This window comes from Phoenix dactylifera, chromosome 16 (assembly GCF_051530095.1).
Source record: "Phoenix dactylifera cultivar Ajwa chromosome 16, Ajwa_hap1_PhDact_Kaust_v1.1, whole genome shotgun sequence".
Lineage (NCBI taxonomy): Eukaryota > Viridiplantae > Streptophyta > Magnoliopsida > Arecales > Arecaceae > Phoenix > Phoenix dactylifera.
This window is the reverse complement of record NC_143205.1, coordinates 5,103,450-5,175,538: the sequence shown is the minus strand read 5'-3', so window position 1 is coordinate 5,175,538 and position 72,089 is coordinate 5,103,450. Positions and strand designations below refer to the sequence as shown.

At 44.6% G+C, this 72,089-nt stretch overlaps 1 protein-coding gene and 1 non-coding gene across 2 annotated transcripts; both read left to right on the top strand.

Annotated features, from left to right (window-relative positions):
* Positions 1-20,144: 20,144 nt before the first annotated feature.
* Positions 20,145-20,254, top strand: LOC120105826 (small nucleolar RNA R71). The gene has a single exon (XR_005508104.1). It is a non-coding gene; the product is annotated as a small nucleolar RNA R71 (small nucleolar RNA).
* A 17,453-nt stretch (positions 20,255-37,707) lies between these two features.
* On the top strand, positions 37,708-39,054 carry LOC120105822 (uncharacterized). Its single transcript, XM_039118577.2, has 2 exons — positions 37,708-38,085; positions 38,176-39,054. The coding sequence occupies exons 1-2, from the start codon at positions 37,708-37,710 to the stop codon at positions 39,052-39,054; spliced, it is 1,257 nt and encodes a 418-aa protein (XP_038974505.2).
* The last annotated feature ends 33,035 nt before the right edge of the window (positions 39,055-72,089 follow it).

Here is a 72,089-nt window from a genome sequence, read left to right as displayed (position 1 = left end):
TCGGAAGTCCGAGGTCGATTCCTCAGGAAACGATCTATAGATTATTAGCTTAATTTCAGATTAATTGATTCAATAAACTTGTGGATTAAGATGATGGTTTGCAAATAGAAAATAAACCAGTAAATAGAGAATCAAAGTTTGGATAGATTAAAATGAATTCAAGTTCATGTGATAAATTCTATGAAAAAAAATTATAAGCAGATAAAATTTAATTATTGAGTATGTTCTTGATAACATGAATTCTCTTTTAAGCATTCAACGTGCCTTAGAACGTCTACGATGAATCAAATAATTGAGGAAAACATGTATCAATAAGCATAAATCATAAAAGAATTTTCAACATATAAGAATCATAACATAATCAAAAGATAGATCATATAAAGCAAAGGATTAGAATTTACATCATGAACTTAGTACACCAAAGGATCTTCCTTCACCCATCACCAAGGACTTTAGCTCATCATCTTCCTCTCTCTTTCTCACTCTTTTTTTTTTATTTTTTTAATAACAGAAACAGGGCATCCCCTGTTTCTCTCTACATTTTTTTTTTCTTTCCACTACAGCAGCCCGGCTCCCCCCTGTTCTTCTTCTTCGATGGCCCCCCCTCTCTTTCGGATCAGAGGTCTCCTCATATAGATCCCCAGAGCCCGTGGGTTCGATGATTCCACTGATCGCGCGTGGGGAGGAGCGGACGGCTGGGCTGATGCTGGTGCGGACGATGCGCGAACGTTGCGCCGCTTCACGGGTTGCTGGTGGTGTTCTCGGATGCAGACGTGGCAGATGGATGGGTAGAAGCTCACGAACGGCTGGAAGGGAGGAAGAATCGGGCGCTGATCTCGACTGGGAGGTGAAGCGGACAGACGCCATGGATTACGGCTGGGAAGAAGGCTGAGAAGGCTGGGAGGTGATCGCGGATGGCCGAAAGATCGTTGCGAGAGGGTCGTGGACGCTGGCGGAAGAAGAGGGCGTTGATCACGGATGCTTCGCGGACGGCTGTGGAAGAGGCAGATGCTTGGGAGGCGATCACGGCTGGATCCGGTGCTGAGAATGGACGCGATAAAGGATCGCCACAGATGCTGGGATCATGAACACGGGAGAATCACGCTGAGAGCTGGACGCGTGAATGGAGGAGGCGGACGCTGGGGCTGCGCGTGAGGATCACTGGAGAAGATTGCTCACGGTGCGACGCTTCACGAGAGGCTCGCACGGATCTGGAGGCTTGATACGGGAAGGGAGCTGATCACTGGTGCGGATGGAATCAGGATGCTAGGATTGGGCGCGGGAGATCAGATCACAGATCCTGGTTCACGGACGGCTGGAAGCTTGAGTTACATTGCGGAATTTGGGGAGTCGCATGGGTGCGCGGAAGAAGAGTCATAGACTCTGTTCTGCAGTTGGGTGGATGCATCCTTTTTAGATGAATTTATATAAAATAATGTTAAAAATTATAATAAGTGCTAAGGATAAAATATTAATCATGCAAATGTTAACATCTATTATTTATCATTATTTTGCTAGCGTTAGGCTAAGTTAATTGGTACTTAGATCGCACTTTTGTGCTCTCATCATACCCCCCAACTTGCTCTTTGCTAGTCTCTAGCAATTCATAGTAAATAATAACATGAGAGTACAAAAAGTGTTGGTCAATTCTTTGACTTTTTATTAAAGCTAAAGACATAAAACTAAGATATGTACCCACTTTCGTAGGGCATCACGATTGCACTTAGCTTGTGCAACAAGCCGTTAAACCCCTAGGTTACCCTAGTGGACGAGTGTTGTCTCGTGAGGATTTTCAGGAATGTTACCCACAAGCATCATGAATGAGATCCTAAAAAATATGAAATAAAGCCTAAGCTAATACACATGTGATATATATTTTTCTTAAGCTTGGCAACTATCAAAGCAAGGGGAATACTAAAGTGTAGTGTGCATAAACAGAATGACTTTCTTAGAGCACTAATACCTCCACCACAACACGGTACTGCTTGAATTTTTAGGTGCACTACTCAAGTTCACAAGTGTTTACTACAGTTTATTAGAGCCTGATCCATCAAATTTTCGGAATATCTTATGTTGTCTAAAATTGTCAAGAATGGTTCGCATAAAAAAAAGGAGCTATCAATCCCAACTAAATATCCAAAGTACACAAAGGTCCAATACAATGGAGTCAAACCAGCCATTACCACATGTCACTGGGTTCAGCCCGACCAACCCTATTCATGCTTATTTTTATTTTTGAACACATATGATGATTACAATAGTCCAACCCCCTTAGGCTCTAGCAAGGTCCATGTAGCGAGTTTTCGGCCAATGACTCCTGATCCAGTTGGCTCAAGGCATTAGGTGAAACACCCCCGGGCTTAATTACTCGAACCAGACTACGCCACGAGGTTAGACTTGTTATCTCCTTATTTTTTTTTTTTTTTTTTTTTGGAATAGAGAAGGTAAATTGAACCATATAATATGACTGTATCGTGACTATAGGTCAACCAAGGTTGGAACATAAGACACTTAGATGATCTAGCCGGGGTATTCAATCTCTATCTTTATGTGAAAATCAAATCATGAACCTTATAGTACAGACAAGGAAACTCGTACTTCTTTTACAGATATGGCTTAATAAAAATACATTAAACAAATGTGAACTCCTGAGGCCTTCCTATAATCATTAAGTACATGTGCGGGGATCTAATAATAGATCTCTGATCAATCATAGTATGCATGTGTTCCTTGCCTTAATAGTTGCACAAACTCAATATGAAAATACATGTGCATTGGTAATAAATCAAATGCAAAAACAAGGTTTTTTTTTTTTGCAAAATATTTTCCTCCCCCCAACTTAAACATTGCATTGTCCTCAATGTAATAGATACAAGAAAACTATATATGAGAGACAGTAGAGAAAATAATATTGGAGAGAAGAGGAATACCTTGAGCTGTTGATATCTAGAAAATAAGACCTACAAAATAAGAAGAAAAATAAAAATAAAAGAATATATACATACCTTTGCCATCATGCTTTAGTCATAAGAAGGCTCCCCTAAGAAAAAGGAGTCCTCTTTATCTGAAAAATTCTCAAGAAAAGGTTTTAACCTGTGTCCATTTACCTTAAAAATTCTACCATCCCGTGGATTCTCAATCTCAACCGCCCCATGTGGAAAAATAGTTTTTATAATGTAAGGACCTGTCCATCTCGATCGCAACTTACCAGGAAACAGATGTAAGCGGGAATCATATAAAAGAACTTTTTGCAAAGGTTCAAAAGATTTTTTTAGAATTGATTTATCATGTAAGATCTTCATTCGTTCTTTGCAAATTTTAGCATTGTCATAAGCATCTCTGCGAATCTCATTAAGCTCGTTTAATTGTAATTTTCTAGCTAGACCGGCATCTTGTAAATCAAAATTCAATTTTCTAATTGCCCAATACGATTTATGTTCTATTTCTACGGGCAAATGACACGCTTTTCTGTAGACTAGCCGGTAGGGAGACATGCCAAGATTGGTTTTGTATGCAGTACGATAAGCCCATAATGCATCTGATAGTTTCAAGGACCAATCTTTACGTGATGGGTCACCGTTTTCTCTAAAATACGTTTGATCTCTCGATTGGCTAACTCTACCTGGCCACTAGTTTGCGGGTGATATGGGGTAGCAACTTTGTGGGTGACACCATACTTTTTTAATAATGTCTCAAAAAGCTTATTACAAAAGTGTTTTCCACCATCACTAATTATGACCTTAGGCATCCCAAATCGTGAAAAAATATTTTCTTTTAAAAACTTCAGGACGGGTTTGTGATCATTGGTCTTACAAGCAACAGCTTCTACCCATTTGGACACATATTCGACACCGACTAAAATGTACTCATATCCAAAAGATGGTGGGAATGGGCCCATAAAATCGATGCCCCAACAATCGAAAATTTCGATAATAGTAATGGGTTGAAGAGGCATCATCTGCCTACGAGTTAGACTTCCAATACGTTGACATGGATCACATGTCCTGCAGAACTCGTGGGCATCTTTGAACATAGTGGGCCAATAGAAACCACATTGCAAAACTTTTGCAACAGTTTTCTTAGAGGCAAAGTGTCCACCGCAAGCATCAGTGTGGCAGAAATAAAGTACGCTTTGTATATCATGATCCGGTATGCATCGTCTAAAGATTTGATCATTGCAATATTTAAACAAATAGGGTTCGTCATAGTAATAATTCTTTACTTCGCGCAAGAAAATTTTTCTATCTGTCGACCCCCAATGCTCCGAAATCCGGTTTGTAGCAAGAAAATTTACAATGTCAGCGTACCATGGCACAGTAGAGAGTGCAAACAACTGCTCTTCAGGGAATGAGTCCTTGATGGAAAACTGTGGCACTGAATCATGAAAAACTAATCGTGATAAATGGTCAGCAACCACATTCTCTACTCCTTTTTCATCTTTGATAGTGATGTCAAATTCTTGGAGTAGAAGTATCCATCGTATTAAGCGTGGTTTGGCCTCTTTCTTATCCAACAAATATTTTAGCGCTGCATGGTCTGTGAAGATAACAATAGGAGCACCAAGGATATAAGAGCGAAATTTATCTAAGGCAAATACTACTGCAAGCAATTCCTTCTCGGTGGTGGTGTAATTCATTTGAGCATCGTTTAAGGTTTTGCTTGCATAGTAAATGACATATGGCTTATTATCCTTGCGTTGTCCTAGGACAGCTCCTATTGCATAGTCGCTAGCGTCGCACATAATCTCAAAAGGTAATGACCAATCGGGTGGTCGCACGATGGGTGCGGTGCTAAGCATAGACTTCAACTTTTCGAATGCCTCTTGACAGGTTTCAGTCTAATTGAACGGTGTATCAAGGGATAGGAGGTTACATAATGGTCGAGCTATGACACTAAAGTCCTTGATGAACCTCCTATAAAATCCGGCGTGACCCAAGAATGACCTAATATCTCTAACCATCTTGGGTGCAGGTAGCTTAGCAATTAAATCGGTCTTAGCTCTATCTACTTCCATTCCTTTCGATGAAACAATGTGTCCTAGGACAATTCCCTTTGGCACCATGAAGTGACATTTCTTTCAATTCAGTATCAAATTCTTTTCTATACATCGAGCTAAGACTGCTTGTAGATGTGACAGGCAATCATCAAATGAGTCGCCAAAAATGGAGAAATCGTCCATGAACACTTCCAAAAATTTCTCGTTCATGTCTTCAAAGATGCTGAGCATGCATCTTTGAAATGTTGCGGGCGCATTACACAACCCAAATGGCATTCGTCGGAAAGCAAATGTGCCAAAAGGACAAGTGAAGGTAGTCTTCTCTTGATCTTCTGGTGAAATTTCAATTTGATAATATCCCGAATAGCCATCAAGAAAACAATAGAAAGCATGCCCTGCAACTCTCTCCAATACTTGGTCTAGGAAGGGTAGAGGAAAGTGATCCTTTCGTGTGACCAAATTCAGCTTTCGGTAGTCAACACACATGCGCCAACTCGTCGGGACACGAGTTGGAACTAGTTCACCTTGTTCATTTTCTACTACCGTCAAACCCGATTTCTTAGGAGTAGGGCTTACCCACTTGCTTTCGGAAATTGGATAAATAATACCCACGTCAAGCAACTTGAGGACTTCTGCCTTAACCACATCTCTCATTGTAGGATTTAACCTTCGTTGCATTTGCCTTGTGGTTTTGGCATTGTCCTCCAAATATATCCGGTGCGTGCAAATTAAGGGGCTAATTCCCTTCAAATCGGCAATAGACTACCCTAAGGCTCCTTTATGATTCTTTAAAACATCAATTAATTTTCTTTCTTGGGTATGATCAAGTCCAGACGAGATGATTACAGGAAAAGTATCTTCGGGTCCAAGAAAAGCATACTTAAGTTCCTTTGGTAAGGGTTTCAATTCGAGCTTGGGTGCTTGCTCATGGGATGGTACTATTTTCACCTCTCGAGGCGACAATGTCTCAAATTCTCCTTCTTTTGGTCTCCACCCATTGACCATCTTGATATCCAGATTATCCACAATAGGTGTGACTGACAAATCATCATCATTGGTTCCATTAGGACACCAATCAATTAAGCTATCATTGAATGGGTCGTTAATTGCTTTAGCTAACAAATAATCTTCTGCGATGGTTTCAACCCAATCAACCTCCTTACTTCTTCGGGATCATTGGGTTGTTTGCACACATTAAAAATGTTCAATTCTAAGGTCATGTTACCAAAAGAAAGCTTCATGACGCCATTCCTATAATTAATCAATGCATTAGAAGTTGCAAGGAATGGACGTCCTAAAATGACCGGAATCTGAGACTGTGAGTTCGAAGCCGGATGTGTGCCCAATACAATAAAATCGACAGGAAAGTAGAACTTATCTACTTGGACTAATACATCCTCGATAATCCCCCTTGGAATTTTAACTGACCTGTCAGCTAATTGCAAAGTGACGGAGGTTGGCTTCAACTCACCTAAACCAAGTTGCTCATATACAGAATATGGCAACAGATTCACACTTGCCCCTAAATCTAACAATGCTCGCTCTATCCTAAAGTCACCTATGATGCATGAGATGGTTGGGCAACCTGGATCTTTATATTTTGGGAGAATGTTGTGCTGCAAAATAGCACTCACATTTTCAGTTAAAAATGCCTTCTTCTTAACATTTAATCGGCGCTTAACAGTACACAAGTCCTTCAAAAATTTGGCATATGAGGGTACTTGTTTGATTGCATCAAGAAGAGGTATGTTGATCTTTACTTGTTTAAAAAGCTCAAGAATTTCAGAATTAGGTTCGAGCTTTTGCAACGGCTTTAACCGTTGTGGAAAAGGTGGAGGAAAAGGACATTCAACTTTCTCGGTAGAAGTTGGAACCTCAACTTCTTCTTTGTCCCTTTCATCGACTTTGGGAGCATCAGAATTAGAAGTGACTTGCGGTCTCAATTGGACGGTTTGATCAATGACTTTCCCATTACGCAAAGTCATGATGCTCTTTGCATGTTTTGTATGCGAACTAGAAGGAGCCATATTATTACTACCGTGCACTTGTGGGTTAGGTTGGGGTTGAGCTGGAAGCTTACCCTTCTCTTGGGTACTTAGGACGGTAGTCAACATTGACAATTGGTTCCTTATGTCTTCAAAATTTCGAGTATTTTGAGCATTGATATTAGCTTGACCTTGTAGAAAAGTTTGTATGGATTGCAAGGTATCCTCGATATTTGGCTTTTGAGAAGGTGATGGTGCATAAGTAGGATGTGCAGGTGGAGGAGCTGAATGGTGTGACTGTTGAGGATGATCGTTTCTCCACCTAAAGTTTGGATGATTCTTCCAACCAGGGTTATAGGTATTCGAGTATGGATCTGTTGCTGGTGGTCCAAACCGAGAACGATTGGCACAGCGGTGTGAACGGGGTTCCCTTGGAGTTGGGTTGGTTGCGCTCCACCTTCCACCGGAAAACCTGCAAGCAAGCCTCGCACCACCACTGGGGTAGTGGGGGCCCTCCGACGATCAAGTCAGAGAGGATTGAAGGAGAAGGAGAGATAGCAGTAGCAGGTAAGAGAATGCTCTGGAAAACGTTTTCTCACCTCCCCCCTTCTCCCCCCAGCCGCATATATACCAGGCTGGGGGGTCCTTCTGGGGGGTTGGTCATCGTGTAGCACGATGGAGCTGCCACTGACATGGCCGTTACAGGGCGTCGTGGGGCAGCGCTGGGTACGGCCATGACAGGGCGTAGTGGAGCTCCGCTTTGTACGGCTGTTACAGGGGATCGTGGAGCAGCACCGGATACGACCGTTGCAGGGAGTAGTGGAGCAGAGGGCCGCGGCGTGCTTCAGGGGAACAGCCTGTCATTGTCGAGAGATTACCGACTCGGGGTCGGACTGCTGGATCAAGGGGCAGCCGACTCGGGGTCGGGCTGCGAAGCCGAAGACATCCGACTCGGGGTCGGACTGCTGGATCAAGGGGCAGCCGACTCGGGGTCGGGCTGCGAAGCCGAAGATATCCGACTTGGGGTCGGACAGCTGGATCAAGGGGCAGCCGACTCGGGGTCAGGCTGCGGAGCCGAAGATATCCGACTTGGGGTCGGACAGCTGGATCAAGGGGCAGCCGACTCGGGGTCAGGCTGCGGAGCCGAAGATATCCGACTCGGGGTTGGATTACTGGATCAAGGGGCAGCCGACTCGGGGTCAGGCTGCGGAGCCGAAGATATCTGACTCGGGGTCGGATTACTGGATCAAGGGGCAGCCGACTCGGGGTCAGGCTGCGGAGCCGAAGATATCCGACTCGGGGTCAGGCTGCGGAGCCGAAGATATCCGACTCGGGGTCGGATTACTGGATCAAGGTACTGCCGTAGTCTTCCTGGGTGCGCGTGCCGGTCACGTGGGGCGTGGCGGCTAAGTTCCCCCGTAACAGTAGCCCCCCACTTTCGAGCCTGGAACCAGGAGGGGAACGGGTGAAGGGAGTGATGCTTCAAGATTGCCGCCATCCCTCGGAAAGGCGCGCGCGTTTCGAGCTCTCCGCCTCCTTTATGGCGTATAGCGGTTGTCGCTGATCTGGCAGTCTGTGGATTTCGGCGGACATCCTTCCTTAATGGCGTCGATTCGCCTTTGGGGCGCGAGCGATCCTTCGGCAGCCAGGCGTCCTCTGGCGTCACCGAGGCGTCACCCGCCTTTCCACCTATTTGACCGGGGGCCCTCCCCCGTCCGCTCTTCTCTTCACAGGCATCTTCGAGTTTCTCCCTTGTGCTGCTGTCGTTGCCGTCGGACTGTTCGCTCGCTCCTCCTTTGACGCTCTCGGAGCCGTTCTTCCTTCCCTTCCGGTGAGTTGCCCCATTCTTCAATTTAGGGCTCTCCATACTTTCTCCTTCCGTATTAGTGTACTCCAGTCGTTCCGGTCCTTTCCCCCTTCTTGACCCCGTCCTGACCGTAGATTCACTGGCCATTAGGTATGGACGAAGTGAGAGCGGACCGCATTCAGTCGGAGCTGGCCTCCGAAGACTTAGATAGGTTCGTGGCTCGGTACCACCTTCCCGAAGCCTGCAACGTTACGCTCCCGGGGCCTGAGGAGAGGATGTCCCATCCTCCTCCAGGGAAGGTCGCCATCAATGAGGGCATCCTCCAGGCCGGGTTCCGCTTTCCCCCCTCGGACTTAGTCGTGCAGGTGCTTCGGGGTTTAAGAGTGGCGCCGACGCAACTGGTGCCGAACTCATGGCGCGCCCTGACGGCCTTCCAGGTTCTCTGCCGCATGCACGAGGTCCCCGCCACCCTGAATGTCTTTTGGGAGTGCTACGGCCTGAACGGCCACCCCCAGGACAGAGGGTGGTGGTGCTTTGCGGCGCGGCGAGGGTGCGGCCTTGTCAAGGAGGCTCCTTCCTCCATTCATGGCTGGAAGGAGCGTTTCTTCTTCATCGACGTAGATCCCTCTTGGGAAATCGGGGCAACCTGGGAGACGCCGATGAAGTCTCCGATTGGCCTATCGAGGTTGTCGAGGGAGGAATCCAATGGCGTCGCCGTCTTGAAGGGGTTGGTCGCCGAGGGCCGGCTCCCCCCGGTGGCTCGCCTTATTTTCGAGGATACTTTGGTGAACGTCGGTCTGAGCTCGATGCCCGTCGACCGTGAGCCTGCCACCGCTTCTTCTTTTTCAGCTCTTTTCTCCTCTTCCGTTTCTTCCTTCCATCAGTTTCTCAGTTTCTAACCACCCCGTCCTTTTTGCAGAAATCGACGACGTCATGCGGTCGGACAAGGCAAAGGCTGTCAGTAGGGTGTCCCTACTGGAAGCGGTCCGGAAGAAGAAACGGACTCCTCCGAGCGGGGTCCCCCCGGCGAAGAAGTCCTGCCAGCAGGCGACTCCGATGCCGACAGACGGCTCAGGGCCCAACGGTCAGGGGGACGCTGCGGGCTCAGACCGACAATTGACACCGCATCAGCCCTCTGGTGATGAGACTACTGCTTCTCCGGAGGTGTCACCCGGGCGCGCCCGAGACGGCCGGGTCGGACGCGATCGGTCCCCAGCCCGGCCTTCGACTCGGTCGGCTTCGGACGATACGAGAAGGAGGGGCGCGCCGAGGCCCCGGCCGAGCGGGACCCTGTCGATTCCTGGAGCGGCCCCCGCCCCGAGCACGGTCAGCATGGCTCTTCCCCAAGCGATGGGTAAGGGTAAGGCTGCAGAACCACCGTCCGGGGCGAAGTCTGGGTCAGCCTTCACTTTCGCCGGTGCCCGAAACCTCATCGAGACGGTGCTGCTGGAGAGCGACCGTAGGCGGGTCCGGCAGATGGGGATCCCTGACGTCGGAGCTGCCAGCTGCGTTTGTCTCATGTCGGTGAGTGTCCTTTTGGTCGCTTTCGTCATTTATAGGCTCTATTGATGATCCCCGCCTGACGCCCTCATTTTTTCTGTTTCTTAGCTCTCCCAGTACATGATCCGTCTGGAGGAGAGCCACGAGGAACAGGCGAGGCTTCTGGCGAGGGCCGAGAGCCAACTGAAGGCTGTAGAGGAGGGAGGCCAAGCTACGGGGGGGAGGACGACCGGGGACCTCGAGACGAGGCTCCAGGTGGCTGAAGAGCGGGTACTCGGCTTCGCTGCCCTCGAGAGGCAACTGTTGGAGACTCAAGAGCAACTCAAGGTCGCCTCGAGTCTCGAGGACGAGATCAGGAAGGTGGAGGAGCGGGCCAAAAAGCAGTCCCGGAAGGCTGCCGACTTCCGGGAGAGGTGGGAGAAGGCCCAGCAGTCAGCCGACAACGCCCGCAACCGAACCCGGTCTCTTGAAGCCAAGCTGGGCGAATTGGAGTCGGCCTTGGAGGGGTCCCGCGCGAGCGACCAGGAGCTTCGTTCGCGCCTGGAAGAGGCTGAGGCTGCTCGCATTGCTGCCGAGGCGAAGCACAAGGAGAATCGGGCTGATCTGCTGAGGGTCTCCTCCGAGGCGGACGACCGGATTGTGGCGAAGGTCATGGAGGCAAAGGCTCAGATTACGGAGCGAGCAGAGGCAGCACTGGCCGAGAAGAGCGCGGAAATCGGGCGTCTGGCGGTACAGGCCTATCGTCAGTCCGCCGAATTCACCCGTGACATGTCGGAGGCGGTACAGGCTTATCGTCAGTCCGACGAGTTCGTCCGTGACATGTCGGACGCGGGGTCCGACTCCTTTGTCTTAGGCTTCGATGAAGGCTTGGCAAGGGTGTCGGCTAAATACCCCGGGATTGACCTGAGTGGGGTCTCCCTCCTCGACTCCCCTCCGGCGCCATTGCCTGCTGATTCTCCTGCCGCCTCCCTACCCCTTGCGGACGTGTCCGACATTCCCGACCCAGGGGCTCCTCCAAGCTGACCCTCTGTACTTTTCTTTGATCTTTTCTTTGTATGTTGGCGTTTTGCCATGTTGTATGGGTCTCGGCCCTGAAGCAATGAAAGTTAATACAAACAGAGTGTTTCTTCATTTCACTTTCGTCCTTCCTCTTTTTAACTCTTGGTAGCGTCTCGCCGACTCCTGACTCTCGAAGTTCTTCCGGCGCTAGGCCAGACATCCGAGGGTTAGGCCTCAGGAGATTCTTCCGGCACTACGCCAGGCATCCGAGGGTTAGGCCTCAGAAAATTCTTCCGGCGCTAAGCCAGGCATCCGAGGGTTAGGCCTCAGGAAATTCTTCCGACGCTAGGCCAGGCATCCGAGGGTTAGGCCTCAGAAAATTCTTCCGGCGCTAAGCCAGGCATCCGAGGGTTAGGCCTCAGGAAATTCGTCCGGCGCTAGGCCAGGCATCCGAGGGTTAGGCCTCAGAAAATTCTTCCGGCGCTAAGCCAGGCATCCGAGGGTTAGGCCTCAGGAAATTCGTCCGGCGCTAGGCCAGGCATCCGAGGGTTAGGCCTCAGGAAATTCTTCCGGCGCTAAGCCAGGCATCCGAGGGTTAGGCCTCAGGAAATTCTTCCGGCGCTAGGCCAGGCATCCGAGGGTTAGGCCTCAGGAAATTCGTCCGGCGCTAAGCCAGGCATCCGAGGGTTAGGCCTCAGAAAATTCGTCCGGCGCTAGGCCAGGCATCCGAGGGTTAGGCCTCAGGAAATTCGTCCGGCGCTAGGCCAGGCATCCGAGGGTTAGGCCTCAGGAAATTCGTCCGGCGCTAGGCCAGGCATCCGAGGGTTAGGCCTTAAGAAATTCTTCCGGCGCTAAGCCAGGCATCCGAGGGTTAGGCCTCAGGAAATTCGTCCGGCGCTAGGCCAGGCATCCGAGGGTTAGGCCTCAGAAAATTCTTCCGGCGCTAAGCCAGGCATCCGAGGGTTAGGCCTCAGGAAATTCTTCCGGCGCTAGGCCAGGCATCCGAGGGTTAGGCCTCAGGAAATTCTTCCGGCGCTAAGCCAGGCATCCGAGGGTTAGGCCTCAGGAAATTCGTCCGGCGCTAGGCCAGGCATCCGAGGGTTAGGCCTCAGAAAATTCGTCCGGCGCTAGGCCAGGCATCCGAGGGTTAGGCCTCAGAAAATTCTTCCGGCGCTAAGCCAGGCATCCGAGGGTTAGGCCTCAGGAAATTCCGCTCGTTGGTCGGCCAAGGCTGGCGCAAGCCGAGGCGACCGGTCGGGGCTTCAGGCTAGTCTGCTCCCGGGATGATCATCGGGTTAGCCTGGCATCCGAGGGCCGAGCCTCGGGAAATTCCGCTCGTTGGTCGGCCAAGGCTGGCGCAAGCCGAGGCGACCGGTCGGGGCTTCAGGCTAGTCTGCTCCCGGGATGATCATCGGGTTAGCCTGGCATCCGAGGGCCGAGCCTCGGGAAATTCCGCTCGTTGGTCGGCCAAGGCTGGCGCAAGCCGAGGCGACTGGTCGGGGCTTCAGGCTAGTCTGCTCCCGGGATGATCATCGGGTTAGCCTGGCATCCGAGGGCCGAGCCTCGAGAAATTTCGCTCGTTGGTCGGCCAAGGCTGGCGCAAGCCGAGGCGACCGATCGGGGCTTCAGGCTAGTCTGCTCCCGGGATGATCATCGGGTTAGCCTGGCATCCGAGGGCCGAGCCTCGGAAAATTCCGCTCGTTGGTCGGCCAAGGCTGGCGCAAGCCGAGGCGACCGGTCGCGGCTTCAGGCTAGTCTGCTCCCGGGATGATCATCGGGTTAGCCTGGCATCCGAGGGCCGAGCCTCGAGAAATTCCGCTCGTTGGTCGGCCAAGGCTGGCGCAAGCCGAGGCGACCGGTCGGGGCTTCAGGCTAGTCTGCTCCCGGGATGGTCATCGGGTTAGCCTGGCATCCGAGGGCCGAGCCTCGGGAAATTCCGCTCGTTGGTCGGCCAAGGCTGGCGCAAGCCGAGGCGACCGGTCGGGGCTTCAGGCTAGTCTGCTCCCGGGATGGTCATCGGGTTAGCCTGGCATCTGAGGGTTGTTAGGCCTCAGGAAAATTCCGCTCGTTGGTCGGCCAAGGCTGGCGCAAGCCGAGGCGACCGGTCGGGGCTTCAGGCTAGTCTGCTCTCGGGATGATCATCGGGTTAGCCTGGCATCCGAGGGCCGAGCCTCGGGAAATTTCGCTCGTTGGTCGGCCAAGGCTGGCGCAAGCCGAGGCGACCGGTCGGGGCTTCAGGCTAGTCTGCTCCCGGGATGGTCATCGGGTTAGCCTGGCATCCGAGGGCCGAGCCTCGGAAAATTCCGCTCGTTGGTCGGCCAGGGCTGGCGCAAGCCGAGGCGACCGGTCGGGGCTTCAGGCTAGTCTGCTCCCGGGATGGTCATCGGGTTAGCCTGGCATCTGAGGGTTGTTAGGCCTCAGGGAAATTCCGCTCGTTGGTCACGCGCCTGTCGCTTGCCACTCGACGGGATTTCTCCGTGTCCAGCTACGATCGTGTTTCTCCTCCTCTCCAAGCGTCGCCTGGGGAACACCAGAAGGGCATTAAATGCTAATTGAAGCGTTACCTGGGAAATCGGACCGCCAGTTGCTGCTTGCAAGGAGTGTCAGTTAAGCGGCCGCGATACGCGCGTTCTTCGAGGCGGATGCGGCCTGGGCGCGAGCGGAGATACGTGGACCGAGGGATACATGCCGCCCGGAGTGTCCTGCACAAAGAATGCAATTAAGGAGAACGACGCTTAGGAGATCGTGGGAGGATACGCCTCGAGAGCCGAAACGGCTCCGGATTCGGTGCGCCCGCCTTTATTGGAGCCACCCGCATCGGAACGACCGGGGGGCCTCAGTTTGGCTATAAATATAAGTGCAGGCGTCGCATTTCCGCACGTGATCCTTCGAGTCCTCCAACAAGGTAGGCCAATAATAGCCTTGCCTCATGATCTTGTGCGCTAGGGACCTAGCCCCCAAGTGCGATCCGCAGATGCCCTCGTGGACTTCGCCGAGGATGTAGACCGCCTCCGAGGGGCGGAGGCATCTTAAAAGGGGGGCGGTGAACGAGGTCCGATACAGCCTCCCTTCATAGAGTACGTAGTGGGCGGACTTCTTGACAAGTCGCCGAGCTTGCTCTTCGTCTTCAGGGAGGATCCCTTCGGCGAGGTAGGCGACGAGCGGATCCATCCAAGACGGCTCCGGATCAATCGCCATCACCGCTCCAGCCTCGCCGATGCTCGGCGCATCCAGGGTCTCTAGGTAGATCGCCCTCGACAAGTTGTGCGCCTCTGCGTCCACCAAGCGGGACAACCTGTCGGCCCTGGCGTTTTCGCTTCTGGGGACCTGCTGGAAGTCGACGCTGCCGAGGTCGGGAATGAGCGCTTGCACCTTCCGGACGTAGTTCTGCATGGTCGGGCTCCGGGCCTCGAACTCCCCACGGACCTGCCCGACCACCAGCTGGGAGTCGGTGAAGACCTTCAGACGCCGGATGCCGAGCTCCTTGGTGAGTTTGAGTCCCGCGACTAGGGCCTCGTACTCCGCCTCGTTGTTGGTCACTGGAAATCCAAACCTCAAGGCATACTCGGCTATCACTCCATCAGGACTGGTAAGGACCAGCCCGGCCCCTCCTCCTTCGGGGTTCGACGACCCATCGATGTGAAGCGTCCAGATCGGGAGGTCGAGGCTGGGCGTTTCCGGCGGTCTAGGTTCCGCCTCCTGCACCGTGCACTCAGCGAGGAAGTCCGCGAGCACCTGGGCCTTGATGGCGGGTCGAGGCTGGTAGCGGATGTCGAACTCACCGAGTTCTACTGCCCACTTCACCAGCCGTCCCGCATTCTCGGGGTTGCTGAGGATCTGTCGTAATGGTTGGTCGGTTAAGAGAGTGACCGAATGAGCCTGGAAATAGGGGCGAAGCCTCCTGGTCGCGGTCAGCAGCGCGAAGGCGATCTTTTCAGCCTTCGTGTGCCGCGTCTCGGCATCCCGTAGGACCCGGCTGATGTAGTACACGGGCTTCTGGAGCTTTGCCTCTTCTCGAACCAGCACCGCACTGACCGCGGTTGGGGAGACCGCCAGATAGAGGTAGAGCATCTCCCTTTCTTGCGGCTTGGACAGCAGGGGAGGAGATGCCAGATATTTCTTGAGTTGGTCGAACGCTGCTTGACATTCGGCCGTCCAGAGGAAGTCTTTCGGGCGTTTCAACACCTTGAAGAATGGTTGGCAGCGTTCGGCCGATTTTGCCACAAATCGTCCGAGCGTGGCAACCCTTCCAGCGAGCTCCTGAACCTCCTTCACTTTGGTCGGGGGGGGACATACCTTGGATAGCCTTGATTTTGTCCGGGTTTGCTTCGATACCCCGCTGGTTGACAATGAAACCAAGGAACCTCCCGGCCGAAGTGCCGAAGGCGCACTTCGCTGGGTTCAGCTTCATGCGAAACTTCCGCAAGGTGGTGAAAGTCTCCTCCAGGTCCGCGATGTGCTGATCTGCATGGTGGCTCTTCACCAGCATATCGTCCACGTACACCTCCATGTTCCGGCCGATTTGCTCTTTAAAGATTTTGTTGACGAGGCGCTGGTAAGTGGCGCCAGCATTCTTCAGACCGAAAGGCATCACCTTGTAGCAGTACAGCCCCCGGTCTGTTATAAAAGCAGTTTTCTCCTCGTCCTGTGGGGCCATCATTATCTGGTTGTAGCCGGAGAAGGCGTCCATGAAAGACAGCAGCTGATATCCGGAAGTCGCGTCGACCAGTTGGTCTATCCGCGGAAGCGGAAAGCTATCCTTGGGGCATGCCTTGTTCAGGTCGGTGTAGTCGACGCACATCCTCCACTTCCCGCTCGCCTTTCGGACAAGTACGATATTTGCCAGCCACTCGGGGTAACTCACCTCCCTTATGAATCCTACCTCCAAGAGCTTGTCTACCTCCTGGTCGACCACCCGGATCCGATCCGGGGCATAGTGTCTCTTCTTTTGCTTTACTGGTCGGTGGGTCGGGTCGACGTTGAGGGCGTGAGAAATGACCTTCGGGTCGATCCCGGGTACATCGGCCGCCGACCAGGCAAATACATCGGCATTGGCTCGGAGGAATTCCACCAACCGGGCCCGAGCTCCCGAGTCGAGATTGGCGCCGACCCGGACCGTCCGGTCTGGGCGGCCTTCCTCGAGGGGAACTTCGACCACACCCTCGGCTGGCTCCCCCTGCCGCAAGGCCACCTCGTCTCTGGCATCAAGGGACTCGACGCTCAGGGCTTCCACGGGCTTCTTCCCTTTGAGAGTCGCTAGGAAACATTGCCGTGCGGTCGGTTGGTCACCTCGGACCTCTCCGATCCCAGCCGCCGTGGGAAACTGCATGAGCAAGTGGTACGTAGAGACCACCGCACAAAGGGCGTTCAGTCCAGGTCGTCCGAGGATAGCGTTGTAGGCCGAGGGAACACGGACGACCAAGAACCCGAGTCGCACCGTGGCTTCTGCGGGTGCAACGCCCGCAGTCACAGGCAGCTCAACGACTCCTTCGGCCGGGACAGCGTCACCAGTGAATCCGATGAGGGGGGTGGATGTTTTGTGCAACAATTGTCTGGTCAAGCTCATTTTTTGGAAGGCCTCGTAAAACAAAATATCAGCTGAGCTTCCACTATCAACAAGAACACGCCTTACATCATAGTTTGCCATAGTGAGGGAGATCACCATAGCGTCATCGTGGGGAGTCTGAACCCCCTTTACATCCTCATCAGAAAAGGTGATTACATTACCGACCCTCTGCCTCTTTACGATGGCCGTCCCTGACGCTTCCGCCGAGCCCCCTGCGTTCCTCACGGGCCGTGAGCAGCCCCCAGTGATAGTGTGGATCACGCCCGCAACGGGTCGATTCTGCTCCCGAGGCTCCGGAGGAGCCGGGTCGGCTGGACGCGGGTCCGCGGGGGGACGTCGGTCGTTCACATATCGCCCGAGACGCCCCCGGCGGATGAGAGCCTCGATCTCGTCCCGAAGCTGGAAGCAGTCTTCGGTGTCGTGGCCGTGGTCCCGGTGGTACTCACAGTACGCCCGGGAGGGCCTCCTCCCAGGGATCTTCCGCATCTGTCTCGGGGCCGGGAGGTCCTCCCGCCCCTTGATCTCCATAAGGATCTGGGCCCGGGGAGTCAGGAGAGGGGTGTACCGGTTGAAACATCGGGGCGGAGAACGAGGGCGTGGGGCGCCGTGGTTCCTCGCCGGCGACGGGCTTCTGCGCCGATGCTAGGGCGTCGGGCTCCTCCTCTGGCGTGCCTCTTTTCGCCTTTTCTTCCCAAGCTTTGGAGGGATCTCGGCGGCCTCCTTGCTCCGGTGGGCGGCCGCCTCCTCGGCGTCCGCATACTGGTTCGCCCGGGACAACAGCTCCGGGAAGCTCCTCGGCAGGCGTTTGTCCAGGGAGAAGGTGAGTCTGCCCTTCCGGAAGCCGCGCTTCAGGGCTGAAAGAGCTACCTCCTGGCTCAGGTTCCGGACCTCCAGCGTAGCCTTGTTGAAGCGGGTGAGATAATCCCGCAGGCTTTCTCCCTCGTTTTGCCGAACATCAAAGAGGGAGTCGGAGACCAGTCGCCGCCGGCTACTGACGGCGAAATGAGTGATGAAGAGGCGAGTGAACTGGTCGAAGGACTGGATTGAGTTAGCCTCCAGGCCGGCGAACCACGCCCTTGCCGGGCCACGGAGGGTTGCTGGGAAAGCCTTGCAGAGGAGAGGATCTGATACTCCGTGGAGGAGCATAAGGGTCCTGAAACTCTCGACGTGATCCCGCGGGTCCGCTGCCCCGTCATAGGGCTTGATCGCCGGCATCTTGAACCCCGACGGATTCGGGGTCCGCAGGATCCTCGAGGCTAGCGCCGGCTGGGAGGAGATCTCCAAGTCGGCGAAGGGATCTTTGGAATGGCCCTTCAGGACCTGGAGTTGTCGGTGGAGATCGTCCACCCGCCGGTCCAGGGAGCGCGACCGGTGGGCGGGAGACAAGGAGCGGCAGGAGGGAGACCGACTGGAGCGCGGGTTCCTCAAGGACTGGGGGGTCTGGGAATGCGCCCGGGTCCGCCTCTCGTACCCCGCGCAGCTCCGATGAGAAGGTCCCGGCAGAATGGAACGCGCTCGAGAATCCTCCTCGCGCCGGCGCTCCTCCCCATGGGAGAGGAAGGAGCGCGGGTTGATGAGAGCAGGCGAACGCTCAGGCAGCAGCGGCTCCTGAGCCCGCTGCGGCGCCCGGGACATCACACCCTACAGATTCTGCACCGCCTCCGCGAGGGTGCGAACCTGCTGGGCTAGCTGGTCGAACTGAGCGGCTTCGACCGTCAGAATAGGCGGTGGGGTGGTGGAGTGTTGCTGAGAGCGCGTTGGAGATGCAGCGGCCTCCCGGCCGGAGGCGCGAGAGGCCCCGCGACCGGAAGCGTTGGAAGCTCCACGACCACCTCGCCGTGCCATTACGATCGCTCTGAGATCCGGGCCCTTCCTCTAGCGCCAACTGTTGCTGGTGGTCCAAACCGAGAACGATTGGCACAGCGGTGTGAACGGGGTTCCCTTGGAGTTGGGTTGGTTGCGCTCCACCTTCCACCGGAAAACCTGCAAGCAAGCCTCGCACCACCACTGGGGTAGTGGGGGCCCTCCGACGATCAAGTCAGAGAGGATTGAAGGAGAAGGAGAGATAGCAGTAGCAGGTAAGAGAATGCTCTGGAAAACTTTTTCTCACCTCCCCCCTTCTCCCCCCAGCCGCATATATACCAGGCTGGGGGGTCCTTCTGGGGGGTTGGTCATCGTGTAGCACGATGGAGCTGCCACTGACATGGCCGTTACAGGGCGTCGTGGGGCAGCGCTGGGTACGGCCATGACAGGGCGTAGTGGAGCTCCGCTTTGTACGGCTGTTACAGGGGATCGTGGAGCAGCGCCGGATACGACCGTTGCAGGGAGTAGTGGAGCAGAGGGCCGCGGCGTGCTTCAGGGGAACAGCCTGTCGTTGTCGAGAGATTACCGACTCGGGGTCGGACTGCTGGATCAAGGGGCAGCCGACTCGGGGTCGGGCTGCGAAGCCGAAGACATCCGACTCGGGGTCGGACTGCTGGATCAAGGGGCAGCCGACTCGGGGTCGGGCTGCGAAGCCGAAGATATCCGACTTGGGGTCGGACAGCTGGATCAAGGGGCAGCCGACTCGGGGTCAGGCTGCGGAGCCGAAGATATCCGACTCGGGGTCGGACAGCTGGATCAAGGGGCAGCCGACTCGGGGTCAGGCTGCGGAGCCGAAGATATCCGACTCGGGGTCGGATTACTGGATCAAGGGGCAGCCGACTCGGGGTCAGGCTGCGGAGCCGAAGATATCCGACTCGGGGTCGGATTACTGGATCAAGGGACTGCCGTAGTCTTCCTGGGTGCGCGTGCCGGTCACGTGGGGCGTGGCGGCTAAGTTCCCCCGTAACAGGATCGTTATAAGGCTTTTGGTAGGAGTTCATAGCATTTGCTTGATCGTGCAAGACTTCTTTGAATGCCGGTATGGTGGGACAATCTGTAGTAGTATGACCCGACATATCGCAGATACCACAACACTCATTTCTAAGTTCTATAGTCTTGACAGGCTCAATCTTCCTAAGCTCAATTTCTTCTACCTTCCTAGTGAGGGCTGCCATTTTAGCATGAAGATCATCCTCAGTTCTAAGGTTATAAAGGCCTCCCTGTACAGAGCTAGTAGGCTTAGGCAAAGACTTGTTGTTTCTATCCCCGTTATCCCAAAGTTGGGCAGTCTCAGCAAGGGAATCCAAATACTCCCACGCTTCATCAGGGTGTTTTTCTAAAAATCTACCATTGCACATGGTCTCTACAAACTGTTTCAACTGTGGAGATAAACCTTCATAAAAGAAACTAATGGTTCTCCAGGTTTCGAACCCGTGATGAGGGCATGAGAGAAGAAGGTCTTTAAATCTTTCCCAACATTCATAAAATGTTTCATTATCTTTTTGTTGGAAATTGCTAATATGTCTTTTTAAAAAGTTGGTCCTTTGTGTGGGAAAGAACTTCTTCAAAAATTCTCTCTGCATATCTTGCCAAGTTCTTATTGATCTAGGTCGCAACGAGTTTAGCCATGTTTTGGCCTTATCTTTTAGAGAGAAAGGGAACAATGTCAATTTGAGGACATCCTCGGTGACGTTTGGCACTCTAAATGTAATACTCAATTCTTCAAAATCTTTTAAATGAAGATACGGACTCTCGGATTCTAACCCGTGAAACTTGGGAAGCAATTGAATTACCCCGGGTTTGATGTCAAAATGTCCTACATTATCAGAAAAAATTATGCATGAAGGTTGACTAGTCCTAGCCGGTTGTAGGTATTGTCTTAGGGTCATAACATGGGGTTCACATTCTCGATCGTGGTGACTCCCCGCATCTTCATTTAAATCAGCCATCTCACAAGGTGTGAGATATTGAGAAGGAATTTCAGGAGTATGTCCTAAGGGATGATCTAAAGTTGTACGACTTAATCGACCGGTGTTGTCCCTAATGAACTGAGTTGACCAGGTAAGCTCCCAGGTAAGTGGAGGGGTCACGATGCGTTCGCAAAGGTCCCACTTAAAACCCACTTACCTCGAACAGATGAACTGTCTCCCTTATAGGGACAAAGCTTGCCTAGACATCAACTAAGCCACAGAGCGAAATTGGTGCAACTTTCGGTGGTCTTCGTCCTATTGAGCTCGAATGTCCTTAGGGGCCAACGTCTAGTTGATTTTAGTTAAGCTTGGGACATTTATGCACTGGGGTGATTTTTGGGCTAAGGACGAGTGATGAAATCCCGACCTTATCTTTTTAAATAGGTTCAGCCCTTAGAATATTTTATGTTGATGCCTTACACTATATGCAACAATCAAGAGATTTTTTTTTTTTAATGTTTTATGACATGACATTAAATTTCATTGAATAGGTGATCAAGCAAATTATTTATTTTTTTTTAATTTTATGAGTTGAAGCTTGAAATTTGAATTCTGAAATTTGAAATTTAAAATTTGAAATTTTAGGTTTTCCCTCTTTTTTTTAATTTTTGAATAATCACCCTTGATCTTCTCTTAAAGTTTTTTTTTTTAATTGATTTTAAATTAGCAACAAGGGTTAATGAGATATGATAACAACAAAATTCTGATTCTAAAAAAAAAAATTAAATGCAAAAAATTCAAAACAGAAAGCAGCAAGGTTTCGTATTAATCTAATGGTCTTAAAAGTCTCAGAATGTCAATCAGACCGTTCAGATTATTTAACAATGTGTCTTGCACTAGCGGACCAAATTTGAGTCAAATCAGACGGCTAATTTCTATGATATCAGAGTTTGATGCAGACTGTGCAGGGAATTAAAAATAGTAGTAAAGATTTAATTTTTTTTTTCAAAATAAAAATACTAACTACTAAGGTAAAAATTAAATCTAAAATTATACTAATAACTCAGCCGTTCCCCGGCAACGGCGCCAAAAACTTGGTGCTTTTGAAAAACTGCTCTCCCAAGTGCAGGAGAAACGCACAAGTAGTATAACTCGGAAGTCCGAGGTCGATTCCTCAGGGAACGATCTATGGATTATTAGCTTAATTTCAGATTAATTGATTCAATAAACTTGTGGATTAAGATGATGGTTTGCAAATAGAAAATAAACCAGTAAATAGAGAATCGAAGTTTGGATAGATTAAAATGAATTCAAGTTCATGTGATAAATTCAAGTTCATGTGATAAATTCTATGAAAAAAAATTATAAGCAGATAAAATTTAATTATTGAGTATGTTCTTGATAACATGAATTCTCTTTTTAAGCATTCAACGTGCCTTAGGACGTCTACGATGAATCAAATAATTGAGGAAAACATGTATCAATAAGCATAAATCATAAAAGAATTTTCAACATATAAGAATCATAACATAATCAAAAGATAGATCATATAAAGCAAAGGATTAGAATTTACATCATGAACTTAGTACACCAAAGGATCTTCCTTCACCCATCACCAAGGACTTTAGCTCATCATCTTCCTCTCTCTTTCTCACTCTTTTTTTTTTATTTTTTTAATAACAGAAACAGGGCATCCCCTGTTTCTCTCTACACTTTTTTTTTTCTTTCCACTGCAGCAGCCCGGCTCCCCCCTGTTCTTCTTCTTCGATGGCCCCCCCTCTCTTTCGGATCAGAGGTCTCCTCATATAGATCCCCAGAGCTCGTGGGATCGATGATTCCACTGATCGCGCGTGGGGAGGAGCGGACGGCTGGGCTGATGCTGGTGCGGACGATGCGCGAACGTTGCGCCGCTTCACGGGTTGCTGGTGGTGTTCTGGGATGCAGACGCGGCAGATGGATGGGTAGAAGCTCACGAACGGCTGGAAGGGAGGAAGAATCGGGCGCTGATCTCGGCTGGGAGGTGAAGCGGACAGACGCCATGGATTACGGCTGGGAAGAAGGCTGAGAAGGCTGGGAGGTGATCGCGGATGGCCGGAAGATCATTGCGAGAGGGTCGTGGATGCTGGCGGAAGAAGAGGGCGTTGATCACGGATGCTTCGCGGACGGCTGTGGAAGAGGCAGATGCTTGGGAGGCGATCATGGCTGGATCCGGTGCTGAGAATGGACGCGATAAAGGATCGCCACAGATGCTGGGATCATGAACACGGGAGAATCACGCTGAGAGCTGGACGCGTGAATGGAGGAGGCGGACGCTGGGGCTGCGCGTGAGGATCACTGGAGAAGATTGCTCACGGTGCGACGCTTCACGAGAGGCTCGCACGGATCTGGAGGCTTGATACGGGAAGGGAGCTGATCACTGGTGCGGATGGAATCAGGATGCTAGGATTGGGCGCGGGAGATCAGATCACAGATCCTGGTTCACGGACGGCTGGAAGCTTGAGTTACATTGCGGAATTTGGGGAGTCGCTTGGGTGCGCGGAAGAAGAGTCATAGACTCTGTTCTGCAGTTGGGAGGATGCATCCTTTTTAGATGAATTTATATAAAATAATGTTAAAAATTATAATAAGTGCTAAGGATAAAATATTAATCATGCAAATGTTAACATCTATTATTTATCATTATTTTGCTAGCATTAGGCTAAGTTAATTGGTACTTAGATCGCACTTTTGTGCTCTCATCAATGAGCCGGTCCCACCGAGATTCAAAATGCCTCAAGTGTTGCCTACAACGGAACTAGCTGTTAGATGTATGCCCTAGAAGCCAATTTTGGCTGACACATTATTAATTCTAGGAACATATTTTGTACTTGACTATTTATTATTGAATAAATAAAGGCATCTTTCTATTCATATTATTTATGTGTCTATGAATCGTCCAAGAATTAATAAGATGATGATGCGTATTCTTAAGAGTTAAGAATTTGAGCCATGCATCATTGGTGATTAATTTCTGAAGGCTCCTGATCAATAGATCATCACAAGGACGGTGATCGATCCGATCAGTGCACACATTGCTTTCCTTATGGATGGATGAGACTCGAGTCTACAGTGTGGCGACACTGAAGTAATAGTGCAGGTGCTTGTTAGAGAACAAGAGTACTGAGCGTGACCAACACAAGAAGTCACTTGGATGTCTATCCACTCGTCAGTGACTTGCTTGATGTTGCAGTAGTGCGACTAGTCCTTTGACCTGCGATGCTTCGGCTACTCACAGTGAGGTTATTATAGTTTGACTGCACAAATACATAGTCTCTAGCCATATGGGCCCATGCAGTGTAGATTGGCTGCAGTAGGTTCACTGTAGGAGTAGGGTATGCATTTACAAGGAATCTATCGACCTTAATAGAAAAGGAGAGATCCTATATGATTTATAAGACTGAGTTCGTAAGACCTCGGCCGGGGCAGATTGCATAGTGGAGAAAGAGTTTTTCACTCTCGAACTTAAGTCGAATAAATCTTGACATATGACAGACGAAGGGGTTTGACGAGTTATCCATGACCTCCATCCTGTAGGGATCCATGATAGAAGGACTGTATCACATGATAACTGCACCTAGAGGTTCATCATTCTATTCTGCTGGGTAGCCACTACATGCTGCTAGGTGTCACTAGTGGATGGTGGGACTCATAGGGATTATCTTGATGATCGATAAACCCTAATGAGTAGAGTTGGAATCGTTCCGACCCATTGAAAGGAGTTTTCAATGATATTGTGATAGAGATCACAATATATCTCACTACCAGTCAGAGTAGAACCTATGGGGTCACACACACTAGAGGCATTGACCGATCCGATGGTTGAATCGTGATTAGGAATCACAAGTAATCAATTCGATTGATAATAAGTTGAAGAAGGAATAAAGGGAATTGATTAATTGGACTTAAAACAAGAGTCCTACTTGGAGTAGGATTCGTAGAGTCCTAATTGGATTAGGACTAGGAATCCTACTTGGACTGGGATTCCTACTTGGACTGAGAATCTTATTTGGAGTAGGACTAGGATTCCTACTTGGAGTAGGATTCCTATAATCCTAATTAGATTAGGATTTTTGAATTTAAATTGGATTCCTACTTGGAATAGGATTCCTAGAGTCCTAATCGGATTAGGACTTCGGATTCAAATTAGAGTCCTAATTGGATTAGGACCAAAATTAAATAAGTCCTAATTGGATTAGGATTTCTTAAGTCCTAATTAATTATTAATCTAATGAATCAACAAGACTCCTAATTGGATTAGGATTGAAGGGGTCAATTGAGTCATGATTAAGTTCTAATTGGATTAGGACTTACCTAGATTAAACCCAAATTGGTTCACCCTTGGTCCAAGCCTAATTAGATTAGGACCTAACCATGAGTGACCTTCCTAATCCTCCTTAAAGGAGGATTAGGTTAACCATGAAGGAGGGGCACACACCCCTCCTCCTTTTCCTTGCTTGGTGCGGCAAAGAAGAGGGGCCGGCGCCCCTCTTGGAAGTTTATCAAGGAGCTCCTACAAAGTAGGAGCTCCACATGCTATTTAAGAGGAGGCGTGGGGGCTGACCTAGGGCATCATTGAAGCCCTCTCCCTCTCCAATACGTGGCCCCCTCTCCTCCCCTTTCCTTGGTTCAGCCGCAAGCAAAGGAAGAAAAAGAAAGGTGGCCTCCTCATCCTCCCTTCCTCCTTCCAACGCAAGGAAAAGAAGGCTGCAGGGGTTTTGTTCCTTTACTATTCTTCATCCTTCTTCTTCCTCTTCTCAAGCACATTCAAGAGTTGAAAGAAAGAGAGAAGATCAGCCATTAAAGTTGTCTCTGCAAGGGAGCTAGCACCCCGGGGAGACAAAGAAGCTTGATCGGTTCCTGCTTCGTGTGGATACCCGTAGAGGCCGGGCACTAGAACGGCTTCAAGCGAACCTTCATCCAAAAGCACAATCATCAGTTGCGGTGATTATCTACCCGCACAAGGTGAAGATTTGATCTTCCTAAAGATTCTAAAAGTTTTAATCCTTATCTATCTACGAACGGTTTTTGAACAACGTTCATGCGATGAACGGTTGATCCCGCGCATGCCTCTTCCGCTGCATCTAATTTTTTTTTTTTGAATTTTCTGTGGCATGGGCGGGTTTCTAACAGTGGTATTAGAGCCTAGGCATCGTAGATTGAGATAAGAATTAATTATTAATAGGCTTATTAGATCTGAAATTTAAATAGTTATGCATGCTGAAAATTTTTCTGCATGCATATTTTTCCTAGGGTGCTGATTTTTGCATGCTGATTTTTATGTGATAAAAAGATGATTCTAATTGCATTGTTAATGGGATTACAAAGTTTAGAATCATGATTAGCATGATCAGCAACCTATGTCATGAGATAATCAATTAGATTTCAGATCTGAAAATTATAATTGCTGCATGTGGTGATAATCATAGGATTCAAACCCTTTTGGTATCAAATGTAATGACCTGCGATGTGATCTGTAATGTCATGTAATTTTTCAGATGCTTGCATGCATCTTATTTGATGTTTTGAGAGGCCTGCGTGCCTCCTAAAAGGGGATGTAATTTATTATTATTTTTATTTTACATCTGGTTGTATTTCTGTGATGTGATGTACGTCAACGATCAAGTTGAAGACAAGGCATGAGATAAACGGCGATCTAAGCGGTTGATGACGATGGGATCAAGAGTTGATCAAGGATCGAATCAAGGAGGCTTGGAACCAATTCAAGAGCTGAAGACCAATTGATCGATTGACGTGCATGTGCTTGTAATACGACCTAATTAGAATCCATGATCATCACCTAGTTAAAGTTCAGCTTTATTTGATGCTGCGATTATAACTGCCTGTGATGTGCCGTTTGTATGTGATGTGAATGAGAGCGGGGTAGATAGGTTTATATGTGATGTAACAAACCCAATTGAGACCTAAATTAAAACCTCCTCAATCAAGTCAAGAGTAAACCAACATGAGCAAGTCATATTAGATTAATTAATCTAATTGGTGTCTAGGAAAGCATGAAAGGTGGTTACTTAATTAGGACCTTACTCTCTGAGTAAGGGGAGCCTCCCACCTGCTTACCTGGCCAATTGTTCGATTACCTCTTATGAAGAGCTCAAGTTGCAAATACTAAGACCTGATTAACCGATATTAAGTCCATAGGTCTTCCACCGTAGTAGAGCTGCTAAGGTCTTTCTGATGTTGAACTTGAGTAATGCACCTAAAACTCTGGCGGTGCCCTGTTGTGGTGGAGGTATTAGTACTCTGAGAAAGTCATACAATTTGATGCACACTACACTTTTATATTTTCTTGTTTTGACAGTTGCCATGCTTGAAAATATATATCAATTAATTACATGTGTATTAGCTTAGAATTTATTTCACATTTTTATTAGGATCACATGTTATGTTTGATGTTTGTGGGTAGCATCCCTGAAAACCCTCACGAGACAACACTGATCCACTAGGGTAACCTAGGGGTTTAACGGCTTGTTGCACGTGCTAAGTGCAATCGTGATGCCCTACGAAAGTGGGTACATATCTTAGTTTTATATCTTTAGCTTCAATAAAAAGTCATAGGTTAAACCATACCTTTTGCACTCTCATTCTATTATCTGCTCATTAATTGCTAGAGACTAGCAATAAGCTAGTTGGGGGGTGTGATGAGAGCACAAAAGTGCGATCTATACATCACTTAAATTAGTATTATTGCTAACAAATAATGATAAAATTGCCGCATTAATATTATATTTTTGTGGGGTACAGGTGATCAGAAATCAAAGCTAAAATGCACATTGGGTTCAAAAAGATGCATCACTATAGGTGACCAGCCAACCGCATGGACGACCCCAGTTGCACACTAAAAGGAGGTCAAGTTCAGCGGTCCACTTCGTCGCAGCTTCATTTTCCCTTCCCAGCATCTCGTGCGACCCAGCTTCTTCTGCATCTTAGCCCAAGCACCAGCAGTCCATCTTCTCCGCTTGTGAAGCTATCTTGCACCCGAGTTCCAACCAATCCCAAGCATTCAAGCCCAGCCGATCAGCATCCTATGAAGCATTTCATCCGCGTCCGTGACCCAGCGTCCGCAACCATCCCGAGCATCTTCGCATCCCACGCGTCTCGGATTTCCTTCCTCCCAAGCTTCCACGTTCACAGAATCCCAGCATCCCCAGATCTTCAGCGGTCCACGTTCGAGCTCCTCACGAACGCATGCGTCTTCCGCCTCTTCCCGGCGATTTTCCAGCTCTTCCGTTCGCAAGCGTCTCAGCCCGTATCAACTGCGATCCAGCCGTCCCGACTTCAGCCATCTGAGATTGCATCCAGAATTCCAGCATGCCACGTCCGCGTGCAAAATCCACCGTGATCTCAGCGTATGCGTCCCAGCTCTTCCGTCTTCCTCGCAGTCCACACATCTTAACATCAGCAATTCATCCGTGAAGCCTCCCAGCATGCCACGTCCGAATCTCCCAGCATCACAACGTCTGCAAGCATCTTCTGCGAGCCATTCACGGTTCAGATCTCCCAAGCTACCACCGAGCGTCCATGCTCCAGCTTCTCCCGTGAAGCTTCCCATTTCCGCATCCTCCGAACCAGCATCCGATTCTTCCGGGATTCGCAATCATCCGAGTCCCAGTCAAGTATCCGCTTTCGAATCTCCCGCGCCCAACGCCTGCGATCATTCCGTGATCCAAATCCCATGATTCCGCGTTCGGATATTTCGCAACTGGATCAGGGATCCATCGCACGAGCTATATGAGGCTTTCGCTCGGCTGGGGGGATGTTATTCCTTCCCATTCGGTGAAACAGAGGAGTAGCCCTCTGTCAAAAGAAAAAAAAAAGAAAGGGAAACAGGGCCTCCCCTGTTTCCGAAAAGAAAAAGAAAAAAATAAAAGGGGGATTAATGTTTTCAATGAGTGGCTGATTTCTTAGGGAGGGAGATGGAGGAACCTTTGATGTATTGCTCTTTGAAGTAAACTCTAAACTTTTGCTTTGAATGACTTATATTTATTGATATGTTCTTGATCCATGCATAGTTATTTCGTAGATAGCTTTTTAATGGATTATGATTATTGATATATGGATTGCTTTAGTATTTGATTCGTCGTAGACGTAGAAAGCACGATGAATGCTTAGAAATTGAGTTCATATGTTCATGAAACATATACCACGATTAGATCTATCCTACAATTAATTTTTAATCAAGAATCTTAGAGTTTATTTCTTGGATGCAATATCATCAAAGGGGATTCCAGATCCCCACCATCTTTATTTCATATAACTTTGTTTATTGATATATTATTCTCTGCTTTTAATTTCTGAAAATCAAAACATCATTTTAATCCATAAATTTATTGAATTAATTAATCTAAAAATTACACTAATAATCTATAAATCGTTTCCTGAGGATTCGACCTCGGACTCCCGAGAATTTACTACTTGTGCGCTTCTCCTGCACTTGGGAGAACAATTTTATTTTTGCATCACAGTACCTACTGGAAACCCTAGTCGTGTAGGATTTCCGTTTTCCTACCAGGAGAGTGTGAGAAATTCGAGAAAATAGTGGGAGGTACATTTGTTCTAAAAGTCCTTAGAACAGATTAAGGATCAAGTACAAAAGTCTAACTAGAATCTTTACTCTCTGCAGATCATAATGTCAGCCTCAAACCCTTTGACCCGTATTCTTGAGACCAACCGATTGACTGGAACCAATTACAAGGACTGGCTAAGAAACCTCAAAATTGTTTTGAACTGTGAGAAAATAGGCTACATACTCGATTCAGATATCCCCACACTACCAACACGTACTACTGATGTTCAGCGTGAGATGCATCAAAAGTGGATGGATGATGACATTAGAGTCAAGTGCTATATGATGGCATCCATGTCCAATGAACTCCAATACCAGCATGAAAATATGAAGACTGCTAGGGACATACTGGCACACCTGCAAGAGTTGTATGGTGAGCAGAGTTGCACAGCTCGTTTTGAAGTGTCCAAGAGGCTCTTCAAAGCAAAGATGCGCAAGGGGTAGTCTGTCCATGATCACGGTCTGACTATGATCAAGGACCTAGAGGAGCTTGAGAAGCTCGGTATGAACATGCACAAGGAATTGCAAGTAGATCTGATCCTTCAATCCCTACCTGATTCATTTGGACAGTTTATAGTAAACTACCACATGAATAAGATTGAATGCACTAAGACTAAACTGATAAATATGTTGGTAACTGCTGAGGAAGCCTTGAAAGGTTCAAGGGGCAATGTCCTTGCTGCTGAGTTGACTTCTGGTTCCAAGAGAAAGTCTACTTAGAAGAAAAAGAAGCCTGCTAAGAAGCAGAAGAAAGACAAGAAGCCAAAGAAGGAAGTTCAAAAGAAAAAGGCTAATGACAAAGGAAAATGTTTCCACTGCAATGTCGACGGCCATTGGAAGAGAAACTGTCCTTCATACCTCGAGAGCCTGAAGAACAAGAAAGGTGACACACCTTCAGAAGGTAAAGACTTGCTCATAATTGAAACTAATCTAACGGTTTCTTCTACTTCTAGTTGGGTTATTGATTCTGGTTCTAGTGCTCATTTGTGCACTACCATGCAGGGTCTAAAGAAAAGTAGAAGGCTGGCGGAAGGTGCGGTAACCCTTCGGGTTGGCAACGGGGCAAAAGTTGCTGCTGTAGCTGTGGGCACCTACGATCTGCGACTACCGTCTGATTTTAGTTTTATTACTTAGAGACTAGTATTATGTACCTGCTGCTAGCAGAAAATTGATTTCTGTTTCATGTCTAGCACAGGAAGGTCATGTTTTTAAATTTGACAAAGACTGCTGTTCTATTTATTTCAGAAATAAAATAGTCGCACGTGGTTTTATGATTGACAGTCTCTATCATTTGCATATGGATGTATCTGTAAATGTGTCTGAGCAAGAAGTGAGTGCCAAAGGATCCAAGAGATCCAGGGATGAGATAAACTAAAAATATTTGTGGCACCTCAGGCTTGGCCATATTGGAGAGGACAGAATGAACAAAATGAATAAAGATGGGCTTCTCGGCTCATTGACTTCCGAGTCATATCCAGTTTATGAGTCCTGTCTTCAAGGAAAAATGGCTAGATTGCCCTTTGTAGGACATGGGGAGAGGACCACTGAAATACTTACCCTGGTACACACAGATGTGTGTGGCCCATTCGATATGCAAGCCAGGGGATGTTATTCGTACTTCATTACCTTTACCGATGATTATTCACGGTATGGGTATGTGTATCTTATGAGACACAAGTCTGAATCTTTTGAAAAGTTCAAGGAGTTCAAGAATGAAGTAGAAAAACAAACTGGAAAATCTCTTAAGGCTCTTCGATCAGATCGAGGAGGAGAATACCTTAGTGGGGAATTCCGTATCTCAAGAAAAACGGCATAGTCTCACAATGGACACCTCCGGGTATACCTCAACTCAACGGGGTGTCAGAGAGGAAAAAATCAGACTCTATTGGATATGGTCCGGTCCATGATGAGCTTCACTGATCTACCAATGTTTCTTTGGGGAGATGCCTTACTTACCGTAGTATATCTACTGAATAGAGTTCCCTCTAAATCCGTTCCTACCACACCGTATGAGATATGGCATGGTAAGAAACCAAGTCTTGGTCATCTCAAGATTTGGGGATGTCCGGCCTACGTCAAAAGACTACAGGCGGACAAGCTAGAGGCTAGGACCATAAGTGCTCGTTTTATAGGATATCCTAAAGAGTCATTAGGATACAATTTTTACGTCTCAAAGGATCACAATGTGTTTGTGAGCCGTCACGCCATCTTTTTGGAAAACCAGTTTATCCTTGATAGAGGCAGTGGGAGGAAAATTGAGCTTGAAGAGAAAGTCTTTGAAAAGCAACGAGTCATCGATCCTATAGAACCCATTCATACAGAGCCAGAACACGTTGTCCTCCTCCACCTCGTAGATCTAGTAGGGTCTCCCATCCTCCCGATAGATACTTAGGTATACTAGAAGAGGATACCGAGGAAATGTTCCTAGTGGGAGATAGGGATCACATACAAGATCCTAAAACCTACAACGAGGCGATATCAGATATCGATTCTGAGAAATGGCTGGAAGCCATGAAGTCAGAGTTAGACTCCATGCATTCCAACCAGGTCTGGACCTTAGTGGATCCACCAGAAGGTATTGTACCTATTGGATGTAAATGGATCTACAAAAGAAAAATAGGTTCGGATGGAAAGGTAGAGACCTTTAAGGCAAGGCTGGTAGCGAAAGGGTATAGTCAACGCAAAGGTATTGACTATTAGGAGACCTTTTCACCTGTAGCCATGCTAAAATCCATCCGTACACTATTTGCCATTGCAGCATTTCATGATTATGAAATTTTGCAGATGGATGTGAAAACTGCTTTTCTGAATGGATATCTTGATGAAGATATCTATATGGAACAACCTTTGGGTTTCACTTCTAATGATGGAGATCACAAGGTCTGCAAGCTGCAAAGGTCCATCTATGGACTAAAGCAAGCATCTCGGAGTTGGAACACTCGTTTCGATGACGCAATCAAAACGTTTGATTTCATCAAAAACGAAGAGGAACCGTGTGTTTACAAAAAGGTTTGTGGGAATGTTGTCGTATTTCTCGTACTGTACGTGGACGACATCCTCCTGATAGGGAATGATATTCCCATGCTAACCTCGGTCAAGATCTGGTTGTCAAAAGAGTTCTCCATGAAAGACCTTGGGGAAGCATCCTATATTCTGGGAATAAAAGTCTATAGAGATAGATCTAAAAGGATGCTTGGCCTATCACAGAAGATGTACCTAGAGGAAGTGCTGAAAAGGTTCAGCATGGAAAACTCTAAAAGGGATCTCTTACCCCTAAGGCATGGAATTCATCTCTCCAAGAAGATGTGCCCCAACACATCTGAAGAGATTCAACGCATGAGCAAGATCCCCTATGCATTAGCAATAGGGAGCCTCATGTATGCCATGCTATGTACACGATCTGATATAGCCCTTGTTGTGAGTGTCACAAGCAGATATCAGTCGAATCCAGGTGAAGAACACTGGACAGCTGTGAAGAATATTCTTAAGTACTTGAGAAGAACTAAAGATTTATTCTTGGTTTTTGGAGGATCATCAGAGCGGCGCTTCCACCTCATACGCGACTATGTTGAGAAGAAATATGTCGAGGTGCAGAGAGTAGACTTCGCGGACAACGTGGCAGACTTGTTCACTAAGCAGTTAAGTCAACAAAAGACTGAAGCCCACCTTGAGAAGATGGGACTCAGATATATGACTGATTGGCTTTAGTGCAAGTGGGAGATTGTTAGATGTATGCCCTAGAAGCCAATTTTGGCTGACACATTATTAATTCTAGGAACATATTTTGTACTTGACTATTTATTATTGAATAAATAAAGGCATCTTTCTATTCATATTATTTATGTGTCTATGAATCGTCCAAGAATTAATAAGATGATGATGCGTATTCTTAAGAGTTAAGAATTTGAGCCATGCATCATTGGTGATTAATTTTTGAATGCTCCTGATCAATGGATCATCACAAGGACAGTGATCGATCCGATCAGTGCACACATTGCTTTCCTTATGGATGGATGAGACTCGAGTCCACAGTGTGGCGACACTGAAGTAATAGTGCAGGTGCTTGTTAGAGAACAAGGGTACTGAGCGTGACCAACACAAGAAGTCACTTGGATATCTATCCACTCGTCAGTGACTTGCTTGATGTTGCAGTAGTGTGACTAGTCCTTTGACCTGCGATGCTTCGGCTACTCACAGTGAGGTTATTATAGTTTGACTGCACAAATACATGGTCTCTAGCCATATGGGTCCATGCAGTGTAGATTGGCTGCAGTAGGTTCACTGTAGGAGTAGGGTATGCATCTACAAGGAATCTATCGACCTTGATAGAAAAGGAGAGATCCTATGTGATTTATAAGACTGAGTTCGTAAGACCTCGGCCGGGGCAGATTGCATAGTGGAGAAAGAGTTTTCCACTCTCGAACTTAAGTCGAATAAATCTTGACATATGACAGACGAAGGGGTTTGACGAGTTATCCATGACCTCCGTCCTGTAGGGATCCACGATAGAAGGACTGTATCACATGATAACTGCACCTAGAGGTTCATCATTCTATTCTGCTGGGCAGCCACTACATGCTGCTAGGTGTCACTAGTGGATGGTGGGACTCATAGGGATTATCTTGATGATCGATAAACCCTAATAAGTAGAGTTGGAATCGTTCCGACCCATTGAAAGGAGTTTTCAATGATATTGTGATAGAGATCACAATATATCTCACTACCAGTCAGAGTAGAACCTATGGGGTCACACACACTAGAGGCATTGACCGATCCGATGGTTGAATCGTGATTAGGAATCACAAGTAATCAATTCGATTGATAATAAGTTGAAGAAGGAACAAAGGGAATTGATTAATTGGACTTAAAAGAAGAGTCCTACTTGGAGTAGGATTCGTAGAGTCCTAATTGGATTAGGACTAGGAATCCTACTTGGATTGGGATTCCTACTTGGACTGGGAATCTTATTTGGAGTAGGACTAGGATTCCTACTTGGAGTAGGATTCCTATAATCCTAATTAGATTAGGATTTTTGAATTAAAATTGAATTCCTACTTGGAATAGGATTCCTAGAGTCCTAATCGGATTAGGACTTCGGATTCAAATTAGAGTCCTAATTGGATTAGGACCAAAATTAAATAAGTCCTAATTGGATTAGGATTTCTTAAGTCTTAATTAATTATTAATCTAATGAATCAACAAGACTCCTAATTGGATTAGGATTGAAGGGGTCAATTTGAGTCATGATTAAGTTCTAATTGGATTAGGACTTACCTAGATTAAACCCAAATTGGTTCACTCTTGGTCCAAGCCTAATTAGATTAGGACCTAACCATGAGTGACCTTCCTAATCCTCCTTAAAGGAGGATTAGGTTAACCATGAAGGAGGGGCACACGCCCCTCCTCCTTTTCCTTGCTTGGTGCGGCAAAGAAGAGGGGCCAGCGCCCCTCTTGGAAGTTTATCAAGGAGCTCCTACAAAGTAGGAGCTCCACATGCTATTTAAGAGGAGGCATGGGGGCTGACCTAGGGCATCATTGAAGCCCTCTCCCTCTCCAATTCGTGGCCCCTCTCCTCCCCTTTCCTTGGTTCAGCTGCAAGCAAAGGAAGAAAAAGAAAGGTGGCCTCTTCATCCTCTCTTCCTCATTCCAACGCAAGAAAAAGAAAGAAGGCTGCAGGGGTTTTGCTCCTTTACTATTCTTCATCCTTCTTCTTCCTCTTCTCAAGCACATTCAAGAGTTGAAAGAAAGAGAGGAGATCAGCCATTAAAAGTTGTCTCTGCAAGGGAACTAGCACCCCGGGGAGACAAAGAAGCTTGATCGGTTCCTACTTCGTGTGGATACCCGTAGAGGCCGGGCACTTGAACGGCTTCAAGCGAACCTTCATCCAAAACCACGATCATCAGTTGCGGTAATCATCTACCCGCACAAGGTGAAGATTTGATCTTCCTAAAGGTTCTAAAAGTTTTAATCCTTATCTATCTACGAACGGTTTTTGAACAACGTTCATGCGATGAACGGTTGATCCCGTGCATGCCTCTTCCGCTGCATCTGAATTTTTTTTTTTGAATTTTCTGCGGCATGGGCGGGTTTCTAACACTACCGACCCCCTCGATCATCTGGAGAGTTACCGAGCCCTCATGGCACTGCAAGGATCCTCGGAGGCTGTGCTCTGCAAAGCCTTCCCAGCCACTCTTCAGGGTACGGCCCGGCTTTGGTTCTCGGGACTAAAGCCGAGCACGGTATCCTCCTTTGAGCAGCTTGGCAGGCAGTTCGCCACCAACTTCGCTACCAGCCGGCGCCAGTGGCGGTCATCGAATTTCCTCCTGGACGTCAAACAAAAGGAGGGGGAATCCTTTAGAGAATATCTTGACCGCTTCACCGTTGCGACCTAGGAGGTCCGTGAGCTCGACCAGTCGATCGCCATGTCGGCGCTAAAGACTGGAGCCCGCTCCTACGGATTTCTCTTCTCCATTGAGAAGAGTTTCCCCACTGACTTCACCGAAATGCTAGCCCGAGCTCGGAAATACGCGAAGGCCGAGGAGGCCATCGCATCTGGAAAGGGCGCAACCGAGCAGGGCTCAAAAAAGCAGAAGAAGCGCCATGAAGAGCGCGGCCACTTGAGAAGTCGGTCTCCCTGCCGAGACAAGAACCTGCCTCGGCTGAGGAGCCCGCCCCGACCGCAGGGACGGCATCGACCAAGGTCCCCGCCTCGACCGAGATCTCCACCGCGGCCACGAATGTCCTCGGGGAGGTACGAGAGTTACACCCCACTAAATGCCCCTCGAGTAGAGGTCCTTATGGAGATAGAAGGTCGGGATTACTTCCGACCTCCTCTCCTAATGCGGGATACCGGAGCTCGGCGCAATCCAAGGAAGTATTGTCACTTCCACCGGGACCACGGCCATGACACGGAGGATTGCTTTCAGCTTCAGGATGAGATTGAGGCACTTATCCGTCGTGGAGTACTCAACCGGTTTGTATGGAACCGACGTGAGGAAAGAAGGCCCGCAGAAAATGCCGCACCACCTGAAAATCCAAATGACAACAGGCCTATCGCTGGCACCATCAACACCATTGGAGAAGGAAACTCGGCTGAAGGACCAACCAAGGAAAGGATCTCTCCTAAGCGCCTGTGTACCTCCGAAGCCATTTCCTTCTCAGACAAGGACTTGGAAGGAGTTGAAACTCCTCATGATGACGCTGTGGTCATCTCTATGATTGTAAATAAATTTGATGTAAAGCGCGTCCTAGTTGATAATGGAAGCTCAGCAAATATTTTGTACTATGACGCCTATCAAAAAATGGGGATGTTGGAAAGTCAGCTTCGGAGAATGAATGCTCCACTTGTCGGATTCACTGGGGATTCGGTCCCGATCGAGGGCGAGGTCGGCCTTTTTGTCACGGTCGGGCTCGCTCCTCGAGAAAGCACTGTAAGGACGGACTTTCTTGTGGTCCGCCTGCCTTCGGCCTACAACGCCATTCTCGGACGACCAGGGCTAAATGCCCTCCGAGCTGTGGTTTCGACTTACCACTTGCTCGTGCGATTCCCCACCGACCAAGGAGTAGGCGAAGTTCGTGGGGACCAGCTGATAGCTAAGCAGTGCTATATGGCGACTCATAAGGCAAAGCAACCGGCTAAAACCTCGAGCCAAAATAAGCAAGCGGCCGAGGCGCCGGCTCAGGCGTCAGACCAGGCGCTACCCATCGAAACCCTGGAGGTGCAGGACGACTCCTACGGGTAGAACCCGGTGAGCTCCTTACCCAAATTCCATTGAGACAAAACTGTCCAGGGCTAATTGTGCAGGTCGGCTCCTTACCCGGTGAGCTCCGGAACGACAACGAGCAGCAGCCGAGGAAGTGGACAGACTTCTCGAGGCCGGCTTCATCCGAAAAATATCCTATCTAGATTGACTCGCCAACGTGGTCCTCGTGAAGAAATCTAACGGGAAGTGGCGCATGTGCGTGGACTACATCGACTTGAATAAGGCTTGCCCAAAGGACAGCTTTCCACTTTCTAGTATTGACCAGCTCGTCGACTCCACCTCGGGACATCAACTGCTGACCATCATGGACGCCTTCTCGGGATATAATCAAATCCGAATGGCACCCGAAGACGAGGAGAAGACGGCCTTTATCACCGACAAGGGCCTCTATTGTTATAAAATGATGCCGTTCGGGTTGAAGAATGCCGGAGCAACATATCAAAGGCTGGTCAGCAAGATCTTCAAAGATCAGATAGGCCGAAACATGGAAGTCTATGTGGATGACATGCTGGTAAAGAGCCGGAGCGGAGCACCATATAGCCGACCTCAATGAAGCATTCTCCACACTCAGAAAATATCAAATGAAGCTCAACCCTGCCAAGTGCGCTTTCGGAGTCACCTCTGGCAAGTTCCTCGGGTTCGTGGTAACCCAAAGGGGGATTGAGGTAAACCCCGAAAAAATCCGAGCGCTGCAGCAGATGGTGCCGCAAAAGACAGTCAAGGAGGTACAGCGGCTCACCGGGCAGATCGCGGCTCTAGGGAGATTCGTCTCCAGGTCGGCCGAGCGGTGCCTCCCATTCTTCAAAATTCTCAAGCGACCGAAGGATTTCTTATGGTCGGAGGAATGCCAGCAAGCTTTTGAAGAGCTTAGGCGCCTTCTCGCCTCTCCGCCGCTGCTCACCAAACCCCAGCAGGGTGAGCTCCTCTATTTGTACCTGGCCGTCTCCCCGGTTGCAGTGAGTTCAGTCCTGTTACGAGAAGAGAATAAGCTCCAAAGACCAGTGTACTACACCAGCCGGGTTCTGAGGGATGCTGAGACAAGATACTTCAAATTGGAGAAGACAACTTTTGCCCTGGTCATCTCAGCTCGGAGGCTCCGACCCTATTTTTAGGTCCACACAGTGGCCATACTGACCGACCAGCCCATGAAGTAAATTTTGCAACAGTCGGATCGCGCCGGAAGGATCGCAAAATGGGCAGTCGAGCTCGGGGAGTTCGACCTTGAATACCGTCCGAGGCCAGCAATTCAAGCCCGGGCACTCGTCGATTTTATAGTGGAGTGCACCTTGCCAGATGATTTCGAGCTTACACCCATACCAGCGTTGAAGATCCCGAGGCATCCATGGACTCTACATGTAGACGGCTCTTCAACCTCGGGGGGTAGCGGAGCAGGCCTCATTCTCACCAGCCCGAACGGCGTAGTCGCAGAGCAGGCTTTATGCCTCGAATTCTCCGCCTCGAACAACGTGGCAGAATACGAGACCCTCATCGCCGGACTCAAGCTGGCGAAGGAGCTGAAAGTGGAGGACATAAAGGTCTTCAGTGACTCCCAGCGGGTTATAAGCCAGATTTTGGGAGACTTTGAGGCCAGAGAGCCAACAATGCAGAAATACCTCTGGAAGGTGCGGGATTTCATCTCCACCCTGGACTCCTTCAACATCCAACACATTCCCAAAATGAAGAACCTGAGAGCAGACCAACTGTCAAAGCTGGCAACTTTCCGCATGAGCGAGCTTTCTAAAGTAATAATGCTCGAATATCTTCAAATGTCCAGCACGGAGGAGCCCGAGCCGACCCTCTGCATCGAAACCGAGCCGAGCTGGATGAACGAGCTCATTAGCTACCTACGAAATGAAGTCCTCCCCAATGATGAGCTCGAGGCTCGCCGAATCAGGCGTCTAGCCTCCCGATTCCTAATATACAAAGGCAAGCTCTACCGTAAATCTTTCACCTCTCCTCTCCTTAAATGCCTACGCCCGTCAGAGGCAGACTATGCTATGCGAGAGGTCCATGAAGGGATATACGGAAACCATCTAGGAGGCTGAGCACTGGCTCAAAAAATCTTGCGCCAAGGATACTTTTGGCCCACACTTCAAAAGGACGCAATGGACTTCGTCCGAAGATGCGACCGATGCCAGCGGAACGCCAACATCCAGCGCCGACCCTTGACCCCACTGACCTCGATCAGTGCCCCTTGGCCATTTGCCCAATGGGGGTCGACATCCTGGGGCCATTCCCCCTAGCTACCGGACAAAAAAAATACGAGACCCTCATCGCCGGACTCAAGCTGGCGAAGGAGCTGAAAGTGGAGGACATAAAGGTCTTCAGTGACTCCCAGCGGGTTATAAGCCAGATTTTGGGAGACTTTGAGGCCAGAGAGCCAACAATGCAGAAATACCTCTAGAAGGTGCGGGATTTCATCTCCACTCTGGACTCCTTCAACATCCAACACATTCCCAAAATGAAGAACCTGAGAGCAGACCAACTGTCAAAGCTGGCAACTTTCCGCATGAGCGAGCTTTCTAAAGTAATAATGCTCGAATATCTTCAAATGCCCAGCACGGAGGAGCCCGAGCCGACCCTCTGCATCGAAACTGAGCCGAGCTGGATGAATGAGCTCATTAGCTACCTACGAAATGAAGTCCTCCCCAATGATGAGCTCGAGGCTCGCCGAATCAGGCGTCTAGCCTCCCGATTCCTAATATACAAAGGCAAGCTCTACCGTAAATCTTTTACCTCTCCTCTCCTTAAATGCCTACACCCGTCAGAGGCAGACTATGCTATGCGAGAGGTCCAAGAAGGGATATACGGAAACCATCTAGGAGGCCGAGCACTGGCTCAAAAAATCTTGCGCCAAGGATACTTTTGGCCCACACTTCAAAAGGACGCAACGGACTTCGTCCGAAGATGCGACCGATGCCAGCGGAACGCCAACATCCAGCGCCGACCCTTGACCCCACTGACCTCGATCAGTGCCCCTTGGCCATTTGCCCAATGGGGGTCGACATCCTGGGGCCATTCCCCCTAGCTACCGGACAAAAAAAATACGAGACCCTCATCGCCGGACTCAAGCTGGCGAAGGAGCTGAAAGTGGAGGACATAAAGGTCTTCAGTGACTCCCAGCGGGTTATAAGCCAGATTTTGGGAGACTTTGAGGCCAGAGAGCCAACAATGCAGAAATACCTCTAGAAGGTGCGGAATTTCATCTCCACCCTGGACTCCTTCAACATCCAACACATTCCCAAAATGAAGAACCTGAGAGCAGACCAACTGTCAAAGCTGGCAACTTTCCGCATGAGCGAGCTTTCTAAAGTAATAATGCTCGAATATCTTCAAATGCCCAGCACGGAGGAGCCCGAGCCGACCCTCTGCATCGAAACCGAGCCGAGCTGGATGAATGAGCTCATTAGCTACCTACGAAATGAAGTCCTCCCCAATGATGAGCTCGAGGCTCGCCGAATCAGGCGTCTAGCCTCCCGATTCCTAATATACAAAGGCAAGCTCTACCGTAAATCTTTCACCTCTCCTCTCCTTAAATGCCTACGCCCGTCAGAGGCAGACTATGCTATGCGAGAGGTCCATGAAGGGATATACGGAAACCATCTAGGAGGCCGAGCACTGGCTCAAAAAATCTTGCGCCAAGGATACTTTTGGCCCACACTTCAAAAGGACGCAACGGACTTCGTCCGAAGATGCGACCGATGCCAGCGGAACGCCAACATCCAGCGCCGACCCTTGACCCCACTGACCTCAATCAGTGCCCCTTGGCCATTTGCCCAATGGGGGTCGACATCCTGGGGCCATTCCCCCTAGCTACCGGACAAAAAAAATACGAGACCCTCATCGCCGGACTCAAGCTGGCGAAGGAGCTGAAAGTGGAGGACATAAAGGTCTTCAGTGACTCCCAGCGGGTTATAAGCCAGATTTTGGGAGACTTTGAGGCCAGAGAGCCAACAATGCAGAAATACCTCTAGAAGGTGCGGAATTTCATCTCCACCCTGGACTCCTTCAACATCCAACACATTCCCAAAATGAAGAACCTGAGAGCAGACCAACTGTCAAAGCTGGCAACTTTCCGCATGAGCGAGCTTTCTAAAGTAATAATGCTCGAATATCTTCAAATGCCCAGCACGGAGGAGCCCGAGCCGACCCTCTGCATCGAAACCGAGCCGAGCTGGATGAATGAGCTCAATAGCTACCTACGAAATGAAGTCCTCCCCAATGATGAGCTCGAGGCTCGCCGAATCAGGCGTCTAGCCTCCCGATTCCTAATATACAAAGGCAAGCTCTACCGTAAATCTTTCACCTCTCCTCTCCTTAAATGCCTACGCCCGTCAGAGGCAGACTATGCTATGCGAGAGGTCCATGAAGGGATATACGGAAACCATCTAGGAGGCCGAGCACTGGCTCAAAAAATCTTGCGCCAAGGATACTTTTGGCCCACACTTCAAAAGGACGCAACGGACTTCGTCCGAAGATGCGACCGATGCCAGCGGAACGCCAACATCCAGCGCCGACCCTTGACCCCACTGACCTCGATCAGTGCCCCTTGGCCATTTGCCCAATGGGGGTCGACATCCTGGGGCCATTCCCCCTAGCTACCGGACAAAAAAAATACGAGACCCTCATCGCCGGACTCAAGCTGGCGAAGGAGCTGAAAGTGGAGGACATAAAGGTCTTCAGTGACTCCCAGCGGGTTATAAGCCAGATTTTGGGAGACTTTGAGGCCAGAGAGCCAACAATGCAGAAATACCTCTAGAAGGTGCGGAATTTCATCTCCACCCTGGACTCCTTCAACATCCAACACATTCCCAAAATGAAGAACCTGAGAGCAGACTAACTGTCAAAGCTGGCAACTTTCCGCATGAGCGAGCTTTCTAAAGTAATAATGCTCGAATATCTTCAAATGCCCAGCACGGAGGAGCCCGAGCCGACCCTCTGCATCGAAACCGAGCCGAGCTGGATGAATGAGCTCATTAGCTACCTACGAAATGAAGTCCTCCCCAATGATGAGCTCGAGGCTCGCCGAATCAGGCGTCTAGCCTCCCGATTCCTAATATACAAAGGCAAGCTCTACCGTAAATCTTTCACCTCTCCTCTCCTTAAATGCCTACGCCCGTCAGAGGCAGACTATGCTATGCAAGAGGTCCATGAAGGGATATACGGAAACCATCTAGGAGGCCGAGCACTGGCTCAAAAAATCTTGCGCCAAGGATACTTTTGGCCCACACTTCAAAAGGACGCAACGGACTTCGTCCGAAGATGCGACCGATGCCAGCGGAACGCCAACATCCAGCGCCGACCCTTGACCCCACTGACCTCGATCAGTGCCCCTTGGCCATTTGCCCAATGGGGGTCGACATCCTGGGGCCATTCCCCCTAGCTACCGGACAAAAAAAATTTCTGGTCGTCTCCATCAACTATTTCACCAAATGGGTCGAAGCCAAACCAGTGGCCCGGATCTCCGAGCAGAAGATACGGAACTTTATTTGGAAGTCAATAATCTGCAGATTCGGACTCCTCCACATCCTTATATCTGATAACGGTCGTCAGTTCGACAATATCCGTTTTAGAGAATTCTGCTCCGAGCTCGGCATCGATCACCGCTTCACCTCGGTCGCCCATCCACAGACAAATGGAGAAACCGAGGTGATGAATCGCACCATCCTTTAGGGGCTCAAAGCCAGGCTTGACTGATCCAAGGGGCAATGGGTTAAAGACCTTTACAATGTCCTCTGAGCCTACAGAACAACATTTCGGCTCCCCACCGGCGAGACCCCTTTCAACCTGGCATACGGAATGGAAGCTATTATTCCTCTGGAAGTTGGGCTCCCTCGCTAAGGGTGCAATACTACAACACAGCCTCCAACTCCTCCCAACTCAGGGGCAACCTGGACCTCGTCGAGGAGACCAGGGAGGCAGCCCGAGTTCGTATGGCGAGATATTAACGGAAAACGGCACAGTACTACAACTCCAGAGTAAAAGTCAAGCTCTTCAAAGTAGGAGATCTCGTCCTCAGGAGGGCTGAAGCTTCTCAGCCCACCGAGCAGGGGAAACTAGCCCCAAACTGGGAAGGAATTTATCGGGTCGCGCGAGTCCAGCGGCCCGGAGCGTACAAATTGGAGTCTCTTGAGGAAACTTTTATCCCTTGAAGCTGGAACTCCGAAAATCTTCGGATGTACTACCAATAAACCCTTCAGGGGTCATCGACAAACGGGAATACAACTCTCACTCTCCACTTATGATGATTGATAAGTGCTAAATAATGCATAAATTAATATCTTATTCATGACACTTATCATTATTTTAATTCACATATTTTGTAAATTTAAATATGAGAAAATGTGTTCTCGTTCATCATTTCATTTTAAATAAATTATTCAAGTTGGATTGATTTTCTTTATTTTTTTATTGATCGAGTCTAATATGTGCAGGTCAAGTCGTTCCATTCACGAATTAGTCCCAACCTGTTTCATGTGTGGATTGCTTTCCTCTATATATGCATGAAGCTACCCTTTCACGTGCAAGCCATCAACATGTGAAGTCCCACACATTATCTTCCATGTTCCACGTCACTCTTCCTTCCGCATCCAAAGCTTCCACGTCATCCTCCCCTATTTTTGCTTCAACCAATCGGAGTCCTCTCTTCAGCCCACTCGGAAGAAGATAGAATCAAAATCCCTTCTTCTCCGGATTGTTCTATCCCATGAACAGCCTTCAGATCAACCACTCCCAGCCGTCCGTAGTCTCCCTCGAGTTCATCCAGTCTCCTTCTCAGCCGAATGCAGCCACCCCCTTGCGGACTCAAACCAACTCACGCGTTCCGGATCACCTCTCCTGCTCCCAACCGAATCTATCATCTTCATCACGTCTTCATCTCAACTAAACTCCCAGCTCTCGAATCCCGAATCTCCCAACGTCCGCGTTCACCTCCCAGCTACAACCAGCTCATTCCCTCTTCCATGATCTTGATAGTTGGCATTAGCTTTTCTTCCAGATGAATTCACTTCCCAAATCCCTTCTTCCCAATGTCTCCCCATATTTCCTCTCAGCACATCCAGCCAACGGTTGCATCCCAAACCAGGTGCTCTCCGCGAGTAACTTCATCCTTATCCATGGATTCATCCCAGCGTCCGTGAGTTCTTCCCAGAGCCTCCGAGATCCTCTCTAACCCACTGTTTTCTCATGCATCGAAACAGAGCAATCTCCTTCTCCCTCAATTCATCTTTATCTTCCCGATTCTTCCGGCACCTCATCTAAGCCGTGAACAGCACCCCAGTTTCTTCCAAATCCCTTATTTTCCACGCTCATCTCAAGTGCATCCATTTCTTCCTCATCCCGTTTGGATTGACTCCATCATCCACGTCTGTCCCCTGTTTCGAAAACAGAACATATGTCCTCTTCCCATTTCGTGGATCACAGCCGAAACAAATCCAAACCAGCAGCATCCATCCACTTCCGCATGGATCCGACTCCATCCGCCCAGCTGCCCACCCATGAATCTAATTTTCTTAAAAAAAGAAGCCATCCGGATATCCCGCGGCCAGCCAGGATAGCATCCCGAACAACCACTCAGTCGCTTCTTCTTCCGCTCATCTCTTTCCGCTTCTTCCACGCGTCCAGTTCATCTTCATCAGCACCAGCTTCTTCGGATCATCTCCCACGGATAAGCTCTAATCCAGTTGCAGCCGCATCCATTCCAAGATACAATCAAGTTCAACCGTCCACAGATGAAATCTCGCTTCCAAGTTCCTCCCACATCCCCTGTTTCCAGATTATCTCTCTCAACCGTGAGCATCCACGTCATCCTCTGCATCCTTATCTTTGATTCGAAAGAGGGGAGGAAAGAGAAATGGGCAGGCTATAAAAAGGGAGTCGATTCATTCATTCTTCACCACCGGGGGGGCCGCTCCAATTCTTCTCTTCCGATCTGGTCCCAAGCTCTCACAGGCCAAATCCCACGGGAAGAAAGAAACAAAGAAGGGAGAGAATATTTTTGGTTATTTTGGGAATGACTTCCCATAAGAGTTAAAAAGGAGCCGTTCTCAAGGAAATCGCAAGAGGGAGAGATGGAAGCCTGCTGCTGTGCTGCTGCTGCCGTCTACCATTCCATGAAAGGCTGATCTCCTCTCTAGGGCCGGATGTAGCCCTAGCAAAGGGCCAAAGGTTTTATATTTTGATTTCTATTCTTGGAGTTGTATAAACCTTACTTTGCTTCTAATGAATATTTTATTTCATCTCATATTTAATTTCTGTGATTTTAAATATGACATTTATATAACTGTTCTTCATGATCACTAAGTAAATATAAGATAGTCCATGCTTAGGGAAGATGCAATGTGCTGCCACCTTAGATTAGGATAGACATTTCATGCCAACTGAAGATGGATTATGCCCAAATTACTTTTGTAAATTTTTATTTAAATGTTTATTAGGCTTGTAGCCAATTTGCATGTTAATCCAAGAACGAAATAAAATATAAATAACCCTTGTTCCGATGTTAGTGGTGAATTCCTTACCCTAGGTTCTCTAAACTGATATCCTTTTAATTGCATTTTCTTTTATTAAATTTCTTAGTTTAATTTTCTTCACAAACTCTTCCTTTTAAATATTTTTATTTTTAAGAAAAATAATTGTACCCCAATCCCTGTGGATCGATACCCGTAATCACTATCCTACCAGATACGTGCTATTGCGTGGTCTTTAAAGTTGACTATCAATTTTTGGCGCCGTTGCCGGGGATTGTTAGCATAGTTATTTTTCTCTTCATAAAAAAATTAAAATAATAATAATAATAATATATATATATAGCTCTAAAATAAAATAAAAATATTTTCTATTTTTGATACGTTAATTATCCCCTTTCTTCTTTCTTACTAATTCTTGATTTTTATTTTGGTATTATTTGATCAGAAATCAAAGAGAAAATCTGGGGCGATCAAAAAAAAAAGGAACTATTGGAAAAGGAATACGGTAAAGGTTTGTTTTAAAAATTGCTGGGAAAATTTCCTTTGGTAACATCTGAACCTTTCTTATTTAAATTGATTCCCAATTAGCCTGAAATATTGTGGTGATTGTTTGATTTCAATTTCAATAAAAGTGTGAATGCATGCTTGATACACACATACACCAATTAATCCGCACATAGTAAGGACAATCACCCCAACAAGATAAGAACTGGATTTCATCACCAGATTCTTGTCCAAATTAGGTGAATCAATTTTCACATAGCTATCCCTTTGACTAAAATCAATTAGACGTTGGCCCCTAGGGACATTCGAGCTCAATAGGACGAAGAGCACCGAAAGTTGCACCAATTTCGCTCTGTGGCTCAGTTGATGTCTAGGCAAGCTTTGTCCCAAGGGAGACAGTTCATCTGTTCGAGGCAAGTGGTTTTTAAGTGGGACCTTTGCAACGCATCGTGACCCCCCCACTTACCTGGGAGCTTACTGATAAGTGCTAAATAATGCATAAATTAACCTTTTATTCATAGCACTTATCATTATTTTAATTCACATATTTCGTAAATTTAACCATAAAATATGTGTTACCATCATCATTGCATTTTAATAATTATCAGAGGTAATTCGAGTTGATTTAATTATTTAATGATTAAGCCTAATGAATGCAGGTCAAGTCAAACTTATTTGGGATGATCCCTGAATCCAAATCATATGCACCCCGCAAATCAAGACCCTCTGATTCAGTCACCCAACTCTTTTTCTACATGATCCGATTTTAATAAAATCTCTTCAATTATTTGTTTCTTATATCTCAAAGTATATCATCTAATTGCATGGATCTCAAAGCCTCAACCCATCCTTATTCCATCTCTAAACACAACCCCCAGATCCTCTCCGTTGACAAAACAACTTAACTTCTCATATCCCCTTCATTACCGTTCAGTATTTATCAACAAATCCCAAGCCTTATGCAAAGATCCCCTGCTCCCCAGCTTCCTCAGCTTCATCCTCCCGCGACCCACGATAAGATCCAGCTCCTCCCAGCCAAGTCCCAGCGTCCAAACCAACCGTTTCCAGCCATCGTCCAAGCTTTTCCTTCGCATTGAACAGATCAGGCCATATCCCATGATCTTCGCATCCAGCATCTAAGCCTATCTCGTCGACTTCCTCCATGCTTCGGTCATCCAAGATCTTCATTCCTTCCGCGTCGTCCCCAATCCCAACAGCATACCAACTTCCGGATCGACCAATCTTTATCCCAACTAGATTTCCAAGCTTCCCGTGAGCCAAATCCTCCCATTCGAAGCATCCTCAGCTAGATCCCAGTCAAGATAAGTCTTCCGGATTCCTCTGTTTTGGGATTAATCCCAGCCGAGATCCTCTCGGTTCATGGATTGTATTCCATCTCTCAGCCATTCCCACGTCAACCGCATCCTCCCCTATTTCGGAACATGAGCAATATCCACTCTCAGCCGTAAACACCAACCTCATCAACTTTCTTCCTAGATCTTGCTGCTCATTCCAGTTGTGATCCTTATCCACGAACCCAGCGTCATCATCCTCTCTCACATCCATTTCCTCCCAAACAATCTCCTTCTGGATTTTCCTAACCGAGTTCATCCTATCTTACGGATCAACCATTAGCCATCTCCCAACTCATTTTCCCACGCGTTCCGGATCACTTTCTCCCAGCAAACAGAGTCACACGGGATAAGCTCCAAATCCAACTGCATCCGCATTCATCCCAGGATATGATCAACATCATCACCTTCTTTTGCATCTTCCCGAATGAATCCCAACCATTTCCTTCCGTGAACTAACTCATATCTTTCCCAACGGCATCTTAATCTTATCCTCCCATGATCCCATGCTTTCGTGATCCCTTCCCTTCATCCACGTCAAAAGGAATCCCAAGTAAATCAGCTTCCCATGTCTTCCGAAGCTCCTGCATCCCAAACCGATCAGTTCTTCATCTAACTAGATCACTTCAAATCTACCTCCCGAGATGATTGTATCCCAAACAACTTCATCCCTTGGATTAACAGCTTTGAACTTCATCATGTTCTCCTCATCTTCCCGAATCCTTTGCGATTGAGCTTCATCTCCCAGCCGTGAACATTATCCGAACATTATCATCCCCTGTTTCAGAAACGGAACAGAGGATCATCCTGATCCTCTTCTTCAAAACAAAGCTTCACCGTTCCAGCTCCTTCCGCATCCGAGATCTTCTCCGCAGCAGTTGCAGCTCATATCTTCTTCATCACGGATCAGGATAACAGCTTCATCACGGATTATCTCCCAACGATTAACCACTCGTGAGCCTTATCCTACTTCCTGTCATCTTTATCTTCCCACGACGTGATGAGATAACAGCGGCTGTGAAGGCTATAAAAGGGAGTCGATGATGAAGGCTAGAGGCATTCTCTTCCATTCCTCCTCTTCCCCACCAGGGGAGGGGGCTGATCCCATTCCTTCTTCCCCCACCGGGGGGGGGGGAGGCTTCTCCCATCTCCTCAGAGGCCAAATTCACGACGGGGAGAAGAAGAGCTCGGGTTCACAGGCAAGTTCCCACGGAAGAAGATGAAATAACAGGAGAGAGAAGAGTTTGGGTCTTTTTGGGAATGCCTTCTCAAAAGAAAGAAAAAAAATGAAGTGCTGAGGCAGAGGGAGCCGATCGTGATAGAAATGGGAGCCTGCTGCTGTGCCACCGCTGCTGTCGCCCACGACTCCATGAAAGGCTAATCTCTTCACTGGGGCCGGATGCAGCCCTAACAAAGGGACACGGGTTTTATATTTTATTTTATGTTCTTGGAGTTGTATGAACTTATTGTTTTTAATGAATATCTTCTTTTATTTCATGTTTAATTTTTGTGATTTTAAATGTGAAGTTTATACAACTGTTCTTCATGATCACTAAGTAAATATAAGATAGTCCATGCTTAAGGAAGATGCAGTGTGCTACCACCTTAGATTAGGGTAGACATTTCATGCCAACTGAAGATGGATTATGCCCAAATTACTTTTGTGAAATTTTATTCAAATGCTTATTAGGCTTGTAGCCAATTTGCATGTTTATCCAAGAATAAATTAAAATATAAATAACCCTTGTTTCGATGTTAGTGGTGAATTCCTTGCCCTAGGTTTTCCCCAAACTGATATCCTTTTAATTGCATTTTCTTTTATTAAATTGCTTAGTTTAATAGTCTTCACAAACTCATCCTTTTAAATATTTTTATTTTTAAGAAAAACAACTATACCCCAATCCCTGTGGATCGATATCCATAATCACTATCCTACCAGATACGTGCTATTGCGTGGACTTTAAAGTTGACTATCAATTTTTGGCGCCGTTGCCGGGGATTGCTAGCATAGTTGTTTTCCTTTTCATAAAAAAAAAAAACTTTCAAAAAAAAATATATATATATTTAAAGTAAAATAAAAATATTTTCTATTTTTTTTACTTTCCTTATCTCCTTCTTCTCTCTTACTAATTTTTGATTTTGGTATTATTTAATCAGGAATCGAAGAAGACATCTGGGACAATCAAAAAGAGAACTGCTGGAAAAGGGAGGCTGTAGAGGTTTGCTTTAAAATAAAAAAAAATTACTGGGGAAATTCCCTTTGGTAATATCTAAACCTTTCTTATTTAAATTTCCTTGTGTGGTGATTGTTTGATTTTAAATTCAGCAAAAGTGTGAATGCATGCTTGATACACATACACCAATTAATCCGCACATAGTAAGGGCAATCACCCCAACAAGATAAGAACTGGATTTCATCACCAGATTCTTGCCCAAATTAGGTGAATCAATTCTCACATAGCTATCACATTAATTAAAATCAATTAGACGTTGGCCCCTAGGGACATTCGAGCTCAATAGAATGAAGATCACCGAAAGTTGCACCAATTTCGCTCTGTGGCTCAGTTGATGTCTAGGCAAGCTTTGTCCTTTTAAGGGAGACAGTTCATCTGTTCGAGGCAAGTGGTTTTTAAGTGGGACCTTTGCAACGCATCATGACCCCCCCACTTACCTGGGAGCTTACCTGGTCAACTTAGTTCATTAGACCGAATTGGAGGCTTAGGTGCCCTCTTCAAACCAGTTAGGAGCTGTCTAGTGATTTTAGGATAAATATAAGGAATTGATGTGTTTTTCTTTTAATGCATGCTTGGCCCATTTTGACTTTGATATCGACAAGACCATAGGGGCAGTCAACTCCGTGCTCGACAATCAGTCTCCCACAAATTTTCTTCTTTGGAAAACTTGGCATGAACCCGGCATGATATAATTAAGGATGCACTGTGTCTGGCTGAAGACGTTAAACTTAGCGCTTGTTGGGAGGCAACCCAATTTTCATAGATTATTTTTGCACATTTTCTTGTCGTATTTTTTTTCAGAAGTCCTCATATTACTAATGCAACTAAGGTACAATGTTTCTATCCTCCATATGCATCATATTTTTATCCAAAATAAAAATAATAATAAAAAATAAAAAAAATAATAATATAATATTATTAAAAAAAATTAAAAAAATAATAATACTTAAAAAAACATTGAGGACAATGTCTAATCTAGGTTGGGGGGTATAGGATTCGAATTTTTGAAGAAATTTTTCGCATTTTCGAATAAGTTTTTCGAATTTTTGATTTAAAAAAATTAAATTAAAAAAAAACCTAATTTCTATGCTTTAGTGCTAAAATGATAAACACACAAAGTATATAAAATCTAAAAAGCCCAATAACTAGTCAGGAGTAAGTCAATTTGAGTTCTTTTTATTAAATATTCTTTTAGCGAGTTGTAAGATAATTTTTACTTTGGAATTTCACAACACACATGGCCTACACTTCTAAGGATTAGGTTCAACATTATGTTGTTAAGTCTAGTAGCAACCTTGAGTCCTGATGAATCATTCCTATCTAATTCACTATTACCCCATATTTATTGTTTAAAAAAAAAAAGTGAATTTAGTCAGGTACATCGAAAAGGGCTACCTATCGTCAAAGGTCAGCGGGCTTGTAATGAGGAACCCGAGCATAGGTCCGTAGGGGAGTCTTGATGCCCAACACCTTACGCCATCTAGTGTGGGAGTGTTGACTGAATGCTCGTTACATGGAGGAATCATTACAAGAGTAAAAGTGCGTAATTTATAAATCTAAAAAAAAAAAAAGAAAAAGAAAAAAATTATAATATTGATCTTGAAAAAGACGATAGTGTGAAAGCCGTCGTTGTAAAAATTCGAGTAAACTGGAACATTACAGATAAAGCCCATGAGGTATTAAAGTAAACATCCACAACTCTCGAAATCCTGCAAGATAGGATAATTTTGAATCAGTGATTAGGTCATATCTGACCAATTCTTGGAAACTACCAGCTTTAGCAGTATTTTGGAGATCTAAAGCCTTAGCTTGTGTATGGTCCAGATATCACCGAGCACCCAAGTATAAATTAGCCTTACAATTCTCTAACGGAAAACTTAATAACTTCAACTTAAGTTGCATACTGACCTAAGATTTGGGCTGACTTGGTAATTAAAACTTTGTGTGCTTTTGAAATTCTTGGCATTTATGCATTTGAAATTAGATTTTATAAAACAATAAAATAAATTCTTTGGGTAGAGACAACAGTTTGTGGGTATCTGAGCCGGAAACCATCACGAGACAAAACTCGTCCACTAGGGCCACCTAGGGGTTTAAAGCCTTATTGCATACAGTAAATGCAATCGCGATTCCTGCGAAAGTGAGTTAGTTTTATTTTGCTCGAGGACTAGCAAAATGTAGGTTTGGGGGTGTGATAAGTGCTAAATAATGTATAAATTAATCTATTTTTCATGGCACTTATGATTATTTTTATACATATATTTTTAGATTTAAACATAAGAAAATGTTTTCCCCTTCATTACGGCATTATTAAAAATAATTCGAGTTTGCTTAATTTTACTGATTGAGTCTAATGTATGCAGGTTGAGTCAAGTTCATTAAGGATTATTTCTGGACCTAAACCACATGCACCCCGCAAATCAAGACCCTCTAATTCAGTCACCTAACTTTTTTTCCATATGATCCAACTCTCCTATTTTAATCTCAAAACAATAAAATCCCTTCAATTATTTATCCCTCCAATCTCAAAGCATACCAACATATTTGCACAAATCCTAAAGCTCCATTCACTCCTCACGCTCCAACCATCTCCCCAGCTCCCATGACTCTCGATCTCCCAACTTTCGTTACCAAACTTCATCCCGTGAGCATCTAAAAAAATCAACCGAGATCCTCCTTATCCCATGGATAAGCCTAAGCCAACTTCTTCAACCTCCCTCCGGAACCATCCCTTCCCAGCTCCCATGCATTGAAGACATTCATCTAAAACCTTGCCTCAAAACAGAGTTCGTTCCCAGCATTCCGTAAATCCCAACTCCCCTGTTCTACGATATTCAACCAGAACCGAGTCCATTCCGTGTTCATCTTCCACGACACCTCCTTCCAGATTTCATCTGCATCACCCAAAGATCTCTTCCCATTCCGTGAGCATCCAAAGATCTTGTTCTCAACCGAATCAAGTTCATCCTCCCGTGATCCACTCATCTCCCAGCTTCATCTCTTCTGAATCAAACCAAGTTTCTTCCATTCCCCTGTTTCGGGGATAATCTCTTCCGAATCAATCCCAACCGTCTTCCTTTCCTCCCGTATCCCATGAACGAAACCAACCTCTCTCGCATCCGGATATCTCGTGTCCAGCCGGGATGAGCATCACGAACGGATCTCAGCCTTTCAGCCGAAGCATTTCAGAATCCCAGCAACAAAACAACATCATCTCCTCCATGTTTGTGATCTATCTTCATCTCAATCCAACCAAACTCCCAGCGTCCGGATAGACTTCATCTTCCGGATTCTTCACGTCCGCAGATCACAGCCACCAGCCGTCCGCGATTCAAGGTTTCTTCCGCATCATCTCTCAGCATGATTCACCGAATCAAGCTCCTCCCAACCTCCTTCCGTTCGTATGCATCCCATATTCTCACCAGCAGGAAGATAAGCTTCAAGCAGTCACGGATAGATTCAAATCATCATCCACCGCGTCCAAGATCTTCTCCCATGCGTTGAATAAGCTCGGTTCCTTCCTCTCATTCCCTAGATTCATGATATACTCCAACGCCGAGAATCACCCCAGCTTCAACCGCATTCTGTTTCATTTCATCCTTATCCCCTGCGTGATAACAAGGGTGTGAAAGTTATAAAAGGGGAAGCTCCACCGAGAGGGAAGGCAAGCTTTGGGGGTCCGGTTCCAGGATCTCTTCGGAACAGGGGAGAAGCCAAGTTCTCACGGGAGACAGAGAAGAGAGGAGAGAGCCGACGGGAGGAAGGAGCCAATCATTATGAAGTCCCCCTGCAGTGCAGCTATTCAATTCTCCATGCAGGGCTGATCTCTTCTCTAGGGCTGGATGCAGCCCTAACATAGGGACATTGGTTTTATATTTTATTTATATTCTTGGGGTTGTATGAACTTAATGTTTTTAATGGATATCTTCTTTTGAATCATATTTAATTTCTGTGATTTTAAATATGAAGTTTATACAACTGCTCTTCATGATCATTGAAGTAAAAATAAGATAGTTCATGCTTAAGGAAGATGCGATGTGCTACCACCTTAGATTAGGGTAGACATTTCATGCTAAACTAAAGATGGATTATGCCTAAATTACTTCTGTGAGATTTTATTCGAATGCTTATTAGGCTTGTAGCCAATTTGCATGTTAATCCAAGAATAAATTAAAATATAAATAACCTTTGTTTCGATGTTAGTGGTGAATTCCTTGCCCTAGGTTCTCCCAAACTGATATCTTTTTAATTGCATTTTCTTTTATTGAATTGTTTAGTTTAATAGTCTTCACAAATTCATCATTTAAATATTTTTATTTTAAGAAAAACAACTATACCCCAATCCCTGTGGATCGATACCCGTAATCACTATCCTACTAGATACGTGCTATTGCGTGGTCTTTAAAGTTGACTATCAATTTTTGGCGCCGTTGCCGGGGATTGGTAGCATAGTTGTTTTTCTTTTTATTAAAAAAAAATTTTCAAAAAAAAAATTTCGAAAAATAAAAAAATAAAATAAAAATAGTTTCTATTTTTACTTTCCTTATCTCCTTCTCCTCTCTTACTAATTTTTGATTTTTCTTGGTATCATTTGATCAGGAACCAAAGAGGAAGTTTGGGACATTCAGAAAGGGAATTATTGGCAAAGGAATGCTGTAAAGGTTTGCTTTAAAAATTGCTGGAAAAATTCCTCTTGGTAACATCTGAACATTTCTTATTTAAATTTCCTTGTGTGGTGATTGTTTGATTTTAAATTCAGCAAAAGTGTGAATGCATGCTTGATACACATACACCAATTAATCCGCACATAGTAAGGGCAATCACCCCAACAAGATAAGAACTGGATTTCATCACCAGATTCTTGCCCAAATTAGGTGAATCAATTCTCACATAGCTATCACATTAATTAAAATCAATTAGACATTGGCCCCTAGGGACATTCGAGCTCAATAGGACGAAGATCACCGAAAGTTGCACCAATTTCGCTCTGTGGCTCAGTTGATGTCTAGGCAAGCTTTGTCCCTTTAAGGGAGATAGTTCATCTATTCGAGGCAAGTGGTTTTTAAGTGGGACCTTTGCAACGCATCGTGACCCCCCCACTTACCTGGGAGCTTACCTGGTCAACTAAGTTCATTAGACCGGATTGGAGGCTTAGGTGCCCTCTTCAAATCAGTTAGGAGCTGTCTAGTGATTTTAGGGCAAATACAAGGATTTGACGTGTTTTTCTTTTAGTGCATGCTTGACTTGACTGATCAGAAGAGTATAACTCCGTTCCCGACAATCAGTCTTCCACAAATTTTCTTCCTTGGAGAACCCCGCATGAACCCGGTATGATTTGATAAGGATGCACTGCGTCTGGCTGAAGACGTTAAACTTAGCGCTTGTTGGGAGGCAACCCAATTTTCATAGATTATTTTTGCACATTTTCTTGTCGTATTTTTTTCAGAAGTCCTCATATTACTAATGCAACTAAAGTACAATATTTCTATCCTCCATATGCATCATATTTTTATCCAAAATAAAAATAATAATAAAAAAATAAAAAATAATAATATAATATTATTTAAAAAAATTAAAAAAAATAATAATACTTAAAAAAAACATTGAGGACAATGTCTGATCTAGGTTGGGGGGTATAGGATTCGAATTTTTAAAGAAATTTTTCGCATTTTCACATTTTTAAGTGAATTTAAAAAAAAAAGTGAATTTCAAAAAAAAAAATCTAATTTCTATGCTTTAGTGCTGAAATGATAAACACACAAAGTATATAAAATCTAAAAAGCCCAATAACTAGTCAGGAGTAAGTCAATTTGAGTTCTTTTTATTAAATATTCTTTTAGTGAGTTGTAAGATAATTTTTACTTTGGAATTTCACAACACACATGGCCTGCACTTCTAAGGATTAGGTTCAACATTATGTTGCTAAGTCTAGCAGCAACCTTGAGTCCTGATGAATCATTCCTATCTAATTCACTATTATCCCATATTTATTGTTAAAAAAAAAGGGAAGTGAATTTAGTCAGGTACATCGAAAAGGGCTACCTATTGTCAAAGGTTAGCGGGCTTGTAATGAGGAACCCGAGCATAGGTCCGTAGGGGAGTCTTGATGCCTAACACCTTATGCCATCTGGTGTGGGAGTGTTGACTGAATGCTCGTTACATGGAGGAATCATTACAAGAGTAAAAGTGCGTAATAAATATAAAATAAAAAAAATAAAAAAATAAAAAAAAAGAAAGAGAAAATAATATTGACCTTGAAAAAGACGATAGTGTGAAAGCCGTCGTTGTAAAAATTCGAGTAAACTGGAATATTACAGATAAAGCCCATGAGGTATTAAAGTAAACATCCACAACTCTCGAAATCTTGCAAGATAGGATGATTTTGAATCAGTGATTAGGTCTTATCTGACCAATTCTTGGAAACTACTAGTTTTAACAGTATTTTGAAGAATCTAAAGCCTTAGCTTGTGTATGGTCCAGACATCACCGAGCACTCAAGTATAAATTAGCCTTACAACTCTCTAACAGAAACTTAATGACTTCAACTTAAATTGCATACTGATTTAGGATTTGGGCTGACTTAGTAATTAAAACTTTGTGTGCTTTTAAAATTCTTGGCACTTATGCATTTAAAATTAGATTTTATAAAGCAATAAAACAAATTCTTTAGGTAGGGACAGCAGTTTGTGGGTATCTGAGCCGGAAACCCTCACGAGACAAAACTCGTCCACTAGGGCCACCTAGGGGTTTAAAGCCTTATTGCATACGGTAAATGCAATCGCGATTCCTGCGAAAGTGAGTTAGCTTTTATTTTGCTTGAGGACTAGCAAAATGTAGGTTGGGGGGTGTGATAAGTGCTAAATAATGCATAAATTAACCTTTTATTCATAGCACTTATCATTATTTTAATTCACATATTTCGTAAATTTAACCATAAAATATGTGTTACCATCATCATTGCATTTTAATAATTATCAGAGGTAATTATAGTTGATTTAATTATTTAATGATTAAGCCTAATGAATGCAGGTCAAGTCAAACTTATTTGGGATGATCCCTGAATCCAAATCATATGCACCCTGCAAATCAAGACCCTCTGATTCAGTCACCCAACTCTTTTTCTACATGATCCGATTTTAATAAAATCTCTTCAATTATTTGTTTCTTATATCTCAAAGTATATCATCTAATTGCATGGATCTCAAAGCCTCAACCCATCCTTATTCCATCTCTAAACACAACCCCCAGATCCTCTCCGTTGACAAAACAACTTAACTTCTCATATCCCCTTCATTACCGTTCAGTATTTATCAACAAATCCCAAGCCTTATCCAAAGATCCCCTGCTCCCCAGCTTCCTCAGCTTCATCCTCCTGCGACCCACGATAAGATCCAGCTCCTCCCAGCCAAGTCCCAGCGTCCAAACCAACCGTTTCCAGCCATCGTCCAAGCTTCTCCTTCGCATTGAACAGATCAGGCCATATCCCATGATCTTCGCATCCAGCATCTAAGCCTATCTCGTCGACTTCCTCCATGCTTCGGTCATCCAAGATCTTCATTCCTTCCGTGTCGTCCCCGATCCCAACAGCATACCAACTTCCGGATCGACCAATCTTTATCCCAACTAGATTTCCAAGCTTCCCGTGAGCCAAATCCTCCCATTCGAAGCATCCTCAGCTAGATCCCAGTCAAGATAAGTCTTTCGGATTCCTCTGTTTTGGGATTAATCCCAGCCGAGATCCTCTCGGTTCATGGATTGTATTCCATCTCTCAGCCATTCCCACGTCAACCGCATCCTCCCTTGTTTCGGAACATGAGCAATATCCACTCTCAGCCGTAAACACCAACCTCATCAACTTTCTTCCTAGATCTTGCTGCTCATTCCAGTTGTGATCCTTATCCACGAACCCAGCGTCATCATCCTCTCTCACATCCATTTCCTCCCAAACAATCTCCTTCTGGATTTTCCTAACCGAGTTCATCCTATCTTACGGATCAACCATTAGCCATCTCCCAACTCATTTTCCCACGCGTTCCAGATCACTTTCTCCCAGCAAACAGAGTCACACGGGATAAGCTCCAAATCCAACTGCATCCGCATTCATCCCAGGATATGATCAACATCATCACCTTCTTTTGCATCTTCCCGAATGAATCCCAACCATTTCCTTCCGTGAACTAACTCATATCTTTCCCAACGGCATCTTAATCTTATCCTCCCATGATCCCATGCTTTCGTGATCCCTTCCCTTCATCCACGTCAAAAGGAATCCCAAGTAAATCAGCTTTCCATGTCTTCCGAAGCTCCTGCATCCCAAACCGATCAGTTCTTCATCTAACTGGATCACTTCAAATCTACCTCCCGAGATGATTGTATCCCAAACAACTTCATCCCTTGGTGTTGCCCAGTAAATACAACCCAAGAGGGGGGGGTGAATTGGGTCTTTTAAAACTTTTAAGCTTCTTTTGAAACTTTTTGATTAATTATGCTAAGTTGTATAGATGCACAGTGGAATTTAAACTTAGCAACAGTTTGATTTATTGAATGAGACTTGATTACGTAAATTGAATATGCTTGCAACTAAAGGATGCACGGATAAGAGTTAAGCAAGCAATTTATCTAAGTAAGTAGGTGAGCAAGTTAGACAATGACAAAAAGCATCACAAACACAACAAACATATAGTGGTTCGGTGCACCCCAGCACCTACATCCACTCCCCAAGACCTCTTGGAAATTTCACTATAATCCTACAGATTACAGCCGGTTGTTTTACAAGCTCACAACCCAACTTGTTGTTTTACGAGATCACAACGAACTCGGTCGGTTTTCACAGGCTCACCGACTCGAACCAACCGATTGTTTTCACGGGCTCACAATCCAACCCGGTTGGTTTTCCCAAAGGCTCACCAACCACAACCTTACAACGTTGGTTTTTCCCTTTGGCTCACCAACAAACCTTAACCCCTTGATTCAATCCCTTGATTGAATCAAGTTACAAGATATTAGAATAAAGGTTTAAACCAAATCAAAGCTTCTTAAACAAGCAAATATAACAATATAAACAATAGAACCCGCAAGAACCCTTTTAGCCGTTGGAAGCGTGGGAGATGATGGTTCTTCCGATGTGGATCGCGTTGGCTTGAATGTGAGCTTTGAATGCCAAACGGGAGAGAGTAGTTGAGCACGAAATCTGTTGGAAAACTTGAAGGCGCTTGATTTCTTCACTTGAATGCACTAACTCTCTTGAACCTCTTTTTCTCTCTTCTCTCTTGAATGATCTTGTATTGGGTTCGTAAAAAGATGTTGAGAAGCACTTAAGAGGTCCCTTTTATAGCCCCAAAACCAAATATAGCCGTTAGACACAAAAAAGAGACGTTTGAAATTCAAATCAAACCTAAAAAAGTTGTTAGTCGCGTCCCAGGCGCTCCGGGGACGTCTCCGCGCTTTACGGGGACGTCTCCGCTTGTTTGCGCTTTTTGTATGGGGACGACTCCGCTTCTTCGGGGACGACTCCGCGCTCCGGGGACGTCTCCGCGCTTTACGGGGACGTCTCCGCCGTTATATCTCCGAAAAACAAGTCTTCTGGAATTCTCTGAGAGAGTCGACTCCGCTTTTTCAGGGGACGTCTCCACGCTCCGGGGACGTCTCTGCGCTTTACGGGGACGTCTCCGCCGTTATATCTCCGAAAAACAAGTCTTCTGAAATTCTCTGAGAGAGTCATCTCCGCTATCTAGGGGACGACTCCGCTGGTCTGCTTTTTACTTGCGGGGACGACTCCGCAGGTACCGGGGACGTCTCCAGACGTGCCAGTTCTTCCTGTTTGTGCCAGAGACGTCTCGGAGACAACCCGGAGACGTCTCGGCTGTCCTTGAACTTTTTCTTTCATCTCAAAAATTCTTCAATAAGTTCTTAAAAATCATGGGAACTTGCCTAGACATTTCTTAACAATATTCTTAATTAACCAACTGAAATCCTCAAATAACTTGTTAAGATAAAGGGAATTATGCTCTAGTGTTTTGTATTCATCAAAATCCATTAGAGGGTCAACAATCTCCCCCTTTTTGATGATGACAAAACTTGGAGTATGTGCAATATAAAATATATTGTGTTCTAGGACTAATGCATAGCTAAGTTGCATGAAGTAGAAAACATAAATATTTAAAACATACTTCATGATAATGCTTTAGATTTAATCAGCTTAACAGAATCAACCTATTTCAGTTTAAGCTGAGTTGGTATTCAATATAAAATACAAAGCATTATGAGCATATACTTAGATATTTCTCCCCCTTTTTGACAACATCAAAAAGATAGTGGAATATTAAGCACAAAGATAAGAATACTCAAATATTTCTTTTTCTTATTGTACTCTGATTTGCATGTCAAGTTATTGCAAGAATATGAATCATATAACTCAAGGCAATAATGTTAGAAAAAGATTAATGAGCATAGATCAGAGCCAATTAAGATAATTCCAGAGCAGAACACATCGAATGTGATTTCAAAAAATTTTCTAATTTGATACCACAGATAGTTTTCTAATCAAGTGTAGGTGGAATCTTCCTTAGGTTAATTCAAGAAGTACCACAAATGATATTCAAGGAAAGCACGAATGGAAATCTGACCTCTCTTCAATAATAAGTGGGAAAGCTTGTTCATTTAAGACCTTTTGCTCAATCTATTAAGTATTTTATCAATAGGAGAGCAATTCAATTGATTTTCAGAGTAAAAGATCAAAACTTATATATTTGAAAGACATATCATCCTGTTGGATCATTAATTCTTAATGACTTCAAAGTTCTTTTATGATAATAAGAGCATTGGGGCACAAATACCAAAATATGAATTCATGCAATTTTTGATACATCTTAGAGCTCTTTTAAAGACTTTGTTTTATTTCTTTAGAGAATAAGCACAATTTGATACATAAAATAATGAATTGGCACAAAATTGAAGTTCTAAAGAGCAAGCCAATTAGGACTCATTAGTGAAGTTCAAAATAGATTTTCTAAGAGATACTCAAGAAAATTTAATACATTGTTCTCCCCCTGTTTCATTAAATTAGAGGCTCTCAAGATTTGTAATTTGGTTCATGAGTGATGCATAAGATATACTAACCAAATAACACGCCTCAAGGTGTATCATAAAGATTTTCAGATTTAAGTTTCAGATGATACATATTGGAGAGTATTAGGATTACTTTTCATTTAGTATTCTTTCTCTCTCCTTTAGCTATAGATTTATGCAATTAAGTCCAATAAGACCTCTCCTTCTGAAATTTTCTTTCTTCCCCTCAATTGATCATTCCATTTAAGAGTTTAGAATCCTAAGATAATGTTCAACAAAATTGTCAATCTCAAAAATGTATTTTCTATAAGTTTCAGCTTATTTTCATAAGACTCAAGGTTTGAGATAAGACAACCTTTATAGAACTCATCTCAAGGTAATTAAAGCATGTCTTGCAATATAAGGAGGTTCATCAAAATCAATCCATAAAATTCAAAGTATGCATCAAAATAAAGTGTCTTTAGGATAGGATACTGAATATCTAAAGCTCCCCCTCAAAAGATGCATTCTTCTTTAATCATTTTAATTGTTGAATTTCAGATTTTAGTGATAAACGTGAATAACACTGAAATTCTGTAATATCAAGAATGTAGAGTAATCTAGTATTATTCCAAAATTTGTAGTAATTACTCTTTCTAATCCTTTACGAACAAGTTATGCTTTCTCATAATCTTAGAGAAAATGTATAGAAATATTAATCAGAAAATGATTCATTTGAAGCTTAGTTTCTTTCAACCGCATTTACATTTTCTTTCTTTTAGAATCATTTGAGTGAGCTGAAATATTTCTAGCTTTAAGATCATTCACTCTATTGATAGAAGTGTTTAATAATGTAGGAGAGAAAAACATATAGATGATTATTGAAATATATATATTTTTAGAACTCAATTTCTTAATCATAGTTTTTCAGCAATGTATACATGAAGCACAATAAATCTTTTTAATATCAAAATAAAATCATATATTTAGAAATTTTTGTTTGCAATCAAGATCATCGAAAGACACATCATTTGAACCAATATTAGTATACTTTGAAGATAAGAAATGATATGTTTCGGATGCGTATCGGAGCAATCACCAAAGGCATCAAAATTAATTCTGTTTTTCTTAAAGTAAGACTTTATTTAAAAATCACATTTAGTTTAAGCTTTTATACAAAATCAGATTCTGAATTACATAGGATTTTCAATAGAGGCTCTCAAACTCATACTTTGAGATATGTATCTTCCACATTATAGCTCATCTTAAATGATTACGATTGAAAATACATATTTCAAACATATAAGAGCATATTCAGAATCTTTGTATTAAATGTTGAGTTTTGGTACGAATTTGAACATTATATACGAAATTTAGGCAAGTTGAAGGATAGAATAAAATCAATTTATTTTCCCTAAATAGAGATATCCTTCTCTTCTTCTTTATTCAACTTTCAGATTTTAGAGATGATTGCTAACAACAAATCTGAAATTTCTTTTCAATAAAACTAAGCAAAAAATGTTATGTAGTATTTCAAACATTCAATCAAGTTGTCCAAGTATGGGGTACTACAAAAGATATTGAGAACCCATAATTTAAAATATCATGCCACATGCAAAATATAGTGTGTGTTAAGTCATACATTAAAATATTAAGAACAAGCATGTCAAGTATCAAAATCAATTCTTTTCAAATAAACTCCCCCTATTTAAATATAATTTTGCACTGATTTCATCCTTAAAGTGTGTTTCCATGTGACTAAAAATTTGAATTGATTCTTTCTTTTATACTTTCATTTACTTTGTCTTTCATTTTTACTTTCTTATGCTCTATACTCTATTTACTCCCTATCCGGTGGAGTTGGGAAGGGGCACGAGGTACTACCACTAGCCTCCCTCTTGTGCCGTCCCTAATATGCCCTACACCGAATAGTTGGGTCAAATAGTGCCGGGTACTACCACTAGCCCCCCATTGGCACCATCCCTATGATGAGCAATATAGAAAGGTTAAAATGTTCACTCCAAACTCTCCCTGTTTGAGTGTAATTAATTATAGATTTTATCCCTTCCAAATGTGCCGAATATATTATGCTTGTTTTGCTTTTCCTTAAGATTGAAGTACTTGCCTTTGCTCAGATTTTTCATCTCTTGAATAATGTCCATTTTCTTTTCTTTATCTCTCTCTCTTTTTGTTATTCTCAAGTAATTTACATGAAAGAGTAGAATAAAGAGATAATCTTATGTATCATATAGATGTATATTATGCAAACAACATTTTCATTGTGCTCAAGGATTCATAACTTCTCACAAGTTATTTTACATCAAAATTTTAAGCATATACTTGTGTATTTCATGGTTATGACATAGGCAAAGATATATTTTAGTTTGGGCAAACCATGAAACAATTTCTAAAAGTATAAGTCAGTCAATACACATATAGACATGATATCAAAAATTAATAATTAAAGAATTTAATCATGCCATAATAGGATTTAAGTTATTGACTTTGCTCAATTAATTTGTGAGAAAGGTATCTAAAATTACCTATTCATTATATGTTCTTCAAGCCAAACTAGATTTCTTATGTGTGAACTTTTGGCTGAAGAAGATCCTCTCTCTTGTTTGCATGTGAATGTTTAGTGTATCTTACATGAAGATATCCTTCAAGTTGAAATTTCTCATTTTTCTTTCTTGAAGGAAGGTCATTAGTTTCTTTAAGATACAAAGCATTCATCCAACATATATATATATTTTTTAATTAGATGACTCAATATGAGATATGACAATAGTTGCATGTTGAGTCACTTTACTTAAGAGATTGCCTAAATATAAGCAAGCACATATCACTTGAACTAAAGAGATAAATTCATTAACCAAGATAGTTCAAGGACAAACATGTGAGGCAATAGACAGATTTATCAAGGTCAAATCAATTTAGTTTAGATTCTATTTGCTTAAGATAATTATCAATAAGATGTGTTAACTAAGTTTTCATCAACTTATCTTAAACGTTTGTTTCTATCAAAATTCAGATTATGACGTATTTGTTATCAATAAAATATGATTAATTAAAGTTAGATTGAAGTCTTGCACAAGGTCACATAATGAGCATACAATCTGGTCTACTAGCTGTATGATAAAATAATTATTCTATCATGTTTCAATACAGCTTTAAACAATAGATCTACTTTGCTCATCCTTTACAAATTCTACAAGATGGGGTCATAGACATACCTTCTTCATGCCAATCTTCTATCAGAGTTTTCTTGTGGACTAATGTTGGTCAATGAAGATCCCCTTTCTTGTTTGTCTTAATTTGGAGTTTGAGAGAAGATGTTAATTCATTCATCATATATATTTCAAACTCACTTAACATGAGCTAAGTAAAATCTTCATATAACTTTTCATTAGTAGAACCAAAAATTATGTATACTTTGAGCAAATAAGACATCACAAGTTTTTCTTTTTGATGCATAGATTTATCACGATTACTTTCTATCAAAAAAGGTTACTTAAGCTATCATGCTTTTGATGCTTGTTCCAAATCACATATTGCTTTATCATATATGTAATGTGTAATCTTTAAATATGGTGGTTATTTTATTTAGATCTCTTTTTTAATGAAATAACCACATAGGAGTGAATTCTACACATTCATTTGACAGAATATAAAGCTCATGAGGCAAGCAAATGATAGTGGTGATCTTTACTTTTAATCATGCAAGAATCAAGATCTATTACATCTTTTCTTGATTTAATCATTTAGTAGTTATCAATTTTCCTTCATTAAGTGCATTTCTGAAAAACTCAATTTTGTTATAATTATTAACAAGTTTTCAGTTTGTTATAGGTAAAAGATTAACCATATATAATTTGATCTTAGTAGCTTGACAATAAATCCTTAGTTTCATAGAGAATAAGATGACTTGATATTTTTGCAACTAAAATCTTTTTATTGAATATTCTATATGCATTGCTTGATGAATGATATCCAAGGATAGACATATCTCTATCAGATTTGGCATTATTTTCATAAGAAACATATCAAACATAGCATGTACGACTGAAATATAAAAGATATGCAATGGTTCATTTTCTATTTTTCAGAAGAACAAAAGAAGTTTTCATCAAAAATAGATCTAATAGAAGTCATATGTATGACAAGTAGTGATGATAGCCCTTTTTTTTAAAAAAAAAAAATCATTTAAGTAGATGACTATCATACAACATTGCCTTTTTTTTTTTTTTAATTTTTCAAAGATTCTATTAATCCTATTTTACTTATAGTGTTCTTGGTGCAGAAATAATTGAATTTAATATTATTTTCTGTATAACCTTCATTAGGATTTTGGTTTTCAACACTGTGCCATGATACTCTTTATCTTCACAGTTTGGAAACCTTTTTCATTTGAAACACTTTTACAAGATTTATCAAATACAGAAAAATACTTCAGTTTTATTTTCCAAGAACAAATCCAATGTAAGCTTTTGAAAACTTAGTGATGGAAACAACATCTTTAGATTTAGAAATTATTTTTGTTTGTTTCCTTAGTTAGCATGCATAGCAAAACTTTGACCTTTAAGAGGATAATCTAAGTAAGCCTATGGCAAGGTCTTTTGAGATTAAGTACATACTAGCATGAGTTGATTTTATATGCCAAACATGGTTTCTTTAATCATGGTATTCATAGTGCAGATATTAAAAAAAAAAACAAGTACACATTATCATATCTATAAACAAAAATGCCATGGATAACCACTCTCAATCAAGCATATAGAGAGTTTATAGAGTTATTCTTAATAAATTGATTAATCTTTTAGCAACTTATCCACTGGTGAGTAAAGTATACTATAAAATGAAGTGATTTGATTATATTTCCAAAAGTATTTTCTATATCACAAAATTGATCAATACATGCAATTCATATTTTAATCAATTACTAAAGCAAAAATAATAATGAAATGCAAGAATTACTGATTTCCTTATTATTATTATTATTATTATTTTTATTTAAAATTACTTTTCATAAGTATGTTTTAAGTTTCAGTGTGTCTAGAACACCCACTTGTATGAGTTTATTTGTTCCATGGGTATCTTGGCACATCTATGTCTACATCCTCATATTTTCATTTTGGGTACCCAAGCTTGCTTGGGTCCTTGAGAGTTAGGACATATGGTTCCTTTTGGAACCCAAATCTGTTTAATAGTAATAATTTTACCATTTGATTTAATTGTGTTAGAATGATGGAAAAAGTTGCTATGCCCATTCTTTTCATGTTTGAGATAAGTTATCTTATTTAATGGTTTGCATGGTGAATTGATAACCTTTTTCTCTAGAGATTTATTGTTAAGTAAAGGAGTCAAGCCAAGTTTTGATTTATCATAAGCAACATATTGGCTTTCAAACATCATTTTCAATCGTTCTGAGCTTACGGTGAATTTGTTAATAAAAGATTTTAATTGATTAATTTCTTTACTTAAGTTTTGATTTTCTCTAATTAAGCTATGATTTTTCTAAATTAATTCTTCTGAAAATGACCTTAAGCTTTCATTTTCAGAATTTAGTTTCTCTTGTATTTCATCATTAGAATTTCTTTCTTTTGAAATTTTCAGATTTAGTTTCTTAAGATTTTTATTCTTTACAGCTAATTTTCTACATTCACTATACAAATCGTGAAAAGCATTTAATAATTCATCATAAGAGAATTCGTCTTGAAAATCATTTGAGGTAAAAGTAGATTCAGATTTTACCTTGTCTTCTTGTGCCATAAAGCACAAGTCCGTTACCTCTTGTAGTTTCTTGGAGCTAATATCATCATTGTTGCTCCTAACTTTTATTTTCTGGCTTGACTCTTTCTTGGTCAAGGCTTTCTTCCTTTTTATCTCTTTCTTCCTTTCTTCTTGCTTCCTCTTTTTCTTTGTCTTTAGGAAGCTGATTTGCCTCGGAGTCGACTCGGACCTTATTGGAGTCGACTCGGTTATCTTGAGGGTCGACTCTGAAATACTTGGAGTCGACTCGACTGAGGTGGGAGATTCAACACCTTTTTTTGCAGTCTCATTGTTAGAATGTAATTGAAGCACATGAGAGCTAATCTGAGATTTATCATAAATATTTTCTAAAGTATCCCAGATCTCCTTAGCAGATAAGCATGCAGAAATTTCATTAAACTTTGTTTCTTGAATAGCACAATATAATATGTTCATAGCATCAGCATTCAATTGTGCTAAGTCCTTTTCATTAAAAGTTTGAGAGAGTATGTGAAGATCATTTATTATGATTTTTTATAAGTAATAGTTTTGTGATTGAATAAAGATGCGCATGCGTATTTTCCAATGTGTATAGTTTATGCCATTAAATAGTGGAGGTGTATTAATTGATTGTCCTTCTCCTAGAAAACTATCTATTTGAGTTGTCATGATCTTTGGCTCTTGATCGTGAGATCAATGATTAAACTTAGAGCACCTGCTCTGATACCACTTGTTGCCCAGTAAATACAACCCAAGAGGGGGGGGTGAATTGGGTCTTTTAAAACTTTTAAGCTTCTTTTGAAACTTTTTGATTAATTATGCTAAGTTGTATAGATGCACAGTGAAATTTAAACTTAGCAACAGTTTGATTTATTGAATGAGACTTGATTACGTAAATTGAATATGCTTGCAACTAAAGGATGCACGGATAAGAGTTAAGCAAGCAATTTATCTAAGTAAGTAGGTGAGCAAGTTAGACAATGACAAAAAGCATCACAAACACAACAAACATATAGTGGTTCGGTGCACCCCAGCACCTACATCCACTCCCCAAGACCTCTTGGGAATTTCACTATAATCCTACAGATTACAGCCGGTTGTTTTACAAGCTCACAACCCAACTTGTTGTTTTACGAGATCACAACGAACTCGGTCGGTTTTTACAGGCTCACCAACTCGAACCAACCGATTGTTTTCACGGGCTCACAATCCAACCCGGTTGGTTTTCCCAAAGGCTCACCAACCACAACCTTACAACGTTGGTTTTTCCCTTTGGCTCACCAACAAACCTTAACCCCTTGATTCAATCCCTTGATTGAATCAAGTTATAAGATATTAGAATAAAGGTTTAAAACAAATCAAAGCTTCTTAAACAAGCAAATATAATAATATAAACAATAGAACCCGCAAGAACCCTTTTAGCCGTTGGAAGCGTGGGAGATGATGGTTCTTCCGATGTGGATCGCGTTGGCTTGAATGTGAGCTTTGAATGCCAAACGGGAGAGAGTAGTTAAGCACGAAATCTGTTGGAAAACTTGAAGGCGCTTGATTTCTTCACTTGAATGCACTAACTCTCTTGAACCTCTTTTTCGCTCTTCTCTCTTGAATGATCTTGTATTGGGTTCGTAAGAAGATGTTGAGAAGCACTTAAGAGGTCCCTTTTATAGCCCCAAAAGCAAATATAGCCGTTAGACACAAAAAAGAGACGTTTGAAATTCAAATCAAACCTAAAAAAGTTGTTAGTCGCGTCCCAGGCGCTCCGGGGACGTCTCCGCGCTTTACGGGGACGTCTCCGCTTGTTTGCGCTTTTTGCATGGGGACGACTCCGCTTCTTCGGGGACGACTCCGCGCTCCGGGGACGTCTCCGCGCTTTACGGGGACGTCTCCGCCGTTATATCTCCGAAAAACAAGTCTTCTGGAATTCTCTGAGAGAGTCGACTCCGCTTTTTCAGGGGACGTCTCCGCGCTCCGGGGACGTCTCTGCGCTTTACGGGGACGTCTCCGCCGTTATATCTCCGAAAAACAAGTCTTCTGGAATTCTCTGAGAGAGTCGTCTCCGCTATCTAGGGGACGACTCCGCTGGTCTGCTTTTTACTTGCGGGGACGACTCCGCAGGTACCGGGGACGTCTCCAGACGTGCCAGTTCTTCCTGTTTGTGCCAGAGACGTCTCGGAGACAACCCGGAGACGTCTCGGCTGTCCCTGAACTTTTTCTTTCATCTCAAAAATTCTTCAATAAGTTCTTAAAAATCATGGAAACTTGCCTAGACATTTCTTAACAATATTCTTAATTAACCAACTGAAATCCTCAAATAACTTGTTAAGATAAAGGGAATTATGCTCTAGTGTTTTGTATTCATCAAAATCCATTAGAGGGTCAACACTTGGATTAACAGCTTTGAACTTCATCATGTTCTCCTCATCTTCCCGAATCCTTTGCGATTGAGCTTCATCTCCCAGCCGTGAACATTATCCGAACATTATCATCCCCTGTTTCGGAAACGGAACAAAGGATCATCCTGATCCTCTTCTTCAAAACAAAGCTTCACCGTTCCAGCTCCTTCCGCATCCGAGATCTTCTCCACAGCAGTTGCAGCTCATATCTTCTTCATCACGGATCAGGATAACAGCTTCATCACGGATTATCTCCCAACGATTAACCACTCGTGAGCCTTATCCTACTTTCTGTCATCTTTATCTTCCCACGACGTGATGAGATAACAGCGGCTGTGAAGGCTATAAAAGGGAGTCGATGATGAAGGCTATAGGCATTCTCTTCCATTCCTCCTCTTCCCCACCAGGGGAGGGGGCTGATCCCATTCCTTCTTCCCCCACTGGGGGGGGGGGGGGCTTCTCCCATCTCCTCAGAGGCCAAATTCACGACGGGGAGAAGAAGAGCTCGGGTTCACAGGCAAGTTCCCACGGAAGAAGATGAAATAACAGGAGAGAGAAGAGTTTGGGTCTTTTTGGGAATGCCTTCTCAAAAGAAAGAAAAAAAAAATGAAGTGCTGAGGCAGAGGGAGCCGATCGTGATAGAAATGGGAGCCTGTTGCTGTGCCACCGCTGCTGTCGCCCACGACTCCATGAAAGGCTAATCTCTTCACTGGGGCCGGATGCAGCCCTAACAAAGGGACACGGGTTTTATATTTTATTTTATGTTCTTGGAGTTGTATGAACTTATTGTTTTTAATGAATATCTTCTTTTATTTCATGTTTAATTTCTGTGATTTTAATTGTGAAGTTTATACAACTGTTCTTCATGATCACTAAGTAAATATAAGATAGTCCATGCTTAAGGAAGATGCAGTGTGCTACCACCTTAGATTAGGGTAGACATTTCATGCCAACTGAAGATGGATTATGCCCAAATTACTTTTGTGAAATTTTATTCAAATGCTTATTAGGCTTGTAGCCAATTTGCATGTTTATCCAAGAATAAATTAAAATATAAATAACCCTTGTTTCGATGTTAGTGGTGAATTCCTTGCCCTAGGTTTCCCCCAAACTGATATCCTTTTAATTGCATTTTCTTTTATTAAATTGCTTAGTTTAATAGTCTTCACAAACTCATCCTTTTAAATATTTTTATTTTTAAGAAAAACAACTATACCCCAATCCCTGTGGATCGATACCCGTAATCACTATCCTACCAGATACGTGCTATTGCGTGGTCTTTAAAATTGACTATCAATTTTTGTATCACATACCTGGTCAACTCAGTTCATTAGACCGGATTGGAGGCTTAGGTGCCCTCTTCAAACCAGTTAGGAGCTGTCTAGTGATTTTAGGGTAAACATAAGGATTTGATTTGTTTTTCCTTTACTGCATGCTTGACTGTACTTGACTGATCCAACAAGCTTTAGTGTATGCTAGGGTGTCGTTCCAAATCTCCCGAATTTGTATCTTTTGACTCTGAAATAGAGCGTTCTATTAGGGCCCTTCGAGCCGAAATCCGTACCTATAGAACCATAGGATCTACTCCACTTATAGAGATGGCTGAAGAACAACCCAAACTCCTAAAGGAGTACTTCACTCCTTCTATTTATACCTCTCCATCTTGTATTCGACTACCTGATACCACCGCTGCTGCACATTTTGAAATTAAGTCTAGTGTCATCCAAATGCTTCCCTCTTTTTATGGACTCAACAATGAAGACCCATATAAACATTTGGATGAGTTCCTTGAGATCTGCACCACTGTCAAAATTCAGAACTTCACTGATGATGCTCTGAAACTTAGGCTGTTTCCCTTTTCCCTTAAGGATAGAGCTAAGCAGTGGCTCCATTCATTAGAAGTCAATTCTATTCTCTCTTGGGCTCAAATGCAACATGAATTTCTAAAAAAATATTTTCCCATAGGAAGAACAAACCAATTTAGGCGTGCTATCATGAGCTTCTCCCAATCTGACGGGAAAGAATTTCATGAAACTTGGGAAAAATTTAGAGATTTACTCCGAAAATGCCCGCATCATCAAATACCCAAATGGCAATTAGTGCAATGCTTTTATGACGGACTATCCGAACGAAATCGTCAAATGGTTGATGCTTCTTGTGGGGGTACTTTCATGCTTAAAAGTGAACATGAGGCATGGCAATTGTTTGAGAACCTTAATGAAAATTCCCTCCACCATGCCTCCTCCGCTCGTCAAGCACCCCCGAGTTCTCAAAGAAAAGGAACCATATATGAAGTTAGCCAGTCCATAGGTCTATCTGACAAAGTAGATGCACTGTCCCGCAAGTTGGACCAGCTAATGTCTAGAGAACAGCTTCCAAATTTTTCCCAAGCACAAGTCTGTGCTCTTTGTTCTAGCCCGTCTCACCCTATTCATGAATGCCCTTCGGCAGCTCAATTCCCTGAATTTGTGCAAGAACAAGTTAATGCTGCCCAAACACAGCCCAGACCGGGTAATGACCCATTTTCCAATACATATAACCCAGGATGGCGTAACCATCCAAATTTTTCTTGGAAGCAGCAAACTTCCAATACCTCCCAGCCTTATTCCCAAAACTTTCAACCATTCCAGAATGTTAATCCCTACCATCCTTCGATTCAATTTCAACACACTCCTCCTCCACCCCATAGAAACACAGCCTTTGAGGAGAAAGTGTTGACCTCCCTTCAAGGTTTAGAAACCATTACACAATTGGTGCACTCTCACACGCAATCTATCGCCAAGCTAGAATCCCAAATGGGGCAACTAGCTAATGCACTGAACAAGCGAGAGGAAGGAAAGCTTCCAAGCCAACCAATGAGTAATCCTAGGAGACAATACATGGCTCAAGAAAATCAACTAAATACAATTCATCATGAACAAGCCAATGCTTTGACTACCCTAAGGAGTGGACGTGTAGTAAACAATACGATTGGGGAGGGAAACAATAAGGAAGGTAAAGAGGAGGAGAGAAATGTATCACATGAAAATCCAAAACCTTCTTCTTCCTCAGTTAGTCCACCTTCGGCCAAAACTCACATCCCGAAGGCTCCATTTCCTGAAGCTCTTAATGCACCCACTCCCTTTGGCAAGAAAGGAACTTCACTAGAGGAGATGATGGAGGTTTTCAAACAAGTCAAAATCAACCTCCCGCTTCTTGATGCTATTAGACAAGTTCCCTCCTATGCCAAATTTCTCAAAGACCTTTGTACCCAAAAGCGAAAATCTAGGACACATGTGCCTAAAAAGGTCTTCCTAACTGAGCAAGTAAGTTCTATTCTCCAACACAACACCCCA

Coding starts and splice junctions, on each gene's coding strand:
- LOC120105822 (XM_039118577.2), top strand. CDS start 37,708: ATGGTGCCGCAAAAGACAGTCAAGGAGGTACAGCGGCTCACCGGGCAG. Junction 38,086..38,175: donor AGAAGACAACTTTTGCCCTG/GTCATCTCAGCT, acceptor ATTTTGCAACAG/TCGGATCGCGCCGGAAGGAT.